Raw genomic sequence first — 72,089 nt, forward strand, 5'->3', positions numbered from 1 at the left:
TTCTGCTGAGAAATCAGCTGTTAACCTTAATGGAGTTCCCTTGTATATTATTTGTCATTTTTCCCTTGCTGCTTTCAATAATTTTTCTTTGTCTTTAATTTTTGCCAGTTTGATTACTATGTGTCTCGGCATGTTCCTCCTTGGGTTTATCCTGTATGGGACTCTCTGCAGTTCCTGGATTTGGATGGCTATTTCTTTTCCCATGTTAGGGAAGTTTTTGACTATAATCTCTTCAAATATTTTCTCCGGTCATTTCTCTCCCTCTTCGCCTTCTGGGATCCCTATGATGTAAATTTTGTTGCATTTAATGTTGTCCCAGAGGTCTCTTAGGCTCTCTTCATTTCTTTTCATTTTTCTTTATTCTGTTCCATGGAAGTGAATTCCACCATTCTGCCTTCCAGGTCACTTATCCTTTCTTCTGCCTCAGTTATTCTGCTATTGATTCCTTCTAGTGTAGTTTTAATTTCAGTTATTGAGCTGTTCATCTCTGTTTGTTTGTTCTTTAATTCTTCTAGATCTTTGTTAAACATTTCTTGCATCTTCTCGATCTTTGCCTCCATTCTTTTTCTGAGGTCTTGGATCATCTTCACTATCATTATTCTGTATTCTTTTTTCTGGAATGTTTCCTATCTCTACTTCATTTAGTTGTTTTCCTGGGGTTTTATCTTGTTCCTTCATCTGGTGCATAGCCCTCTGCCTTTTCATCTTGTCTATCTTTCTGTGAATATGGTTTTCCTTCCACAGGCTGCAGAATTGTAGTTCTTCTTGCTTCTGTTGTCTGCTCTCCGGTGGATGAGGCTATCTAAGAGGCTTTTGCAAGTTTCCTGATGGGAGGGACTGGTGGTGGGTAGAGCTGGCTGTTGCTTTGGTGGGCAGAGCTCAGTAAAACTTTAATCCACTTGTCTGCTGATGAGTGGGGCTGGGTTCCCTCCTTGTTGGTTGTTTGGCCTGAGGCAACCTAACTCTAGAGCCTACCTGGGCTCTTTGGTGGGGTAATGGTGGACTCTGGGAGGGCTCACACCAAGGAATAGTTCCCAGAACTTCTGCTGCCATTGTCCTTGTCCTCACGGTGAGACACAGCCACGTCCCACCTCTGCAGAAGACCCTCTAACACTAGCAGATAGGTCTGGTTCAGTGTCCTATGGGGTCACTGCTCCTTTCCCTTGGTCCTGATGCACACACTACTTTGTGTGTGCCCTCCAAGAGTGGAGTCTCTGTTTCCCCCAGTCCTGTCGAAGTCCTGCAATCTAATCCCGGTAACCTTCAAAGTGTGATTCTCTAGGAATTCCTCTTCCCATTGCCGGACGCCCAGATTGGAAGCCTGAAGTGGGGCTTAGAACCTTCACTCCAGTGGGTGGACTTCTGTGGTATGTGTTCTCCAGTTTCTGAGTCACTCAACCAGCAGTTATGGGATTTGATTTTATTGTGATTGCACCCCTTCTACCATCTCATTGTGTCTTCTCCTTTGTCTTTGGATGTGGGGTATGTTTTATGGTGAGTTCCAGTATCCTCCTGTTGATGATTGTTCAGCAGTTGGTTGTGATTCTGGTGTTCTTGCAAGAGGTAGTGAGAGCACATCCTTCTACTCTGCCATCTTGAACCAATCTCCCTGAGCATCCATTTCTAAAAAGTTTTCAGGTGATGCTGAAGCGCCTGGTCCATGGACCATAATTTGAACAGTAAGGATATAGGCCACCAGGGGCTGTCTGCAGGACAACACACCAGCCCTTCTGGATTTCTTCAATGTACCTTAACTTTAACTGATTGACTATAATCATCTGTGAGAAGTGACAGCCATCAAGACTTAATTTGAGAGTCCACCTGGATTTGTAAAAGTCCACTTTGTATTAGAAGGGACCGGCTTATTTGTGAGAATTACATAACTTTCCAATCTTGTCTACTTAAAACTGAGGGTCAGATTTCATCTTGGGTTCCCTGATTAGATTTTCATCAGTAGTAATTCTCCTGAGTATTTGCCTCCTCTCTTCCTTAGGAGAAGCAAATGCTTGACACTTTTTTTTTTTTGGCGGTATGCGGGCCTCTCACTGTTGTGGCCTCTCCCGTTGTGGAGCACAGGCTCCAGACGCGCAGGCTCAGTGGCCATAGCTCACTGGCCCAGCTGCTTCGCGGCATGTGGGATCTTCCCAGACTGGGGCACGAACCTGTGTCCCCTGCATTGGCAGGTGGACACTCAACTACTGCGCCACCAAGGAAGCCCATGTTTGACAATTTTAATCTTTTGGGGCAGAGCACTGTTAACCACTTGCTTTGGAGGATCTTCCAGCTAAGAACAGCTTGGAAGTGGTGATGGGGTGGGGATGACTGTGAGGATTAACTCAGTAATTATGCAGAGCAATTCAGGCTGCATAATGACTGGCAAGGCATTGGATAAAAGAATGACACAAGAGCCCGAAAAGCATTGGCACAGTGGTGGTGGTGGCCCATGGCTGCGGGGCAGCTGGACGTACCCCGTGGGGCAGCCGGGTGGATGAAAGGCTCTTGGTGCTACAGCCAACAGTCAGTGCTGTGCCTCTGAGGTGGGAGAGCCAACTTCAGGACACTGGTCGAAAAGAGACCCCCCCCCCAGCTCCACGTAATATCAAATGGCAAAAATCTCCCAGAGATCTCCATCTCAACACCAGCACCCAGCTTCACTCAATGACCAGCAAGCTACAGTGCTGAACACCCTATGCCAAACAACTAGCAAGACAGGAACATAACCTCACCCATTAGCAGAGAGGCTGCCTAAAATCATAATAAGGCCACAGACACCCCAAAACACACCACCAGATGTGGACCTGCCCACCAGAAAGACAAGATCCAGCCTCATCCACCAGAACACAGTCAGTAGTCCCCTCCACCACAAATACAAGATCCAGCCTCATCCACCAGAACACAGGCACTAGTCCCATCAACCAGGAAGCCGGCACAACCCACTGAACCAAATTTAGCCACTGGGGACAGACACCAAAAACAACAGGAACTATGAACCTGCAGCCTGCAAAAAGGAGACCCCAAACACAGTAAGATAAGCAAAATGAGAAGATAGAAAAACACACAGAAGATGAAGGAGCAAGATAAATACACACCAGACCTAACAAATGAAGATGAAATAGTCTACCTGAAAAAGAATTCAGAATAATGATAGTAAAGATGATCCAAAATCTTGGAAATAGAATAGAGAAAATGCAAGAAGCATTTAACAAGGACCTAGAAAAACTAAAGTGGAAACAAACAAAGATGAACAACACAATAGGTGAAATTAAAAATACTCTTGAACAGACCAATAGCAGAATAACTGAGGCAGAAGAACGGATAAGTGACCTGGAAGATAAAATAGTGGAAATAACTACTGCAGGGCAGAATAAAGAAAAAAGAATGAAAAGAACTGAGAACTGTCTCAGAGACCACAGGGACAACATTAAACACACCAACATTTGAGTTATAGGGGTTCCAGAAGATGAAGAGAAAAAGAAAAGGACTGAGAAAATATTTGAAGAGATTATAGTTGAAAACTTCCCTAATATGGGAAAGGAAATAGTTAATCAAGTCCAGGGAGCACAGAGAGTCCCATACAGGATAAATCCAAGGAGATACAGGCCAAGACACATATTAATCGAACTGTCAAAAATTAAATACAAAGGAAACATATTAAAAGCAGCAAGGTAAAAACAACAAATAACACACAAGGGAATCCCCATAAGGTTAAGAGCTGAACTTTCAGCAGAAACTGTGCAAGGCAGAAGGAACTGGCAGGACATATTTAAAGTGATGAAGGAGAAAAAGCTACAACCAAGATCACCCAGCAAGGATCTCATTCAGATTTGATGGAGAAATTAAAACCTTTACAGACAAGCAAAAGCTGAGAGAGTTCAGCACCACCAAACCAGCTTTACAACAAATGCTAAAGGACCTTCTCTAGGCAAAAAACACAAGAGAAGGAAAAGACCTACAATAACAAACCCAAAACAATTAAGAAAATGGGAATAGGAACGTACATATCGATAGTTACCTTAAATGTAAATGTATTAAATGCTCCCACCAAAAGACACAAACTGGCTGAATGGACACAAAAACAAGACCCATATATATGCTGTCTATAAAAGACCCAATTCAGACCTAGAGACACATACAGACTGAAAGTGAGGGCATGGAAAAAGATATTCCAGGCAAATGGAAATCAAAAGAAAACTGGAGTAGCAATTCTCATATCAGAAAAAATAGATTTTAAAATAAAGACTATTATAAGAGACAAAGAAGTACACTGCATAATGATCAAAGGATCGATCCTAGGAGAAGATATAACAAATGTAAATATTTATGCACCTAACATAGAAACACCTCAATACATAAGGCAAATACTAACAGCCATAAAAGGGGAAATTGATACTAACACATTCATAGTAGGGGACTTAAACACCCCACTTTTACCAACGGACAGATCATCCAAAATTAAAATAAATAAAAACACACAAGCATTAAATGAAACATTAAAGAAGATGGACTTAATTGATGTTTATAGGACATTCCATCCAAAAACAACAGAACACACATTTTTCTCAAGTGCTCATGGAACATTCTCCAGGATCGATCATACCTTGGGTCACAAATCAACCATTGGTAAACTTAAGAAAATTGAAATTGTATCTGAAGAAATCAAAGAGGACATCAAAAAATACCTAGAAACAAATGACAATGGAGACACAATGACCCGAAACCTATGGAATGCAGCAAAAGCAGTTCTAAGAGGGAAGTTTATAGCAATACAATCCTACCTTAAGAAACAGGAAACATCTCAAATAAACAACCTAACCTTGCACCTAAAGCAATTAGAGAAAGAAGAACAAAAAACCCAAAGTTAGCAGAAGGGAGGAAATCATAAAGATCAGATCAGAAATAAATGAAAAAGAAATGAAGGAAATTATAGCAAAGATCAATAAAACTAAAAGCTGGTTCTTTGAGAAGATAAACAAAATTGATAAATCATTAGCCACACTCATCAAGAAAAAAAGGGAGAAGACTCAAATCAATAGAATTAGAAATGAAAAAGGAGAAGTAACAACTGACACTGAAGAAATACAAAATATCATGAGAGATTACTACAAGCAATTCTATGCCAATAAAATGGGCAACCTGGAAGAAATGGACAAATTCTTAGAAATGCACAACCTGCCAAGACAGAACCAGGAAGAAATAGAAAATATGAACAGACCAATCACAAGCACTGAAATTGAAACTGTGATTAAAAATCTTCCAACAAACAAAAGCCTAGGACCAGATGGCTTCACAGGCGAATTCTATCAAACATTTAGAGAAGAGCTAACACCTATCCTTCTCAAACTCTTCCAAAATATAGTAGAGGGAGGAACACTCCCAAACTCATTCTACGAGGCCATCATTACCCTGATACCAAACCAGACAAAGATGTCACAAAGAAGAAAATTACAGGCCAATATTACTGATGAACATAGATGCAAAAATCCTCGACAAAATACTAGCAAACAGAATCCAACAGCACATTAAAAGGATCATACACCATGATCAAGTGGAGTTTATTCCAGGAATGCAAGGATTCTTCATTATATGGAAATCAATCAATGTGATACACCATATTAACAAATTGAAGGAGAAAAACCATATGATCATTTCAATAGATGCAGAGAAAGCTTTTGACAAAATTCAACAACCATTTATGATAAAAACCCTGCAGAAAGTAGGCATAGAGGGAACTTCCCTCTACTTAATAAAGGCCATATATGACAAACCCATAGTCAACATCATTCTCAACGGTGAAAAACTGCAACCATTTCCACTAAGATCAGGAACAAGACAAAGGTTGCCCACTCTCACCACTCTTATTCAACATAGTTTTGGAAGTTTTAGCCACAGCAGTCAGAGAAGAAAAAGAAATAAAAGGAATTCAAATCAGAAAAGGAAAAGTAAAGCTGTCACTGTTTGCAGATGACATGATACTATGCATAGAGAATCCCAAAGACGCTACCAGAAAACTACCAGAGCTAATCAATGAATTTGGTAAAGTAGCAGGATACAAAATTAATGCACAGAAATCTCTGGCATTCCTATACACTAATGATGAAATATCTGAAAATGAAATTAAGAAAACACTCCCATTTACCCTTGCAACAAAAAGAATAAAATATCTAGGAATAAACCTACCTAAGGAGACAAAAGTCCTGTATGCAGAAAACTATAAGACACTGATGAAAGAAATTAAAAATGATACAAACAGATGGAGAGATACACCATGTTCTTGGATTGGAAGAATTAACATTGTGAAAATGACTATACTACCCAAAGCAATCTACAGATTCAATGCAATCCCTATCAAACTACCACTGGCATTTTTCACAATAGTAGAACAAAAAATTTCACAATTTGTATGGAAACAAAAAAGACCCCAAATAGTCAAATCAGTCTTGAGAACGAAAAATGGAGCTGGAGGAATCAGGCTCCCTGACTTCAGACTATACTACAAAGGTACAGTAATCAAGACAATATGGTACTGGCACAAAAACAGAAATATAGATCAATGGAACAGTATAGAAAGCCCAGAGATAAACCCACACACATATGGTCACCTTATCTTTGATAAAGGAGGCAAGAATGTACAGTGGAGAAAAGACAGCCTCTTCAATAAGTGGTGCTGGGAAAACTGGACAGGTATATTTAAAAGTATGAGATTAGAACACTCCCTAATACCATACAAAAAAGTAAGCTCAGGATGGATTAAAGATCTAAATGTAAGGCCAGAAACTATCAAACTCTTAAAGGAAAACATAAGTAGAACACTCTATGACATAAATCACAGCAAGATCATTTTTGACACACCTCCTAGAGGAATGGCAATAAAAACAAAAATAAACCAGTGGGACCTAATGAAACTTCAAAGCTTTTGCACAGCAAAGGAAACCATAAACGAGACCAAAACACAACACTCAGAATGGGAGAAAATATTTGCAAATGAAGCAACTGACAAAGGATTCATCTCCAAAATTTACAAGCAGCTCGTGCAGCTCAACAACAAAAAAACAAACAACCCAATCCAAAAATGGGCAGAAGACCGAAATAGACATTTCTCCAAAGAAGATATACAGACTGCCAACAAACGCCTGAAAGAATGCTCAACATCATTAATCATTAGAGAAATGCAAATCAAAACTACAATGAGATATCATCTCACACCGGTCAGAATTGCCATCATCAAAAAATCTAGAAACAATAAATGCTGGAGACCGCGTGGAGAAAAGGGAACACTCATGCACTGCTGGTGGGAATGTAAATCGATACAGCCACTATGGAGAACAGTATGGAGTTTCCTTAGAAAACTACAAATAGAACTACCATACGACCCAGAAATCCCACTACTGGGCATATACCCTGAGAAAAACATAATTCAAAAAGAGTCATGTACCAAAATGTTCATGGCAGCTCTATTTACAATAGGAGATGGAAGCAACCTAAGTGTCCATCATCAGATGAATGGATAAAGAAGATGTGGCACATATATACAATGGAATATTACTCCGCCATAAAAAGAAACAAAATTGAGATATTTATAGTGAGGTGGATGGACCTAGAGTCTGTCATACAGAGTGAAGTAAGTCAGAAAGAGAAAAACAAATACCGTATGATAACACATATATATGTAATCTAAGGGGGGGGGGAAAGGTCGTGAAGAACCTAGGGGTAATATGGGAGTAAAGACACAGACCTACTAGAGAATGGACTTGAGGATATGGGGAGGGGGAAGGGTAAGCTGTGACAAAGTGAGAGAGTGGCATGGACATATATACACTACCAAACTTAAAATAGATAGCTAGTGGGAAGCAGCCGCATGGCACATGAAGATCAGCTGGGTGCTTTGTGACCAGCTAGAGGGGTGGGATAGGGAGGGTGGAAAGGAGGGAGACACAAGAGGGAATAGATATGGGAACGTATGTATATGTATAACTAATTCACTTTGTTATAAAGCAGAAACTAGCACACCATCGTAAAGCGATTATACTACAATAAAGATGTTTAAAAAAAAAGCATGACATAAGATATCTTTCATTGACAAGTTTGGATTAGACACTCCATTTCTAGAAGCAAGATTGACTCAGGAAGCCCAGAGCACCAAGAAATGTTGGCCTGAGATAGGAGTAGTGGCTGTTCCACTTCCCTACCACCTCTCAGATCCACTGGCCCCAAATTTGTCCTGAGAGGGCATGGAACTTCCTCTGCTCTCCTCATGCAGAGTCTAACCTTATGAAAGCAGATTTGCTCCAGGAGGATTTGTAATTTAATCTGTTACAGTGTCACCATGGCAACATATTTCTGTCTCTTAAATGCCATTAGCCCAGGGGGCCAGGATTTGAAACTGCTTTACCCAGTGCCCTAGCTAGTGATTAACAAAAGATTGTGTTATAGGACACACAGGGCATACTGGGTGGTTCCAGGACAAAGAAGGCTTATGTGATCTCGGGTGGCCTCAGCCTGCAGGGACTTGAAGCAGGGTTTCAGTTCCCGGCCAGTGATTGAGGTCAGTTTGGGGTTGTGAGAGCAACGAATCCTAGCCACTGGACCAGTGGTCAGTGACAAGGCCCTAGCCCTATGGCTTTGCAGAAAAGAATTTCCCCCAAAGACAGAAAGTAGTGAAACAAGTATTTATTAAGAGAAAAAAAGAGTACATATGGATAGACACACAGGTGGACTCAGAGAGAGAGTCGCTCCTTCATAGCAGTTTGAATCACTTTTATGGGGCATTTCTTCCATGTTTTCTTTGACCAATCATTTTGATTTGCCTGGTTCAGAGTCCATATTTGGCATATCTCAGGATTTTCCCATGTGTGAGCATGCATCTCTTAGCCAAGATGGATTCTACCGAAGAGGCCTATGGGTAAGTGAGCATTAGTTGGCATCACTCCCCTTTTGAACTCCAAGAGCTTTTCTGTGCATGTGTAGTCGGGGAGGTCTCCTGACTTCAAGAATGAGGAATATGTGGTCTCTTATCTTCTATCTGGGCAGGGCCCTGCCTCCTCTCTCAATTGTCCTGTTATTCCCATCTCGTCTCAGAGTGTCGTCCACAAGAAACGAACTCAACTGTTTGCCCTGGGGACCCATCTGTCTCCTGCCTCATATGAACCTAATGTCCATTTCTCTTCCTTTAGGAGGGGCTGAGATTCCATTAAAGAATTGGGGCCTACCAGATCCCTTCTTGCCTCACTGAACACATTATTACCTCCCAAGGGCTCTAAAAGAGAAACCCAAAGGGATTGGAGAGTGTGCATTTGCATCTCCTGCAGAGCAGTAGGGGAGGGGTGTGTGTGATGTTAGCGTGGGGTGAAAGGACAGGGGATGAATGGAGAATATAAAGGAGAATTGGGGGAAGAAGCAGGGCTCTCCACTTCTCCCCTTCTCTCCTCTCTCCATTCATTCAATAATTTGGGGGAGGAACTAAAGATACAGAGAGTTGATTTATCCACCTCAATTCTTGGGGCATGCTTTAGTTCATACAAGGTCTCTCTTTCCTTTCATTTCACTTCTCTTCATTTCATTTTTCCTTCTCTTCCCTGACTCCACATATTTTCCTCCACATTATAGGTGTTTTAGATTGGGTTTTCTAGAAGCAGAGCTTGAGACCGAGATTCTTGTTCAGTGGTTTATTAAGAAGGAGCTCTCAAGAAATACTGGTTAGGTGAGCAGGATAGAGAAGCTGCTAAGGAAAGACCTACATCAAGTGATGTCTAGCTTCAGCCTGATCCCATGGGGAGCTATAGAGCATGAATGGCATCACAAAGTGTTGGTTTTCCCTTCCTTATTCTGCTCACCTTACCTTGAGGCAAGGGAGCAAGTCTGTAATCTGTGGGGTTGAGGGTTGCCATGAGGCAGCCCTTCTCAGCTGAGGGCAGTTCTCCAAAGGAATGGGGCAACTGTGTGACATTGGCAGTCAACACTCACAGCAGCTGGGGGGATGGGCACTCCACGTCCTTGTGGTGTGTGTCTATTTATTACGGTAAAATACTTAGTGTACATTCAAGAACCATTTATTGAACCCCTATTCTGTGTCTAGTGCTATACTAAGAACTAGGAGTTATAGTTGTGATGAAAACAGACAGTATCACTCCCCTAAGTTAGAGTTAAATGGAGGAAATAGATATTAAACAACTATTTACAGAAATAAATAGCCAGAATCCACACATAGTAAGTACTGGGAAGGAGAAGCTCAGGTGTGACAAGAGATCATAAGGACAGGTGTACTCTGGGGAGAACAGAACGGCCTTCTTGAATATATATGGACGTGACTTAGACATAAGTTGGCATTAACCAAGCAGAAAATGGGAAGGCAGGTGCTCCAGAAACAGTAAGAAGAGCATGAGGAAAGTCCTAAGGTAGAAAAGAATTCTGTGAGTTCAGGAAATGGCTGGGGCACAGTGAGCAAGGGAAGGGGGAGAAGGGGACACACAGCATAGGATGCTGGGCCTTGTAGGTCATGTTTAGGACTTAAGGTTATCACTGAAACTCAGTGAAAATCCATCAAAGTTTTCAGCAGGAAAGGGACCTGATCACTATGGCGGTTAAGTGGGGTAGGGTGACCAGTTTGGAGAAGGTGAGCTGAGAGGCTCATAGAAGTCCAGGGAGAGATGCCCACAGCCTGGACTAGACTAGAGTGGTGGCAGTGGGCATGAGGAGAAGCAGCAGATTTCAGAAGAAGTAGCCATGAGTCTTGCTGATGATTTGGGAGTGGGGAGTGAGGGAAAGGCAAGCCTGACAACCAACTCCCATGTGAATTGAGGTGCCATTTTCTGAGGGTGAGATGCTGGGTAGGCAGCTGGGAGGATGTGTTTAGAACTCAGGGGATTGTGCCGAGCTGGAAATTTAAGTCCAGTGGTCATCAGCATGTAAGTGATACTTGGAACCCTGGGAGAGAGTATAGCTAGGGGAGAAAAGAAAAGAGAGACCACAAGCAAGGCCCAGGCAAAGGAGGGAAAACAGCAAAGTTTCAGGAGAAACCAGAGCGATAGGAGTAACAAAATTGTGGCACCAATGAACTCACTGGAGAAGCTTCAGGGAGGAGGGTCAAGTCTGGGAAACTTTGTTGTGTCAAGTCAGACAAGCCTGCAAATGTGGCTACAGGGAGATGCTGTGGAACCGTGAGGTCTGCTGGCAGCTTCCTCTGTGGGAGGCTTGGCTCGGAGGTGAGGGAATGAAGTGATGAAGACAACTCATTTAAATAAATTTGGTTATTTGCGGAGAAATAGGGCAGCCTCTGGACTGGGAGTCAAAGAGGAAACTGTTTAAGATGAGGGAGATGTTTGAGTGCTAGGAAGGAGCTGGTCTATGGGAGAGAAATCTAGGGTATAGGAGAGTGAGGCGTTAATTACTAGAGGAAAGTTTGCAGTGGTGGGAGCAGGTAGGAGGCAGTCTACAGTCTCCATTATTTGGCCAGTGTTGGGCCCATTCACAACAGTGTCCCATGCTAGGGCAGTGAAGAGCAGGGAAGAAGGGGTGGGAGCATTTTAAATGGCATCCAGGCCTGAGTCTGGGGTAGCAGACCCCCTCACTCTCCCAACCCTCTGGATCCTCAGTCCTGTTCTTTGCTGCTGACCCTGGGCAAAAGGTTATCATCCCCAGCTAGTCCTTAGGACCCTACTTCCCATCCTTCACCCTCTCACCCTCCCCAGACACAGCTTCCTCATGCTGTTCTCAGGGTGACTTGTCCAAATAGCTACCCCCTAACTTCTCCATTTCCCCTGTCAAATGATTTCTCACGTCAGCTCTCTATAAAGAGACTTTATTTGAAAGGATTATTGAAGGGAAGAAAAGGTACTATTGAAAGGGAAAGGGAGTGGGGCAGAGGGAAAACACTCTGACCATAAAATCCGTGGGTTTCAATGGTTAGGCAAAGAGGGTTTTATCTTTTATAGGGAGAAGGATAGAAAGAACAGGGGTAGGGACATGGGATAAAGGGGAGTGACAACATCAGACGGTGTATCAGAGGATATTTTACGCTGAGGCCAGGATATTCTCAAGAGGGGCTGTATGCTGGTTCAAGTTGAGGGTAGGCAAAATTTCAGGGACCTGAGGGAAGGAGATGATCTTAAGCAAAGTTTGATTAACAAGCACTTTGTTCCTACTGATGATTGGGGGCAAGAAGTTCAGCCAATCACTTATGAGGCAAAGAATGGGAATCTGGAGGGCCTGTGTCTGGCCAAGGTGGGGGTAGCATCTGTGAGTCTTATCTAAGTCTTATGGGAAAGGGATGGTTGGGCTGTGTCTGAAAAAAATGCACAACCTAAAAGTTGAGAATTATATTTTATTTGGCAGATTTCCTGAGGACTAAACCCAGAAAACAGCTTCTCAGATCACTCTAAAGGACTACGCCAAAGAGGTAAAGGAAGAGCCAGGATATATAGAAGTTTTGCAACAAACACCAGGTAGAACATCAAAAGATTACTGTTAATTAAAGAAAACCAGACATCTCAAGTTAATGAATTTAGTGCTTTTCTATGTATGGAAAGATGCAAGAGTCTGGGTTCATTGAAATCATTCCTTTGATACGCATCTTCTTCGCTATCTAGGGCTAATATCCTGCTTCTCTCCATTCTGAATCCCGTCAAGGTGCAGGAGTAGCTGCAGTGGCTGAGGGACTGGCAGCAGGCAACCTCCTTGTCTCCATCCTGAGTTCCCTTAGAGCTCACTGTCAATAGTGGCTATAGTGGCTGATGGCTTGATGACCATTCTTCGCTGACATGGCAGGTAACATTTTTCATCCACAGTGCCTCCCCTTGGTAATAAGTTCAACAAATGTTTGGGAGGCTTTTTATGACAAATTTTGTCCCACAGCGCCAAGACGGCTCATTCCTAGATCAGGCAAGGATTCTGCTGATATGCCACTCAATGTGCTGATCTTTTTTGGATCAGGCCCTGTTGATAATCTAAAATTCTTTGGCTCTTCTATCTTACTAGTCTATTATGATCCAGGAAATGTTTTACCTTGTTGCTTCTTCCCATATCTAGATTTGCACTATTACAATTACTTTATGTGGAGTTTTTTATATATAATCAACAGTCTCAAGACTTTTAGCCATCATTAATTTTGCTGGAGTCCTGGTTACACATTGGGTAATGCAAAAGACAATCTTATAAACTAGACAGGATAAGTAATAAAGTCATAGTGCAGCAGAGAGAGACACAACGAATAAACAATTTGGAAACAAAGAGAACAAATTAAAACAATAATTAGTATAACTAGTTGTAATCTGGTTGCAGTAAACCATCAAGTCTGCAAGGAGTCAGCTGGAGAAGACAAATTCTGGAATGATCAGGTAGAGAGAAAAAGATACATGTTTTATCTTTGTTTACAAATGTATACTTATCAACTTGTGTGGGTCACAGCATAAGAGGAAAGGTTTTTCTGGAAAACAAAGATTAAAAGTCAGTATATTTCAGGAATTCCCTGGTGGTGCAGTGGTTAAGAATCTGCCTGCGGGCTTCCTTGGTGGCGCAGTGGTTGAGAGTCCGCCTGCCGATGCAGGGGACACGGGTTCGTGCCCCGGTCCGGGAGGATCCCACATGCCACGGAGCGGCTGGGCCTGTGAGCCATGGCCACTGAGCCTGCGCGTCCGGAGCCTGTGCACCACAGCGGGAGAGGCCATGACAGTGAGAGGCCCGCGTACGGCAAAAAAAAAAAAAAAAAAGAATCTGCCTGCCTTTGCAGGAGGCACGGGTTTGAGCCCTGGCCCGGGAAGATCCCACATGCTGTGGAGCAACTAAGCCCATGCGCACAACTACTGAGCCCGAGTGCCACAACTACTGAAGCCTGCATACCTAGAGCCCATGATCCGCAACAAGAGAAGCCACCACAATGAGAAGCCAGTGCACCGCAGCGAAGAGCAGCCCCCACTCGCTGCAACTAAAGAAAGCCCAAGTGCAGCAATGAAGACCCAACGTGGCCAAAAATGAATAAATAAACAAATAAATAATCTTATTTTAAAAAGTCAGTATATTTCAGAAAAAGTCATAAAATTATAAATCATATTTATCAGTTCATTCAGTACCATGTAATTAATTCCTGATGATCTGGATGAAATCGGGTTTTCCATTAGAGTTTTGTAAATTTTTTACGCAGTTTAGTGGTATGATCTAAAAGTTATCAGAACTTATATTTGTAAAAAAAAGTTCTTTTATGAATTTTCTTTGATATCTTCATTTTATGAGTATCAGAGTAAAACAGTGACTGTGTATAAACAGCAAAAGACTACATGGTGAAAGATCTGGTCACAGTGAAATTGACAAGAAACTTGGATATTTCTTGGACATACATTTTAAGATAATAACTAGAATTGTGACTGATAACATTATCCCAGAGCATATCAGATTTTTAAGAATTCCATGTAAATTTTAGAATATCTGTATTAATGACATTTATCCATACAATATAACCAAAAGTTCATCTCCAATCATTTGACAATGCTTCTTAGGTAATTTAACATACAAAATAAACCAAATAATATTAATTTAATATTCCTCTCTGAGATGTCTCAGGGTTCCTTTGAAGCATCTCAGAGTTAGCTAGAGGTCAAAATAACTTGTTAGAATTTGATATTTGAGAAGTTTGTCAAAAATATCAAAAAGGTCTCAAAACACTTGATCAGATAGGATCATAGATCACTGTAGAACAATACTTATTCACTTAACCAAAGTGACAAAAGATTTAAGAAACAGAAAACCAAGTACAGATCACTGAAAGGCAAAAGAACTCACACAATCTGTTATCAAAAACAGTATTCCAAGAAAACTTTGCTCTCTTAATAGAGAGATAGGAACCAAGTCCAGTCTTGTACCAGCCTACTTTTAATAACAAAGCCCATTTACCTAATTAAATTTAGTCTAATTCCAGCCTGATTATGTACAAAACTTCTTTTACAGGGCTCCCTTTCTGCAAACCTTCCACAACTTTTTGTGTCCATATTAGTTTGTCCCTTATTTTTTTTATCCAGAAATAACGAGCTTTGGGACAGAATTATTCTTTCCCCTTAACAAAATATATTTCCATACCTTCTTTTGCTGAAAACACACATCCTACTTCTTTGTATATGGAAATGTTCCCCTTATTATCTTTAGTAGATTTAATTACATACTACAAATATTAACCCTTAAAAATCTTAATCTCTAGCAAAAACCAACAAGCAGCAAGTAATTGTAAACTGTTTGTCATACTAGCATTTTCTGATTGGAGTATCCCATAACCTCTGAAACATATAATTTCTTTCCTTAATGAGGTACAATATACGTGTCTAATAAACCCAAATACCTTTAGTTTCCCTCTTGTAAGGAGACAAAAGTAGGTAAATTTAGACCTGTTTAGCAATTAAGTTTCCAGTATCTTATCTTATTTGAAGTGACCTAGATATTCAGTGAATTCCCATCAATTAGCAAAACTCTTTACCAAAATCTGGAGAAACTAGATTAGACAGACGTACCCAAAGCGTAAGTATTCCTAAAGAGCTCACCTGAAAATTCTTATCTCATTTACATTTATTTTATAACCTATGAAAATATTACCAAACCAAGCTAATTTTGTTGTTGTTATTGACAAACTCTGTAACAGAAATATCATGAACGTATTGACATTCAGGATACCTAGGTAAATAAAAGTAAAACACGTCTATATTGATTAAACCAATAAGCTTAAACTAGCTTAAGCTAGCATACCAGATGTTGATTTAATATTGTATTTCCTAGATCAGGTGAACCTGAAATTTATTCTGGCCGGGTTCTTTCATATTTAGAAATGTTTAGTTTGTAAGTGCTTACTTTTAAGTCAATTAAATAGAGCTCTTTTATACATTTAATTTTGATAATATTTTCCAGAGGTACAGACATCACATATAATGTACACACAGCCATATAAACAGACAAAACTAGAGATCTCATAGCTTCACTTTAAAAACTTTTTTATGGGGAATTCCCAGGTGGTCCAATGTTTAGGACTCTGCTCTTTCACTGCCTGGGGCCGGGGTTCAGTCCCTGGTTGGGGAACTAAGATCCCGCAAGCTATGTGACATGGCTAAAAAATAAATAAATGAATTTTAAAAATAAAAACTTAGTTATGAATCAGGTATTACAATTTAAACTTACTATTTTATAAATAACAGTTGGAATAAATTAAATTTGCTTGCTCAGATGACTAAGACTTTACTGTTTGTGGAAAAGACTTTTCTGATTTGTATTTGTCCTTGATAAACCCTTAAGGAGAATATGAATTAGATTTTGGTTGAGGGAGCCTTTCTACTGGTTTGAGTTTAAAATGCCACCTTTTCCCTTTTTTCCCATTGGTTTCAGGTTCTACCTGATTGAGCTAATTCGGTTCAGTCTCAGGTCACTGTGGGCTGTATTTACATTTCTGATTTGTAGAGATTTGCAAGACAAAGACAGTTGCTTTTAATTCCCCAGAGAGCTGGTCTGTCACATAAATGATATTAAAAGATTGATTTGCCCAAATGTATTTTCTTTAAACCCCACATTTGTTTATTTATTTATTTTTGACTGTGTTGGGTCTTCGTTTCTGTGCGAGGGCTTTCTCTAGTTGTGGCAAGCGCGGGCCACTCTTCATCGCGGTGCTCGGGCCTCTCACTATCGCGGCCTCTCTTGTTGCGGAGCACAGGCTCCAGACGCGCAGGCTCAGTAGTTGTGGCTCACGGGCCTAGTTGCTCCACGGCATGTGGGATCTTCCCGGACCAGGGCTCGAACCCGTGTCCCCTGCATTAGCAGGCAGATTCTCAACCCCTGCACACCAGGGAAGCCCCAAATGTATTTTCTTTAATTTGTTTTTCTATATCAGTGAGAAGATTTCCAACTAAACTGAAATTTCAGAGCTCTGTGTTTTAGCACTTTAGGGTGGGTTTAATTTATCATGCCTTCAAAAACTTGTATAAGGCATTCAACAAAGGCTCTCTTTCTGAGTATACAAGTTAGACCCAGAGCAAAATCTCTATTTTTTTTTTTTTTTTTTTTGCTGTACGCGGGCCTCTCACTGTTGTGGCCCCTCCCATTGCAGAGCACAGGCTCCAGATGCGCAGGCTCAGCAGCCATGGCTCACGGGCCCAGGTGCTCCACGCCATGTGGGATCTTCCCGGACCGGGGCACGGAACCTGTGTCCCCTGCATCGTCAGGCGGACTCTCAACCACTGAGCCACCAGGGAAGCCCAAAATCTCTATTATTATTAGCCCCCGAATATTAGCTCTCGGCTTTACTTTATCTTATATGGGCTCAGGTAACCCTATTGGTTTTCTTTAGTATGTTTAATTAATATTTCCCTAGGGGAAGATTCATATGCCCTCTTTTATAATACCAAGCAGGGGAAGCATTCTCCAGTGAAACATGTCTATCCCACAATATAATTAAGCAAAAGTGATGTAACAATCTTGTCGTGGTCTGAACGCAGGTTGGAAAATAATTTCCAGACATAAGGCAGAATGTAAAGGAGATAGAACTTATTAGAGGGAAGGGTCACTGCCAGACAGCAGGCCAACTTCCTTGTAGTCTGGGAGAGTTGAGCCTGAACATGTGCTATTGATCAGTTTTTGTAGGCGTTGCCCAGGTGGGCTCAGGAATTTCCTAACCTTGGCAACATGGTGGGGAGGGTGATTAAGAGTCCAGTAGGGGGTGTAACGCTGAAACTTTTTCAGGCAGGGACGTCCTTTGTCCTTGATGCACCATTGTCCTTGGAGCATCGCCTATCTTATATAAAGCCCATTTAAATATACCAATTTTTATAAATTTTCATCTCAATTTTATCAACTTTTATACTTTTAACGTTAGTTTCCATTCAGATCCAATCAACAAGTGTTGGTCTTACAAGGAGTCCTAGAAGCCTTTCTTTTTATCCTGACCTTTTCATCTATTTTTGTATAAAAGTTTCTGGAGGGGTTGAGCCAAGGTACTCTGGCCCTTTTGTCAATCCTTTAACTTGATTAATTGGCCTAAATATCGCCCCAAGTAATTGTTGATCAGGTATCTCTGTAATTTTTTCCCAGCCTTTTAAATATATATATAACTGGGGTAAATAAAGAAGACTTGTTTGGAGCCCTTTATTGTTGGGGGTCAATAGGGGAGTCCCTTTGGCCCATCCAACCTTAGGTAGTATTGTATCAAACCTTTGATTTAATCCCATTAACATCTGTTTTATTTATCCCATTTTAAAATAACCATTTAAAGATTTCTTTATCCATTTGAAATAAGTCCCTTTAAAATTTCTACCTTGTTGGGAAAAAGTGTCTATACTTTCCCTTCAGTTTTTTTTCCTTATTTTCCTTTTAATCAACCTAATTAACATTAATTATTCTAATGTTTTTATTAGCATCTGTAAGATCTGCTGAGGAGAAGAGGAGAACACAAATAAGTCTTCCCAAACTGGTTTTTCTTGCTTGTTTTAAACTAAGGGAGTTCTTAAGTTAACCATTTTATATATATATAAATTTAATATAATTTGATTAATTTTCCTCACAGGTACCAATAAAATAGCTGTTTATAACGAGAGGTCTATAGAAATTTACCAATTTAAAGTTTTTTCAGTTTGAAGGATCCATCATTTGGCTATTAATGAGATATATCTTAATAGTGATTCAAACCAATGAGACACAAGAGGGTTCCCCACAAGAGAGTGTTAAGGATGCTGCCTAAACAAGATCCGGAAAGTTTACTCCAAAAAATACTTTAAGAAAGTAAAGGTCTTTGTTGTACAGGCTGACACAATGAAGGTTAAGATGGCAAAAAGCCCCTGAGAGTTGGTACAGTCACACAAAAGACTACTCAGAATCCCAGTCTATTCAGTTGGCTGCCAAATGTATACCATATGTGTACCAGTTTCATGGCAGAGACCAAATTCTCAAAATACACACAGGCTCATGCACACACACACACAACTCCGAAGATCAGGTAGAACATTTACATGTCAAAGACACAGGAAGAGAAATGCAAGTTCCCCCTAGAAGGGCTTTGTTTCTCTAAGGTCAGAATTCTGAAAAGATGTTTTATCAAGACAGTTTTTTCTAACTTAGCTGTGTACACTATAAAATAGCCCCATTTTAGTCATTTTCAGGGCAAAATTTTCTTTAGTTCCCAATTAAGCAAGTACTTGTAAGTGTAAGTTTTGTATGTACATAAACCTTTCCAGGGTATTGGAGGCTGGCAATATGTTGTCCCTTTTTCTTTTGTTTTGAAAGCCTTGCTCCCCATTCTGAGGTTGGTTTGTTGAAATAAAATCAAAATCACTTGTGAGAATAATGTGATGCGCCAATGTGCTGCTTGTGAGCTTAACTGCTCTACATTTTACCCCAGAGTCATTTCAGCTCCTCTATGTGTCTTGGGTTCTTCCTCTGTTATTATAAGACCACCATGGGTGCTCAGATCATGGAATGGCCAGTTCTTATTCATGTCCCTGGCAGAGCAAGCTTTAATTAGAATGAATGGGTTTCCCTATAGGGACTGCAGCATGGTATGAGGACTTGCTTCCACCACTTTTGCGAGTTTCTCAATTACCTGAGGAAGCAATTGCTGGCTGAGAGGAGATGTCCCCTTCTTCAGAGCTGAAAGCTCTCATACGATTTCAGTTTTATTTCAGCAAACTCTATTAAGGTAGCCAATTCAAGGAAAAATGACGGGTCAGTCTTCCCCCTAATTACCCAGTCCAACCTATTCAGTGTTCTTTTAAATGACCAAAGTCTTCCCAGTCTTTCACCTGAGGATAAAACCACCATGTTTAAACAGAGCAAAATCTTTCTCAGTGTCTTTCACAGAGGACAGCCCAGGTACTTCTTCTTGAAACTAAATTTCAAGGACAACCTACTCCTCCAGAGAGGAGTTTAACACGACTGAATAAAATTTAGGATTATCAACCAATAATGGGAGATCCATGAACCAGGATAGACTCACCCAAATATGCCTGGACTCTCCGAGGAGGTAGACAGGACCAAGAGACTTCTGCTTGTACCAGGCTCCAGATCCTCGTAGAGTTCAGGCAAAGGAGGGAGATCTGCTCTGGGTCCCTTTGTGGTTGCCAAAATTGTTGACTGAAAAAAATACACAACCTAAAAGTTGAGAATTATGTTGTATAAGGAGGATTTTCTGAGAACTAAAGCTTGGAAAACAGTCTCTCAGATCACTCTGAGGGACTGGGCTGAAGACGTAAGGGAAGAGCCAGGATATATAGGAGTTTTGCAACAAAAACCAGGTAGTCAGGATATCAAAAGATTACTGTTAAGTAAAGAAAACCAGACATCTCAAGTTAATGAATTTAGTGCTTTTCTATGCTGGGAAGATATGAGTCTGGGCTCATTGAAATCATTCCTTTAATATGCACCTTAGCTATCTAGGGCCAATATCCTGTTCTCTCCATCCTGAATACCCTCAGGGTGCACAGTTGAAGGTGGCTGCAGTGGCTGAGGGATTGGCAGCAGGCAACCTCTTTGTCTCCATCCTGAATTTCCTTAGAGCTCACTGTCAGTAGTGGCTGTAGTGGCTGATGTCTTGATGAACACAGTATCCTTTGTTTGCGGATATGGCAGGTAACATTTCTCATCTACTGCTGCACCCCACAGGCCAGCAAGCTCTATAGTTTCCCAGCCTCAAGACCTAAGAAAGAGCCCACAGTCAGCAACAGAGACATCAGTGGTTTATTAGATAGGGGATCTTACATGTCCAAAGCAAGATCCCGAGCAACAGCCTGCTGTATATGGCAGATGGCAGGCAGGACATGGCCACAGCCCTTGCTATGGGAGTAGGTGTATTACCAGTTATAGGGGGAATTGATTTCAGGTTGGCTCTTTGGTTACCAGGAAAAACAGCAGAAGGGCACGTTCCTCAGAGCCTCTTTGATAAACTTGCAGGGTAGAGCCATTCTGATCTAAAGATTAGAACAATCACTAGGTAGGGTGGGATGAGAGAGTATGGGGGTTAGGGGGTGGGGGGCTGGGTTGTGGGGAACAAGCATATATACAGTTACTGATTAGGCTCTATGGTTAAGAGGGAAGGTCAGTCAGGTGAGTAGGGTGTAGGTCAAGCAGGGGCTGGTCAAGGAGGGGTGTAGAGAGAGCAAGAGAACTGCCATCTTGCATGGTTTCCAGGAAAACAAAAGTGTGAGAGGATTTCTTAACCATTGTCATTTTCTAGGAGCTCAGGTAAAGTTCAACATTGTTCTTCCTTATCCCTGCCCGCCCCATTCACATTTCCCATTGCTTAGAGCAGCAGATTTGTGCTGCATGTTAAGAAATCTGTCCCTTCATTAATAGCCTCTCAGGGGTGTGAGGCTGCTTAGACCTTTTTACATTATGTGAGGAGAATTGACATCTCCTGGGGGTTTGTTTGAAAGGTCCAGCTTCCAGGCTCAACTGTGAGCCACTAGTGGGGATGGAAGCGTAGGCCTTCAACCTCAGCAGCTTCACTTCTGCAGGCTTCTGCTGCCCTCAGCTCTGTGCCTCTGAGGGTGAGGAGTTGGTTGCCCAGGTAACTTGGCCCTCAGGTGATCAATTCACCCCAGCATGGCTGCAGGTGCTTGACCATCTTCCCCTTTCCATGCTCCTACTTAACTGTACTTAGTTGCTAAGTCAGTGTTTAGTAGGGCTGGGTTGGTGTTTAAGGTGAGGGTTTTGGCCATTTTGGTGAGTTGCTCAGTTCTCCTGGGTCTCTCCCATGTAAAATGTTGTTAAACTTTTGTTTGATTTTCTCCTGTTAATCTGTCCCATGTCAGCTTAATTCTTAGACCAGCCAGAAGAACCTAGAAGGGTAGAGGAAAATTTTTTCTTCCCTGACAGGATAAATGTACCTCCCAGGTAATTCTAATGGGCACCCAGGGGTGAGACCCAATGCTCTCAGTGTTCACTGAGAACAGTGTTTCTCAAGCTGCAGTGTGCCTAGAGGATCTCGTCCAAATGCAGATTCTCATCAGCAGGCCTGGGGTGGGGCCTGGCATTTCTATCAGGTTCCCAGAGGGTACCAGTGCTATGGTTTTGGGAATCACACTTAAAAGTAGTGAAGTCTAGAACAGAACAATGGCTCCACAGCAGAATCCCAGGGGAGCTTTAAAAGTTACCAATGGCTAGGCCCCATCCCTCATTCTGAAGTAATTGTGTGGAGCGAGGCTCAGGCACTAGGAATTTTAAATGCTCCTTTAGGTGATTCCATGTGCAGCCAGGGTTGAGAACTGCTGATTTAAAATGATGGGATGCAGTGCTTTTAATAGTGTTGATATCATTCCATGCCTTACCTCCCTTGCTGCTGTCTTTTTGCTCCAAACTGAGCCTTCGAAATGCCCCATTCGAGGTTCCAGGATAATCTATGGAAACCAGAAGTCCCTAAACCACCTTTGTGCATCCCTTATTCCTCCTTCTTCCCAGAAGTGTTCATCAGTGAGTCCCTCCTCATTAGTCTGGACAGGGACAAGGTATTAAAGCACTCCCTGAGACAAAGTTTTTGAGAATGATGTGCCATCCTGATAGAGGTTTGAGTGGTGGATAGGTGCAGAGTCGAAGTCTTCTGTCATCCTACCATCTCCACTGTGGGCTGCAGCACATTTGGGGGCTTGCTTCTCACTTTCTCCCCTCCGCCCAACTCAGAGCAGGGGCCTGTATAGCTCTACCTGACCTCCTCTTGGTCCAGGAGTCCTATCCATGGCATCTGGACCCACTTCAGTGATGCTGACTGGCACTGGTCCAGTGCCACATGCTGCTCAGCTGGATACTCCCTGGGGTGGTGGGGTCCACCTCCCTGCTGGTCTAACCTTGAATCACACTTTTGTAGTCATTTAGCCTCTGACCTGGTCAACAATTCCAGAGCCAATATAGCCTATCAGATGGGTAACCCTACCCTCAGGCCTCAGATTCTCCCCTATCCCTCTCACTGCATAAGGAATCCAACCAAATTTTGAGATAGGATTACCAACTCTGCTTTACCACTAGCCCCTGCTTCCCAATCCTTGTCACCTCTCCCAGAGTCTCCAATTATTTCTAGGACTGTCTTAATACTTAAAAGCTACTCAAAGCAAAATTTGTTGGAAATCAATTTTATTCATTAAAGTATACAATTAGGGCACTTCTAGTGATGGAGGAAAATCAAACAACAATGGGATACATTGCACTGAAAAGGGGGTTTTCTCTGCTGAAGCCATTATTGGAATGAGTGCCATTAATTTTATAAAAAAAGGTATCATATGCAGAAAGGCTCTAACAACCACTTTAGGTGATTTGGAGCCTTTACTGGTTATGAAGTGTGGAAACTGAGGATGGAGAGGCCTGTTGTAGTGTGCCCATTCCCAGACCTGGAATGGGAGAGATCTTTGAAGCTGCACTTATCAGGTGGCTTTGATCCTCCCAGTCCTAGAGATAAAGACAAGATGAGGGAGATATTAATATTATTATTTATACTTATGTAACTTACATTTGGGGACTCTTTTGTAAATTGCTTAAGGCACTACTGATTTATATGTAATTTCACTTCTCGTAGCATCACTTCTGGGTGGAGGATAAAGGCTTTAGGTAGTTCCAAGAGTGCTCATTAAGCCAAGTCTAATGGGAACAAATGTTCCCTTTACAGTTTGGCTTTTATGGGAAATTACATCTTTAGTGGAAACTTGTGTGCTTTAGTGACCTAGGATGGTGGTTTTTGAAAGATTTCCCTGTTGAAAACACATATGGAGAATGTATTGGAGTGAGTCACAGGCAGCTTGGAAAAGTGGTGGCCTGGATTATGGTTTTGACAGAGGGTCTCCACTAGGAAAAAAGGTGATTCAAATATAAAATATATCATCATTATTATTTTTTTAATAAGTTTATTTATTTATTTTTGGCTGCTTTGGGTCTTCGTTGCAGTGCACGGGCTTCTCATTGCAGTGGCTTCTCTTGCTGTGGAGCACGGGCTCTAGGCACACGGGCTTCAGTAGTTGTGGCACGTGGGCTCTAGAGCTCAGGCTCAGTAGTTGTGGTGCACGGGCTTAGTTGCTCCATGGCCTGTGGGATCTTCCCGGACCAGTGCTCGAACCCGTGTCCCCTGCATTGGCAGGCGGACACTCAACCACTGTGCCACCAGGGAAGCCTTGATGCCTTTTTTTTAAAGAAAAAAAGAAACAAAACACTTTTTATTTTTGAAATACCTACAAATTCACTAGAAGTTTCAAAGAAATTTACACAGAGATTCCAAGTGGCCTTTACCCAGCTTCCTCCAAAAATAACAGAGTTATAGTACAATATCAAAACCAGAAAATTGACAGTGGCACAAAACACAGAATGTATTCAGATTTCACCAGTTATATATGCACTCCTTAGAACGTGTTTGTGTATAGCTCTAAGTAATTTGATCACATGTGTAACCTCAAGATACTCAACTTACACCATCACTTCAACACTCCCTCATGATAATTCTTTATATCGCCACCCACACATACCCTAATTCACATCTCTAACCCTTGGCTACCACTACTCTCTTCTCCATTTCTATAATTATGCCATATATATATGATATTGGCTTTCTTCATTCAGCATAATTTTCCTTAGTATTCATCCAAATTTTTGTGTATATCAGTAATTAATTCCTTTTTATTGCTGAGTCATATTCCATGGTATGAATGTGTCAAAGTTTTTTAACCATTCACCCTTTGAAGGACATCTGAGTAGTTTCTGGTTTGGACAATAAATACAAATAAAACTGCTACAAATATTTGTGTGCAAGTTTCTGTGTGAAAATACATTTTTGTTTCTTTGGGATGATATATGCCTAAGACACAATTGCTAATCATAAGGTAATCCCATTTTTCAGTATTTATTTATTTATTTATTTTTTCGGCTGCACCACATGGCTTGCAGGAATCTCAGTTCCCTGACCAGTGATTGAACCCGGGCCACAGCAGTGAAAGCCTGGGGTTCTAACCACTAGGTGACCAGGGAACTCCCCTGTTTTTCAGTTTTAAGAGGAAATTCCAAATTATTTTCTAGGTTGACTGCACCATTTAACAGCCTCACCAACAGTGTATGAGTGATTCAGTTTCTCTGCATCCTCACTAATATTTAGTATCACTGTTTTTTATTTTAGCCATTCTGATAGGTATATAGTGATACCTCACTGTGGTTTTAATTTGCATTTCTTAATGCCATATGATGCTGAATATTGTTTCATATACTTACTTGCAACAGAATCTCCTTCTGTAAAGTGTTAATGTCTTTTGCCCATTTTCTAATTTGATTGTTTGTTTTTTTATTGTTGATTTTTGAGAATTCTTTATATATTCTATATACTAGCTCTTTGTCAGATATGTAGTTTGTAAATATTTTTCTCTCTTTTCATCTGCTGCACAGGGAGTTTTACAGAACGAAATTTTAAATTTTTTATAAGATCTAATGTATCAATTTTTGCTTTATGGATTTCCTTTTAAGGTTTGTGCTTTTGGTGTCAAGCCCAAGGACTTGACTTTTGGCCTAGTCCCAAGTCCCAAAGATTTTCTCCTGCTCTTTTCTAGAAAAAATATATAAATGGAGGTTTATTTTTTTGCCAATAGATTTTCAATTCCTTCAGCACCATTTATTGAAAATGAATACATTGGATTCCTTTTGCTACTTTGCTAAAAATTAGGCATATTTATGTAGATTTATTTCTGTGTTGTCCACTATTTTCCATTGATCTATGTATCTACCACTCCACCAATCCCACAGTCTTAATTACTATAGCTTCTTTCTCAAAATTATTTTGTGTATTAAAAAAAAAAAAAAGCAGCGCTTTGAGGAAGATGCGGTCACCACTGCAGTGGAGCCCGGGGACTCCCGCTTCTGCACCTGACTCACCACTGTTTGCTCTCACCCAGGAGCAAGTCAGTCAGAAAGCTGCACCGCAGTCATAGCCTAGCGGAAAGACTTCCCTGGAGCCAGAGGTAGCGATTCACCGGATTAGAATCACCCTCACCAGCTGCAACACGAAGTCTTTGGAGAAGGTATGTGATGACCTAATCAGAGGCGAGAAGGAAAAGAATCTCAGAGTGAAAGGACTGTTGTGTACCCCTACCAAGACTCTGAAAATAACTACCAGGAAAACTCCTTGTCATGAAGGTTCCAAATGAGGATCCACAAGTGACTCATTGACCTGCACAGTCCTTCTGAGATTAAGCAGATCATTTCCATCAGTATTGAGCCAGGAGTCAAGGTTGAAGTCACCATTGCCGATGCTTAAATCAACATTTTTAATAAATTGATAATCAGTTGTTAAAAAAAGAAAGCAAAATAAGCCCAAAACAAACAATAAGAAGAAAAAATAAAAAGCAGAAATAGATTGGAAAAAAGAAAACAATAGAGAAAATAAGTGAAATAAAAAGCTGGCTCTTTGCATACAAATGGCCACAGGCACATGAAAATTTGCCCAACAGTGTTAATTATTAGAGACATGCATTCAAAACTGCAATGAGGTATCACCTTACACTGGTCAGAATGGCCATCACCAAAAGACTACAAACTATAAATGTTGGAAAGGATGTGGACAAAAGGGAACTATCCTACACTGTTGGTGGGACTGTTAAGTTTGTACAGCCACTATGGAAAACAGTATGGAGGTTCCTCAAATAACTAAAAATAGAGTTGCCATATGATCCAGCAATCCCACTCCTGGACATATATCCAGACAAAACTATAATTCAAAAAGTTACATGCACCCCTATGTTCATAGCACCACTATTCACAGTAGTATTCACAGGGAAACAACCTAAATGTCTATTGACAGATGAATGGATAAAGAAGATGTGGTACCTGTGTACAATGGATTACTACTCAGCCATAAAAAAGAGTGAAATAATACCATTTGCAGCAAGATGGATGGAAGTAGTGATTATCGTACTAAGTGAAGTAAGCCAAAAAGAGAAAAACAAGTACCATATGATATCACTTGTATGTGGAATCTAAAATGTGACATAAATGAACTTTTTTGTGTGTGTGTGGTACACGGGCCTCTCACTGTTGTGGCCTCTCCCGTTGCGGAGCACAAGCTCCAGACGCACAGGCTCAGCGGCCATGGCTCACGGGCCCAGCTGCTCCACAGCATGTGGGATCTTCCTGGACCAGGGCACGAACCCATGTCCCCTGCATCGGCAGGTGGACTCTCAACCACTGCGCCACCAGCGAAGCCCTAAATGAGCTTTTATGAAACAGAAACGTACTCACAGACATAGAGAACAGAGTTGTGGTTGTAAAGAGGAAGGGGGGTGATGGCAAAGGGATGGAGTGGGAGTTTGGGGTTAGCAGATGCAAACTATTATATATAAAATGGATAAACGAACAAGGTCCTACTGTATAGGACAGGAAACTATATTCAATATTCTGTGATAAACCATAATGGAAAAGAATATTTTAAAAAAAGAATGTAAAGAACTGATTCTTTGAAAAAATAAATCACAAATCACCAATATCAGGATTGAAATAAGGAATATCACAACAGATTCTGCAGCTGTTAAAGGGTAATTAGGGAATAGTGTAAACAACTTCACAATCATAATTTGACAATTTAGAAGAAAGGGATTAAAATTCCTAAGAAACCACAGACTATCATAACTCAGCCAAGATGAAATATATAGCCTAAATAGCCTATAACTATTAAAGAAGTTGAATCTATCATTTAAAATCTCCCCCCAAAAAGAAATCCCACATTAAGATGGCTTCACTGGAGTTTTAACAAACATTCAGAGAAGAATTAACATTAATTTTACATAATATCGTCCAGAATATAGAAGAGGAGGGCACTTTCCAATTTGTTTTATGAGGTCGCTGTTACCTTACTACCAAAACTCAACTAAGAGAGCACAATAAAAAAAATATAGAAAATTAGAAGACCAGAATCTCTCATACAGTCAAACACAAAATCCTCAACAAAATTTTAGCAAGTTGAGTCCAACAGACTATAAAAAGGACAATATTCCCTGACAAAGTGGAGTAAATTTCAGGTGTACAAGGCTAGTTTAATATTTGAAATCAATCCATGAAATCCATTATATCACAAACTAAAAAAGAAAATTCATATGATAATATCAATTGATGAAGAAAAGGAATTGAACAAAATTTAACACTCTTTCATGATAAAAAAATTTTTCTCAGAATTCATATTAAAATTTTCTTGAAGTGGGCTTCCCTGGTGGCGCAGTGGTTGAGAGTCCGCCTGCTGATGCAGGGGACACAGGTTCGTGCCCCAGTCTGGGAAGATCCCACATGCCGCGGAGCGGCTGGGCCCGTGAGCCATGGCCACTGAGCCTGCGCGTCCAGAGCCTGTGCTCCGCAATGGGAGAGGCCACAACAGCAAGAGGCCCGCGTACTGCAAAAAAAAAAAAAGAAAAAAACATTAGTAAGTACTTAGATTTTTTTGGGTGTGTGGGCATAAGTTTCTATTTCTATTTTATTTATTTATTTATTTATTGGCTGCACCATGCAGATGCAGAACTTCCCTGCCCAGGGATCAAACCCATACTCCCTGCATTGAAAACATGGAGTCTTAACCACTGGGCCACCAGAGAAGTCCCCATTTCTCTTATTTTTTTAGATTTATTTTATAATTTAATTTTTATTTTATTTATTTATTTATTTATTTTTTGTGGTACGCGGGCCTCTCACTGTTGTGGCCTCTCCTGCTGAGGAGCATAGGCTCTGGATGCACAGGCTCAGCGGCCATGGCTTACGGGCCCAGCCGCTCCACGGCATGTGGGATCCTCCCAGAATGGGGCACGAACCTGTGTCCCCTGCATCGGCAGGCAGACTCTCAACCACTGCGCCACCAGGGAAGCCCTAATTTTTATTTTATATTGGGGTATAGCTGGTTTACAAAGTTGTGTTATTTTCAGGTGTACAGCAAAGTGGTTTAGTTATACATATATCCATGTTTTTCAGATTTTTTTCCCATATGGGTTATTACAGAATATTGAGTAGAGTTCCCTGTGTTATACAATAGGCCCTTGTTGATTATCTATTTTATATGTAGTAGTGTGTATATGTTACTCCCAAACTCCTAATTTATCCATTCCCCCACCCTTCTCCTTTGGTAACCATAAGTTTGTTTTCCACGTCTGTGAGTTGGTTTCCATTTTGTAAATAAGTTCATTTAAATCACCTTTTTCAGATTCAACATATATGTGATATCATATGATATTTGTCTTTCTTTTTCTGACTTATTTCGCTTAGTATGATAATCTCTAGGTCCATCCATGTTGCTACAAATGGCATTATCTCATTTTTGTAACAGATATTTTGATGTGTACCATTTTAAAAGTCTTTAGGGAACTTGTTACAATATTGTTTCTGTTTTATGGTTTTGTATTTTTGTTGTTTTGTGGGGTTTTTTGGCCACGAGGCATGCGGGATCTTAGCTCCCTGATGAAGGATTGAACCTTCACCCCCTGCATTGGAAGGCGAAGTCTTAACCACTGGACCACCAGGGAAGTCCTTATTTCATGCGTTTTTTTTAATGGCTGAGTAATATTCCATTGTATACATGTACCACATCTTCTTTATCCATTTCTCTTGATGGATATTTAGGTTTCTTCCATGTCCTGGCTGTTGTAAATAGTGCTACAATAAACAGTGGGGTGCATGAATCTTTTTGAAGTATGGTTTTCTCTGGATATGTGCCTAGGACTGAAATTGCTGGATCATATGGTAGCTCTATTTTTAGTTTCTAAGAAACCTCCATACTGTTCTCCATAATGGTTGTACCAATTTACATTCCCACCAATAGTCTAAGAGAGTTCCTTTTCTCCACACCTTCTCCAGCATTTATTGTTTGTAGACTTTTTAATGATGGCAATTCTGATCAATGTGAGGTGATTCCTCATTGTACTTTTTATTTGCATTTCTCCAATAATTAGAGATGCTGAGCATCTTTTCATATAATTTTTGGCCATCTGTATGTCTTCTTTGAAGAAATGTCTATTTAGAGCTTCTGTCCATTTTTTTTTTTTTTTTTTTTTTTTTGCGGTACGCGGGCCTCTCACTGTTGTGGCCTCTACCATTGTGGAGCACAGACTCCGGACATGCAGGCTCAGTGGCCATGGCTCACGGGCCTAGCCACTCCATGGCATGTGGGATCTTCCTGGACCGGGGCACGAACTCGTGTCCCCTGCATTGGCAGGCGGACTCTCAACCATTGCGCCACAAGGGAAGCCCTTCTGCCCATTTTTTGATTGGGTATTTTTTGTCTGTTTGTTTTTATTTTTTTGTTTTGATATTGACCTGCATGAGCTGTTTGTATATTTTGGAGATTAACCCCTTGTTGGTTGCTTCATTTGCAAATATTTTCTCCCATTCTGTGGGTTGTCTTCTCATTTTCTTTATTGTTTCCTAAGCTATATAAAAGCATTTAAGTTTAATTAGGTCCCAGTTGATTATTTTTGTTTTTATTTTCATTTCTCAAGGAGGTGGATCAAAAAGACGTTGCTGAGATTTATATGAATGAGTGTTCTGCCTATGTTGTCCTCTTAAGAGTTTTACAGTATCTGGGCTTACATTTAGGACTCTAATCCATTTTGAGTTTATTTTTGTGTATGGTGTTAGGGAATGTTCTAACTTCATTCTTTTACATGTAGCTGTCCAGTTTTCCCAACACCACTTATTGAAGAGGCTGTCTTTTCTCCATTGTATATTCTTGCCTCCTTTGTCAAAGATAAGGTAACCATATGAGCATGCGTTTACCTCTGGGCTTTCTCTATTGCTCCATTGATCTATATTTCAGTTTTTGTGCCAGTACCATACTGTTTTGATGACTCTAGCTTTAGAGTATAGTCTGAAATCAGGGAGCCTGCTTCCTTCAGCTCCGTTTTTCTTTCTCAAGATTGCTTTGACTATTCATGGTCTTTTGTGTTTCCATACAAATTGTAAAATTTTTTGTTCTTGTTCTGTGAAAAGTGCCATACATAATTTGATAGGGATTCTATTGAATCTGTAGTTTGCTTTAGGCAGTATAGTCATTTTCATTATATTGATTCTTCCAGTCCAAGAACATGGTATATCTCTCCATCTGTTTGTATCATTTTTTATTTCTTTCAGCAGTATCTTATAGTTTTCTGTATACAGGTCTTTTGCCTCCTTAGGTAGGTTTATTCCTAGGTATTTCATTCTTTTTTTTGCAATGATACATAAGATTGTTCCTTTAATTTCTTTTTCTGAATTTTCCTTGTTATTGTATAGAAACGCAAGAGATTTCTGTGTATTAATTTTTTATCCCACAACTTTGCTGAATTCATTGATGAACTCTAGGAGTTTTCTGGTAGCATCCTTAGGGTTTTCTATGTATAGTATCATGTCATCTGCAAACAGTGACAGTTTTACTTCTTTTCCAGTTTGGATTCCTTTATTTCTTTTTCTTCTCTAACTGCTGTGGCTAAAACTTCCAAAACTATGTTGAATTATTGTGGTGAGAGTGGGCAACCTTGTCTTGCTCCTGATCTTAGTGGAAATGATTTCAGTTTTTCACCATTGAAAGATGTTGGTTGTGCGTTTGTCATATATGACCTTTATTATGTTGAGGTAAGTTCCTTCTATGTCTACTTTCTGCAAGGTTTTTATCATAAACGGGTGTTGAATTTTGTCAAAAGGTTTTTCTGCATCTATTGCGGTGATCATATGGTTTTTCTCCTTCAATTTGTTAATATTGTGTATCACATTGTTTGATTTGTGTATGTTGAAGAATCCTTGCATTCCTGGGATAAACCCCATTTGATCATGGTATATGATCCCTTTAATGTGTTGTTGGATTCTGTTTGCTACTATTTTGTTGAGGATTTTTACGTCTATATTCATCAGTGATATTGGTCTGTAATTTTCTTTTTCTGTAGTCTCTTTGTCTGCTTTTGGTATCAGAGTGATGGTTGCCTCATAGAATGGGTTTGGGAGTGCTCCTTCCTCTGAAATTTTTTGGAAGAGTTTGAGAAGGATGGGTATTAGCTATTCTCTAAATGTTTCGTAGAATTCACCTGTGAAGCCATCTGGTCCGGGACTTTTGTTTCCTGGATTTTTAATCACTGTTTCAATTTCATTACTTGTGATTTGTCTGTTCATATTTTCTATTTCTTCCTGGTTCAGTCTTGGAAGATTACATCTTTCTAAGAATTTGTCCGTTTCTTCCAGGTTGTCCATTTTATTGGCATAGAGTTGCTTGTAGTAGTCTCGTAGGATGCTTTGTATTTCTGCGGTGTCTGTTGTAACTACTCCTTTTTCATTTCTAATTTTATTGATTTGAGTCCTCTCCCTCTTTTTCTTGGTGAGTCTGGCTAATGGTTTGTCAATTTTATCTTCTCAAGAACCAGCTTTTACTTTTATTGATCCATGCTATTGTTTTCTTTGTTTCTATTTCATTCATTTCTGCTCTGATCTTTATGATTTCTTTCCTTCTGCTAACTTTGTGTTTTGTTTTTTCTTCTTTCTCTAGTTCCTTTAGGTGTAAGGTTAGATTGTTTATTTGAGATTTTTCTTGTTTCTTGAGGTTAGATTGTATTGCTATAAACTTCCCTCTTAGAACGGCTTTTGCTGCATCCCATAGGTTTTGGGACATCATATTTTCATTGTCATTTGTTTTTAGGTATTTTTTAAAAATTTCCTCTTGATTTATTCAGTGGTCTCTTGGTTATTAAGTAGTGTATTGTTTAGCCTCCATGTGTTTGTATTTTTTACAGATTTTTTCCTGTAATTGATGTGTAGTCTCATAGCATTGTGGTTGGAAAGGATACTTGATACGATTTCAATTTTCTTAAATTTGCCAAGGTTTAATTTGTGACCCACGATATGATCTATCCTGGAGAATGTTCCATGAGCACTTGAGAAGAAAGTGAATTCTCTTGTTTTTGGATGGAATATCCTATAAATATCAATTAAGTCCATCTTGTTTAATGTACCATTTAAAGCTTGTGTTTCCTTATTTATTTTCATTTTCGATGTCCCTTGGTGAAAGTGGGGTGTTACAGTCCCCTACTATTATTCTGTTACTGTCAATATCCCCTTTTATGACTGTTAGCATTTGTCTTATGTACTGAGGTGCTCCTATGTAGGGTGCATAAATACTTACAATTGCTATATCTTCTTCTTGGACTGATCCCTTTATCATTATGTAGTGTCCTTCTTTGTCTCTTGTAATAGTCTTTATTTTAAAGTCTATTTTGTCTGATATAAGAATTGCTACTCCACCTTTCTTTTGATTTCCATTTGCATGGAATATCTTTTTCCATCCACTCACTTTCAGTCTGTATGTGTCCCTAGATCTGAAGTGGTCTCTGGTATATAAGGGTCTTTTTTTTTGGTATCCATTTAGCCAGTCTATGCCTTTTTTTTTTCTCATCTTTATTGGAGTATAATTGCTTTACAGTGGTGTTAGTTTCTGCTTTATAACAAAGTGAATCAGTTATACATATACATATGTTCCCATATCTCTTCCATCTTGCATCTCCCTCCCTCCCACCCTCCCTATCCCACCCCTCTAGGTGGTCACAAAGCACCGAGCTGATCTCCAAGTGCCATACGGCTGCTTCCCACTAGCTATCTATTTTACATTTGGTAGTGTATATATGTCCATGCCACTCTCTCGCTTTGTCACGGCTTACCCTTCCCCCTCCCCATATCCTCAAGTCCATTCTCTAGGAGGTCTGTGTCTTTATTCTTACCCTTAGGTTCTTCATGACATTTTTCCCCCTAAATTCCATATATATGTGTTAGCATACGGTATTTGTATTTCGCTCTCTGACTTACTTCACCTTGTATGACAGACTCTAGGTCTATCCACCTCATTAAAAATATCTCAATTTCGTTTCTTTTTATGGCTGAGTAATATTCCATTGTATATATGTGCCACATCTTCTTTATCCAATTATCCAATGATGGACACTTAGGTTGTTTCCACCTCCTGACTATTGTTAATAGAGCTGCAATGAACATTTTGGTACATGACTCTTTTTGAATTATGGATTACACAGGGTATATGCCCAGTAGTGGGATTGCTGGGTCATATGGTAATTCTATATGTAGTTTTTTAAAGAAACTCCATACTGTTCTCCATAGTGGCTGTATCAATTTACATTCCCACCAGCAGTGCATGAGTGTTCCCTTTTCTCCATGCAGTCTCCAGCATTTATTGTTTCTAGATTTTTTTTTAAAAATTATTTATTTATTTATTTATTTATTTTGCGGTATGCGGGCCTCTCACTGCTGTGGCCTCTCCCGTTGCGGAGCACAGGCCCCAGATGCACAGGCCCAGCGACCATGGCCCACGGGCCCAGCCGCTCCGCGGCATGGGGGATCCTTCCGGACTGGGGCACGAACCCGTGTCCCCTGCAACGGCAGGCGGACTCTCAACCACTGCGCCACCAGGGAAGCCCTTTTAGATTTTTTGATGATGGCCATTCTGACCGGTGTGAGGTGATATCTCATTGTAGTTTTGATTTGCATTTCTCTAATGATTAATGATGTTGACCATTCTTTCATGTGTTTGTTGGCAGTCTGTATATCTTCTTTGGAGAAATGTCTATTTCGGTCTTCTGCCCATTTTTGGATTGGGTCGTTTGTTTTTTTCTAATTGAGCTGTATGAGCTGCTTGTAAATTTTGGAGATTAATCCTTTGTCAGTTGCTTCATTTGCAAATATTTTCTCCCATTCTGAGGGTTGTCTTATCGTCTTGTTTATGGTTTCCTTTGTTGTGCAAAAGCTTTTAAGTTTCATCAGGTCCCATTTGTTTATTTTTGTTTTTATTTTCATTTCTCTAGGAGGTGGGTCAAAAAGGTTATTGCTGTGATTTATGTCATAGAGTGTTCTGCCTGTGTTTTCCTCTAAGAGTTTGATAATTTCTGGGCTTACATTTATGTCTTTAACCCATTTTGAGCTTATTTTTTTGTATGGTGTTAGGAAGTGATCTAATCTCATACTTTTACATGTACCTGTCCAGTTTTCCCAGCACCACTTATTGAAGAGGCTGTCTTTTCTCCACTGTACATTCTTGCCTCCTTTATCAAAGGTAAGGTGACCATAGGTGTGTGGGTTTATTTCTGGGATTTCTATACTGTTCCATTGACCTATATTTCTGTTTTTGTGCCAGTACCATATTGTCTTGATTACTGTAGCTTTGTAGTATAGTCTGAAGTCAGGGAGCCTGATTCCTCCAGATCCGTTTTTCATTCTCAAGATTGCTTTGGCTATTCGGGATCTTTTGTGTTTCCATACAAATTGTGAAATTTTTTGCTCTAGTTTTGTGAAAAATGCCAGTGGTAGTTTGATAGGGATTGCACTGAATCTGTAGTTTGCTTTGGGTAGTAGAGTCATTTTCACAATGTTGATTCTTCCAATCCAAGAACATGGTATATCTCTCCATCTATTTGTATCAACTTTAATTTCTTTCATCAGTGTCTTATAATTTTCTGCATACAGGACTTTTGTCTCCTTAGGTAGGTTTATTCCTAGATATTTTATTCTTTTTGTTGCAATGGTAAATGCCAGTGTTTTCTTGATTTCACTTTCTGATTTTTCATCATTAGTGTATAAGAATGCCAGAGATTTCTGTGCATTAATTTTGTATCCTGCTACTTTACCTAATTCATTGATTAGCTCTAGTAGTTTTCTGGTGGCATCTTTAGGATTCTCTATGTATAGTATCATGTCATCTGCAAAGAGTGACAGCTTTACTTCTTCTTTTCCAATTTGGATTCCTTTTATTTCCTTTTCTTCTCTGATTGCTCTGGCTAAAACTTCCAAAACTATGTTGAATAAGAGTGGTGAGAGTGGGCAACCGTGTCTTGCTCCTGATCTTAGAGGAAATGCTTTCAGTTTTTCACCATTGAGGACGATGTTGGCTGTGGGTTTGTCATATATGACCTTTATTAAGTAGAGGGAAGTTCCCTCTATGCCTACTTTCTGCAGGGTTTTTATCATAAATGGGTGTTGAATATTGTTGAAAGCTTTCTCTGCATCTATTGAGATGATCATATGGTTTTTCTCCTTCAATTTTTTAATATGGTGTATCATGTTGATTGATTTGCATATATTGAAGAATCCTTGCATTCCTGGAATAAACCCCACTTGATCATGTTGCATGATCCTTTTAATGTGCTGTTGGATTCTGTTTGCTAGTATTTTGTTGAGGATTTTTGCATCAATGTTCATCAGTGATATTGACCTGTACTTTTCATTCTTTGTGACAACCTTGTCTGTTTTTGATATCAAGGTGATGGTGGCCTCGTAGAATGAGTTTGGGAGTGTTCCTCCCTCTGCTATATTTTGGAAGAGTTTGAGAATGATAGGTGTTAGCTCTTCTCTAAATGTTTGATAGAATTTGCCTGTGAAGCCATCTGGTCCTGGGCTTTGGTTCATTGGAAGATTTTTAATCACAGTTTCAATTTCAGTGCTTGTGATTGGTCTGTTCATATTTTCTATTTCTTCCTGATTCAGTCTTGGCAGATTGTGCATTTCTAAGAATTTGTCCATTTCTTCCAGGTTGTCCATTTTACTGGCATAGAGTTGCTTGTAGTAATCTCTCATGATCTTTTGTATTTCTGCAGTGTCAGTTGTTACTTCTCCTTTTTCATGTCTAATTCTGTTGATTTGAGTCTTTTCCCTTTTTTTCTTGATGAATCTGGCTAATGGTTTATCAATTTTGTTTATCTTCTCAAAGAACCAAATTTTAGTTTTATTGAGCTTTGTTATCATTTCCTTCATTTCTTTTTCATTTATTTCTCATCTGATCTTTATGATTTCTTTCCTTCTGCTAACTTTGGGGGTTTATTTGTCTGTTTCTTTTTTGCAGTATGTGGGCCTCTCACTGTTGTGGCCTCTCCCATTGTGGAGCACAGGCTCTGGATGGGCAGGTTCAGTGGCCATGGCTCATGGGCCCAGCCACTCCACAGCATGTGGGATCTTCCCGGGCTGGGGCACGAACCCGTGGTCCCTGCATTGGCAGGCTGACTCTCAACCACTGTGCCACCAGAGAAGACCTAACTTTGGGGTTTTTTGTTCTTCTTTCTCTAATTGCATTAGGTGCAAGGTTAAGTTGTTTATTTGAGATGTTTCCTGTTTCTTAAGGTAGGAATGTATTGCTATAAACTTCCCTCTTAGAACTGCTTTTGCTGCATCCCATAGGTTTTGGGTCATAATGTCTCCATTGTCATTTGTATCTAGGTATATTTTGATTTCCTCTTTGATTTCTTCAATGATCACTTCGTTATTAAGTAGTGTATTGTTTAGCCTCCATGTGTTTGTATTTCTTACACATCTTTTCCTGTAATTGACATCTTGTCTCATAGCATTGTGTTTGGAAAAGATACTTGATACAATTTCAATTTTCTTAAATTTACGAAGGCTTGGTTTGTGATCAGAGATATGATCTATCCTGGAAAATGTTCCATAAGCACTTGAGAAGAATGTGTATTCTGTTGTTTTTGGATGGAATGTCCTATAAATATTAATTAAGTCCATCTTATTTAATGTATCATTTAAAGCTTGTGTTTCCTTATTTATTTTCATTCTGGATGATCTGGCCATTGGTGAAATTGGGGTGTTAACCCTACTATGATTGTGTTACTGTCAATTTCCCCTTTTATGGCTGTTAATATTTGCCTTATGTATTGAGGTGCTCCTATGTTAGGTGCATAAATATTTACAATTTTTATGCCTTCTTCTTGGATCGATCCCTTAATCATTACATAGTGTCCTTCTTTGTCTCTTGTAATAGCCTTTATTTTAAAGTCTATTTTGTCTGATATGAGAATTGCTACTCCAGTTTTCTTTTGATTTTGATTTGCGTGGAATATCTTTTTCCATCCCCTCACTTTCAGTCTGTATGTGTCCCTAGGTCTGAAGTGGGTCTCTTGTAGACAGCATATATATGGGTCTTGTTTTTGTATCCATTCAGCCAGTCTATGTCTTTTGGTCGGAAAATTTAATCCATTTACATTTAAGGTAATTATCAACATGTATGTTCTTATTCCCATTTTCTTAATTGTTTTGGGTTTGTTATTATAGGTCTTTTCCTTCTCTTGTGTTTCTTGCCTAGAGAAGTTCCTTTAGCATTTGTTGCAAAGCTGGTTTTATGGTGCTGAAGTCTCTTAGCTTTTGCTTGTCTATAAAGGTTTTAATTTCTCCATCAAATCTGAATGAGATCCTTGCTGGATACAGTCATCTTGGTTGCAGATTTTTCTCCTTCTTCACTTTAAATATGTCCTGCCAGTCCCTTCTGGCTTACAGAGTTTCTGCTGAAAGATCAGCTGTTAACCTTACGAGGATTCCCTTGTGTGTTATTTGTTGTTTTTCTCTTGTTGCTTTTAATATGTTTTCTTTTTATTTAATTTTTGACAGTTTGATTAATATGTGTCTTGGCATATTTCTCCTTGGATTTATTCTGTATGGGACTATCTGTGCTTCTTGGACTTGATAACTATTTCCTTTCCCATATTAGGGAAGTTTTCAACTATAATCTCTTCAAATATTTTCTCAGTCCATTTCTTTTTCTCTTCTTCTTCTGGAACCCTTATAATTCGAATGTTAATGTGTTTAATGTTGTCCCAGAGGTCTCTGAGACTGTCCTTAGTTCTTTTCATTCTTTTTTTTTATTCTGTTCTGCGGAAGTTATTTCCACTATTTTATCTTCCAGGTCACTTATCCGTTCTTCTTCCTCAGTTATTCTGCTATTGATCCCATCTAGAGTATTTTTCATTTCATTTATTGTGTGGTTCATCATTGCTTGTTTCATCTTTAGTTCTTCTAGGCCCTTGTTAAATGTTTCTTGTATTTTCTCTATTCTATTTCCAAGATTTTGGATCATTTTTCCTATCATCATTCTGAATTCTTTTTCTGGTAGACTGCCTATTTCCTCTTCATTTGTTAGGTCTGTTGGATTTTTATCTTGCTCCTTCATCTGCTGTGTGTTTTTCTGTCTTCTCATTTTGCTTATCTTACTGTGTTTGGAGTCTCCTTTTTGCAGACTGCAGGTTTGTAGTTCCCATTGTTTTTGGTGTCTGTCTCCAGTGGCTAAAATTCGTTCAATGGGTTGTGTAGGCTTCCTGGTGGAGGGAACTAGTGCCTGTGTTCTGGTGGATGAGGCTGGATCCTGTCTTTCTGGTGGGCAGGTCCATGTCTGGTCATGTGTTTTGGGGTGTCTGTGGACTTATTATGATTTTAGGCAGCTTCTCTGCTAATGGTTGGGGTTGTGTTCCTGTCTTGCTAGTTGTTTGGCAAAGGGTATCCTGCTCTGTAGCTTGCTGGTCGTTGAGTGAAGCTGGGTTTTTGTGTTGAGATGGAGATCTCTGGGAGATTTTCACCATTTGATTTTACATGGAGCTGGGAGGTCTCTTGTGGACCAGTGTCCTGAGGCACACTGTCAGAGTCACAGCACTGACTCCTGGCTGCAGCACCAAGAGCCTATCATCCATACGACCCAGAATAAAAGGGAGAGAAAGTAAAGAAAGAAAGAAAGAAAGAAAGAAAGAAAGAAAGAAAGAAAGAAAGAAAGAAAGAAAGAAAGAAAGAAAGAAAGAAAGAAGGAAGAAAGAAAGAAAGAAAGAAAGAAAGATGAAAGAAATAAAGAAAGAAAAAGGAAGAAAGAAGAAAGAAAGAAAGAAAGAAAGAAAGAAAGAAAGAAAGAAAGAAAGAAAGAAAGAAAGGAAGGAAGGAAGGAAGAAAGGTGGGAGGGATGGAGGAAGGAAGGAAGGAAGGAAGGAGGGAAGGAAGTAAAGAAAGAAAGAAAGACGATAAAATAAAACAAAGTAAGATAAAATAAAATAATTAAAAAATAATTATTAAGAAAAGAAAAACTAAAAAAAAAAAAACGGACAGATAGAACCCTAGGACAAATGGTGGAAGCAAGGCTATACAGACAAAATCTCACACAGGAGCATACACATACACACTCACAAAAAGAGGAAAAGGAGAAAAAAATAATAAATCTTGCTCTCAAAGTCCACCTCCTCAGTTTGGGATGATTCGTTTTCTATTCATGTATTCCACAGATGCAGGGTACATCAAGTTGATTGTGGAGCTTTAATCCGCTGCTTCTGAGGCTGCTGGGAGAGAGTTCCCTTTCTCTTCTTTGTTCTCACAGCTCCCAGGGGCTCAGCTTTGGATTTGGCCCCGCCTCTGCGTGTAGGTCGCTGAAGGGCGTCTGTTCTTCGCTCAGACAGGATGGGGTTAAAGGAGCCGCTGATTTGGGGGCTCTGGCTCACTCAGGTGGGGGGAGGGAAGGGTGCGGATGTGGGGTGAGCCTGCAGTGGCAGAGGCCGGCGTGGCATTGCACCAGCCTGAGGCGCGCCGTGCCTTCTCCCGGGGAAGTCCCGGGTCCCTGGATCCCGGGACCCCGGCAGTGGCGGGCTGCACAGGCTCCCAGGAAGGGAGGTGTAGATAGTGACCTGTGCTCGCCCATAGGCTTCTTGGTGGCAGCAGCAGCAGCCTTAGTGTCTTATGCCCGTCTCTGGGGTGTGCGCTTTTAGCCGCGGCTCGCGCCCATCTCTGGAGCTCCTTTAAGCAGCACTCTTAATACCCTTTCCTCCCGCACCAGGAAACAAAGAGGGAAGAAAAAGTCTCTTCCCTCTTCAGCAGGTCCAGACTTTTTCCTGGACTCCCTCCCAGCTAGCTGTGGTGCACTAGCCCCTTCAGGCTGTTTTCAAGAGCCAACCCCAGTCCTCTCCCTGGGATCTGACCTCTGATGCCGGAGCTTCAGCACCCAGCCCCGCCCGCCCCGGCGGGTGAGCAGACAAGCCTCTCAGGCTGGTGAGTGCTGGTTGGCACTGATCTTCTGTGCAGGAATCTCTTTGCTTTGCCCTCTGCACCCTTGTTGCTGCACTCTCCTCTGTGGCTCTGAAGCTTTCCCCCGGCCCATCTCCCATCTCCACCAGTGAAGGGGCTTCCTATTGTGTGGAAACTTTTCCTCCTTCACAGCTCCCTCCCAGAGGTGCACGTCCTGTCCCTATTATTTTGTCTCTGTTTTTCCTTTTCCCTTTTGCCTTACCCAGGTACGTGGGGAGTTTCTTTCCTTTTTGGAAGTCTGAGTTCTTCTTCCAGCGTTCAGTAAGTGTTCTGTAGGAGTTGTTCCACATGTAGATGTATTTTTTTTTTCTGGAAAACATCTTTTATTTGTAGCTGTACCGAAAACCTGACAGCACAGGGGTTGGGAACGTCTAGGCTAGTGAGCCCAGCCCAGCCTCCCAGCAGGTCAGGACGTTTCCTGGCCCTCAGCAAGCAGAGTAAGAGGCTGCTCGAGTGCCAGTTGAGAGAATCAGTGCATCAGTGAAAGTAGCAGCACTCACTCTAGTGCCTGCTCAGGTGTGGTACCTAGACTATGTTGGGTGGTCCCTGCAGTGTTGGGGAGGACTGAAGCTCAGGCCAGGGACTCTGCAGCCCTAGGCCATGTTGGGTCCCTGAATCAGGGCACAAGGGATACTGAGGTGGGGGTTGGTATGGAGGGAGGGGTTAGACATCAAAAAATAACTGTGGGGAGGGTGAAGAGGGGGTGGTCTCATTGTGGATGGTCTGCTAATGGGGAATGGATTTGCAGTCAAAAGGGGGCCAGTCCTCACTCAGGTCCGGGCTCTGGCAGTGTGGCATTTCCAGCAGAGCATGTGGCCAGCCAAGGGGAGCAGCCGTTGTCATCCGCCTCAATGGACAGTGGTTTCCCACAATTCTCACAGTTGTAGCACTTCATATGGAAGTTCTTGTCCAGAGCAACCACAGACACGGTCTCCTCTCAGCCAGGCTTGGGCATGATCGGCTCTGCGCAGATGGAGCACCTGGGTAGTAGTTGGGAACAGAGTGGGACCAGTTGGCCTGGTCCGCTATGTAGGAGGTGCCCTCAAGGGGACAGGCACAGACCACACAGGTGAAGCACTGTGGGTGGTAGGCCTTGCTTGTGGCCCTTAGCATGTGGTCAGTGATGGGCTGCCCACAGGTGTTGCACTTCTCCAGGGTGTCAGTATAGCAGCCCTCACAATACAGCTGCTGTTCACACTGCAGGCAGGTAAAGCAGGTAATGTGGAACAGCTGCCCCAGAGCATGCACTGCAGGTTGAGCACATGCCAGGGGCTGGTGACACCGGCCACAGAACTCGTTGATGGCCACGTTCTGCCTCTGATAATGCTCCATGTCCTACATCAGCTGCTGGGTCAGCTGCTCCAGCTCATCCACCTCTTTCAGAGTCAAAAGTCCTGGGGCCCCAGAGGTGCACACCTGGTTTTGGTTTTTAGCTGGTGGGGGCACTGGGTGCTGCTCCTCCTGCACTTGGGCCTTCTCCTTCTGCTGAGCATAGGTGAAGCTGGGGGGCTGAGGGGAGCCTGTGCCAGTGGAAGAGGGAGCTTCAGGGGGCCCCAACTTCTGATTGGGCTGTGACCTGGAGCTCCAGGTCTGAACTTGGGAGCCACAGAAGTAAACTTGGGAGTCACTGGAGAAAACTTGGTGGCTGGAGATGGGGCATGGGGACCTTGAGGCTGGGTGTTAACCAAAGGCACAGGCTGGGGCTGGGCCTGGAGCTGGGGCTGGACATGGAGTTGGACCTGAGGCCTGGCCTGGGGCTGGGGCTGCACATGGAAATGCGTCTGGCTCTGAGGCTGAACCTGGGAGCTAGTAGGGGACTTCCAGGGAGGCAGAGGTGCTGTGCCCCCAGTTGCAGGCTTAGAACTGGATTTGGAAATGAATGGAGTGGTGACTGGTGGTGATACATATCCAGATGACACCCAGGCTTTGATGGGGTCATTGTTGGTCATGTCATCCAGCAATGAAGACAGAGAGTCGATCTCCAGATTAGTACTGTTCTCCCTGGGCTGTGGTGAGAGCTGTATGGGGGCTTCAGGCCCTCCCTCCTCCACTAGCAGAGGCAGTGGGGAAGGGAAGATCTCCTCTCTAAAGGCGCAGCGGGAAATGGTTTCTCGATTGGGGGAGGGGGAGGTGGGAAGCCACCTCCCAGAGCGCCCTCGGCATCATTGACCTCCCCAAGCATGGGAGGAGGCGGTAAAGAAAAGTCTTCTGGGGGTGGTGGGGGAATCTTGTCCACCCGGCCCATCTGTGCACATTGGGCCCCAGCAGCTGAGGAAGGCTCACTGTCACCAGGCTGGAAAGGATTCACTTTGGGCTTTGGGGCCACCACCGGCCGAACTTCTTCTGCACGGTATAAAAAACTGGAGCCGAGATGGAGATCATGTGAGGTGGGTGGAGGGCCGCCATGGCCAGGCCCAGTGCGGGCTGGAGCATCTCAGGTGGCCACCTCGCAGCCGGGTCCACAGACTCTGCATCTGCAGATGTAGTTTTGATGTATTTGTGGGGAGGAAGGTGATCTCCATGTCTTACTCCTCCGACATCTTGAAGTGTTGGAAGTTTTTAAATCACACTTTCAATTTCAGTACTTGTGATTGGTCTGTTCATATTTTCTGTTTCTTCCTGGTTCAGTCTTGGAAGAATTGTACCTTACAAAATTTGTCCATTTCTTCTAGGTTGTCCATTTTATTGACATATAGTTGCTTTTAGTATTCTCTTATGATCATTTGTAGTTCTGTGGTGTCACTTCTCCTTTTTCATTTCTAATTTTATTCATTTGAGCCCTTTCCCTTTTTTTTTCTCTTGAGTCTGGCTAAAGGTTCATCAGTTTTGTTTACCTTTCAAGCAACTAGCTTTTAGCTTTATTGATCTTTTCTATTGTTTTCTTCATCTCTATTTCATTTATTTCTGCTCTGATTTTTATGATTTCTTTCCTTCTGCTAACCTTGTGTTGTGTTTGTTCTTCTTTCTCTAGTTGCCTTACATGTAATGTTAGGTTATTTATTTGAGATTTTTCTTCTTTCCTGAGGATCGTTGTGTTTTTGTTTTCATATTTCTCTAGGTATTTTTTGATTTCCTCAATGATCCATTGGTTGTTTAGTAACATATTGTTTAGTCTCCATGTTTTTGTATTTTTTACAGTGTTCTTCTTGTAGTTGATTTCTGATTTCATACCATCATTGTTGGAAAAAATGCTTGATATGATTTCAATTTTCTTAAATTTACGAGGTTTGCTTTGTGGCCCAGCAAGTGATCTATCCTGGATAATGTTCCATGTTCTTGAAAAGAATGTGTATTCTGCTGCTTTTGGACGGAATCCTCTATAAATTAAGTCCATCTAGTCTAATGTATCATTTAAGGCGTGTGTTTCCTTATTGATTTTCTGTCTGGATGATCTGTCCATTGATGTAAGTGCCGTGTTAAAGTCCCACACTATTATTGTGTTACAATTGATTTCTCCTTTTATGGCTGTTAGCATTTGTCTTATCTATTGAGGTGTTCCTATGTTGGGTGCATTTATATTTACAATTGTTATATCTTCTTGGATTTATCCCTTGATCATTATTTACTGTCCTTCTTTGTCTCTTGTAACAGTCTTTATTTTAAAGTCTATTTTGTTTGATATGAGTATTGCTACTTCAGCTTTCCTTTGATTTCCATTTGCATGGAAATGGGGTTCTATCTTGTTCCTTTGCCTGGAATATACTCCTCTGCCGTCTCATTTTGTCTAACTTTCTGTGTTTGTGGTCCCACAGGCTGTAGGATTGTAGTTCCTATTGCTTCTGGTGTCTGCCCCCTGGTGGGTTATGCTGGTCTAAAAGGCTTGTGCAGGCTTCCTGGTGGGAGGGACTAGTGCCTGCCCACTTTTAGGTGGAGCTGTGTCTTTTCCTTCTGGTGGGCAGGCCATGTGAAGTGGTTTATTTAGAGGTGGCTGTGGGTGCAGGAAGACTTTAAGCAGCTATCTGCTGATGGGTGGGACTGTGTTCCTGCCCTGTTGTTAGGCCTGTGGCATCCCAGCACTGGAACCCACAGGCTGTTGGGTGGGGCCAGGTCTTGGCATCAAAATGGTGACCTGCAGGACAGCTCATGCCAATGAGTATTTCCCAGTGCCTCCACCACTAGTGTCTTTGTCCCTGCAGTGGGCCACAGCTTCCTCCTACCTCCCCAGGAGACACTCCAGAACCAGCAGGTAGGTCTGGCCCAGGTTCCTGTGAAGTCACTGCTTTGTCCCCCTGTCTCCTGGTGCATACAAGACCTTGTGTGCACCCTCCAAGAGTGGTGTTTCTGTTTCCCCCAGTCCTGTTATCAAGCCCTGCTGGTTTTCAAAGGCAAATGGTCTGGGGCTCCTCATCCTGATGCCAAACTCCCAGGCTGGGAAGCCTGATGTGGGGTTCAGAACTCTCACTCCTCTTGGAGAACCTCTGCAATATAATTATTTTCCAGTTTGTGGGTCACCCAACTGGCAGGTATGGGATTTGATTTGATTATATCATGAAAGCGCCCCTCCTATTGTCTTGCTGTGGCTTCTTCTTTGTGTTTGGATGTAGAATATCTTTTTTGGTAGGTTCCAGTCTTTTTTTCATGGTTGTTCAGCAATTAGTTGTGATTTTGGTGTTTACTTGAGAGGAGGTGAGATCAAGTCCTTCTACTTCACCATCTTGTCTGAGAGCCCATTTCTCTCAAGTACTTAGATTATTAATTTCAGATCTTTCCTCTTTTCTTATATAAGTATTTAGTCCTATAAATTTCCCTCTCGGCACTGTTACCTGCATCCCACAAATTTGGTACATTGTGATTTCATTAAACACAATTTCATTTTTTCTTGAATATTTCTTTAAGAAGTGTTCTTTAGGAAGATTTCAATTTTTAAAGAAATTTTTTAAAAATTTCCTTTTTGATCCATGTCTTATTTAGTATGTTGTTTACATCCAGGTTTTTGGAGATTTTCGTTTTGACTTTCTACTATTGATTTCTAGCTTTTTTCTTATTATCAGAGAATGTACTCTGTCTGATTTTATTTCTTTTACACTTAAGGTTAGTTTATAAAGCCAGGATGTAGTCTATTTTAGTGAGTGTTCTATAGTCCCTTGTAAAGCATGTGTATTCTGGTATTATTGGGTAGAGTGTTCTATAAATGTCAATTAGTTTCTGTTGGTGGAGGGTGTTGTTCAGTTCTTCTATAGCTTTGTGGATTTTCTCTCTAGTAGTTATATCAATTACTGAGAAGAGAGTCTCCAACAATAATAGTGGATTTGTCAGTTTTTCTTTTCAGCTCTATCATTTTTTGCTTCAGGTATTTTGAAGATCTGTTTGTGCATCTGGGTGTGTGTGCTTACACACATAGGACTGCAGTCTCTTGTCAGTAGATTGATTTTTTTAAATCATTATGTAATGTCCCTCTCTGTCCCTGGTAATTTTCTTTGTTCTGAAGTCTACTTTGATATTAATATAGCCACTCTTCCCTTTAAAAAATTAACACTTACATGATGTATGTTTTTCTATCCTTTTACTTTCAACTTACCTATGTCATTATGATTAAAGTGAGTTTTTATAGCATATAGTTGGGCCATGTCTTTTTATTCAGTCTACCAATCTGTCTTTTAATTGATGTATTTAGGCCTCTTACATTTAAACTAATTATTGATATATTAATGTTTAATTTATTTACTGCTTGTGTCTTCTGTTTCTTGTTACCCTTCTCCTGCCTTCCTGTGGGTTATTTGAACACTTTTTAGAGTTCCACTTTGATATATATATCTCACTTTGTATAGTTTTAGTATATATATATATCACTTTGTATATATATATACACTTTAGTATATATATATATATCACTTTGTATAGTTTTAGTATATCACTTTGTATAGTTTTCTCAGTGATTTTTCTAGTTATTATTGTATACATATGGAAGTCATCACAGCTGACTTGTGATCACAGCTGACTTGTGATATATATATATCACTTTGTATAGTTTTAGTATATATATTTTGTATATATATATATACACTTTAGTATATATATATATATATCACTTTGTATAGTTTTAGTATATCACTTTGTATAGTTTTCTCAGTGATTGTTCTAGTTATTATTGTATACATATGGAAGTCATCACAGCTGACTTGTGATCACAGCTGACTTGTGATATATATATATATATATATATCACTTTGTATAGTTTTAGTATATCACTTTGTATAGTTTTCTCAGTGATTGTTCTAGTTATTATTGTATACATATGGAAGTCATCACAGCTGACTTGTGTCAACATTTTACCACAATGTGTGGAGTGTAGAACTCTTACTTCCATTAAATCCTTTTACCTTCCACACTGAAAAAATGTAATTGTCTTAAACATTTCCTCTGTATACACATCAGATATTATAACTTTTATAACACTGATGTGTATAATCTAACATCTTTGTAAAAATCAGTGTTATAACTTTTGCTTCAAGCATAAAATATGACTAAAGAAATCCATTAGATGAAGGATAGTCTCTTATATTTACTTCTACTTTTACCCATTCCTCAGTTCTTCTTTCCTTTCTGAAAGTCTTAGCCCTCTATTATCTTTTTCTTTTTCTGTTTTAAGAACTTCCATCAGCCATTCTTTAAGAGTAGATCTGCTAGAAACAGATTCTCATTTCTTTGCCTGAGATGTCTTCTTTTCCACTTTAATTCTGAAAAATAGTTTCACCATATATAGAATTTTGGTTGACAGGTCTTTCAGCTCTTGAAAAATGTGCCACTTTCTTCTGGATTCCATTGTTCTGATGAGAAACCTGTTCTTGTTCAAATTGGTGTTCCCTTATAGGCAATATATTGTTTCTCTCCTGCTTTCTAAGATTTTTCTTTCTTTGTCTTTAGTTTTCAGAAGTTTGAGTATGATGTGCCTTGGTGTGAATTTTATTTGGTTTATCCTATTTGGAGTTTGTTCAGCTTCTTGGATCTACAATTTTATGTGTTTTGCCAAATTTGGGAAATTTTTATTTCTTCAACTACTTTTTCAGTCCCATGTTCTTTCTTCTGTCCTGGGACTTCAATGATATGAATGATGGATCTTGTTATCCTCCCACAAAGCCTGAGGTTCTGCTAATATTTTTTCCAGTCTATTTTCTCTTCATTATTTAGATTGATTTGTCCTCAATTCACTGATTCTATCCTTGTCATCTCCACTCTACTACTGAACCCATCCATGAGTTTTAAAATTTTGGTTATTGTATTTCTGAGTTCTATAATTCCTATTTGTTTCTCTTTATACCTTTTATTCTTTGTTGACATTTTCTTTTTTTATTTACTTCTAGAGAATTTGTAATTCATTGTCAGAGCATTTTTATGGTGACTACTTTAAAATCCTTGTCAGATAATTACGTATCTGATTCATCTTAGTATTAACATTTGCTGTCTTTTCTCATTCAAATTGTGGTTTTCCTGAGTAAACGTTTTTGATTTTATCCTGGACATTTTGATTCTTAAGTTAGGAGACTCTTGATCCTAAATCTTCTCTTTTAGTGAGCAGTCACCCTGTTTATGTTTGGTGTATAAGTTCTGGTCTACTTTTGTGAGCATTTGTATCAATGACAGTTTAGTTTTCTGAGCCCTTTGAATTCTACTTTTATCTGCTTTGTTCTGGTGTTGCTGGGGCTCCTGCTTAATCTTAGCTGGTGCCATCTGTGGGGATAGAAAGTACTTCTGTGGAACATCTGGTGTTGTGCCACCTTAGTGGAGAGCAAGGAAAACCAGAGCTCTGGTGGATTAGACTGCCTGCAGGGGCTGCAGCCGTGGACTTGTTCTAGTTGGACCTAGCTGTCCACTAGTTCTCTGTGGGCTTCCCACCTCACCCCTTGTCCAGAGAGAGCAGGCTTTTCTTGGGTTTTGTTGTCTATGTCTATTGGTGGTTCTGAGTTCTGTACCTCTCTGGCACCCAATCTGGACATACATGGGAGATAAAAAGAAAACAAAGCAGACTCACTGCATTGTGGTTCCTCAAGTCTTGGGAGCTCCCAGCCAGTCTGCCTTCTTCCTTCCAGCTTTCAGAATTCTTTTATCATTGTCTACTGAGTAATTTCCAAGGTATTTAGTTGTATTCAGAGAGGTAAACCAGGGAAAATTGATTTTATGCCATCTTCTTCTGGGATAAGAAACCTATTTGGATGACTTTGATGTTTTAAAAACACCCAGGAAAATGAATAACCATTAAGTACATTTTGTTTGGTAAACAAAATATTTCAAAACATAGAGCCCAATGGAGGGAAATAGTAAGTTGGTTTTATGGGTAGAATTATTGTGTTCTCCCCTGTCCCTTCTCCCACCCCCACCAAAAGATATAATGAAGTCCTAATCCCAGTACCTCAAAATGTGATCTTATTTGGGAAAAGGGTCATTGAAGGTAGTTAAGTAATTAATTTATGATGAGGTCATACTAGAGTAGGGTAGCCTTCTAATCCAAAATGACTGGTGTCCTTATAAAAAGAGGGAAATTCGGACATAGACACAGAAGGAAGACAACCATATGAAGAGACTGTTTGTAGAAATATGGAGGCAGAGATTTGAATGATGCATCTACAAGACAGGGAGCACCAAGATTGCTGGCTATGACTAGAACATAAAACAGATCCTCTCATAGAGTCCTCAGAAAGACTAACAGTACTGACACCTTGATTGTGAACTTCTGGCCTTTAGAACTGTGAGAAAACAAACTTCTGTTGTTTTAGGCCACCTAGTTTGTGATACTCTGTTACAGCAGCCTTAGGAAATTAATACAGTTGGGAATTAATGACCTTGCATGCTTAAACACTGGGGATTTAGAGAGACAAAAATATGGGGACACTGTGCATCACAGTCAGTACCCACTGTTTAAGTACATGTTCTTACAAAGAGACAGAGAATTGAAAGCAAGATCTGGGAGGTGTCATTGCTGGCTTCTGGCACTCCAGGGAGGCTACACTGGAGGGACCTGGATACCCAGTCTCCACCGTCTGCTTTTGAATGAACCACATAGCACCAGGCATCTCCCCCTAACTATGATGAACTAGAAACAGACACCACCTTCTGTCTTCTGGACAATTGTAGTCGCCTTGGATTCTTGTACAACTCACAAAGTCATGAGGTTCCCCCTTATCAAATGGTTGTATGGAATTTCTCACCACGTGACACTACCAATACCTTATTGTGCATTTGTGGCATAAGGCAACTGTTCATTAGTTAAAGATAATTCACATGAACCAATTTTTGGCATCACTGTTTTAGAAAATCCCTTCAAATGAAGAAATAAATCAGGAAAGATATCTCTCTTAACAATCATCAAAAACAGGAGAATATATCTTTATATGATCCTTTATACTTTTTCTGGAAGTACTTTCACTTTGAATCTTCACTTTAGAAACCCATATGCTTGGACATGTCCACTCTCTGCTGACATGTGGGTACCTCTCACAATTGTATTATTTTCCAAATTAAAAGATTCAATTGAATATGTCACAAATATCTTTAAAGCTGCTACAGAGTCTGGGCTTTTTTTTTTTTTTTTTTTTTTTTTGGTTCCAATTTGGATGGAGACATTTAAGACCACAGCCCCTACTATAAACACATATACACAACTTGGATCTGATATGGAAATTTTCAGGGCCACCTGGGGCAGATGGAAGAAAGAATTTAATGAGCACCAACTGTATTCCAGGCTCCCTGATGGATACATTTCACTGAACACACATCATGTAGTCCTGTGGCAGAAAGATGCAAAGGGAATCATTTCCCTTATGTAGACTACAAAGATCCAAACACAATTAATTTTATTTATTTATTTGGGGGAATTAAGTATCTATTAAAGTGTAGTTGATCAGTATAGTATATTATATTAGCTTCAGGTTGCAACATAGTGATTAAATATTTTTATAGATTATACTCGATTTAACGTTATTATAAAATATTGGTTCTAGTCCCTGCATTGTACAATATATCCTTGTAGCTTATTTACTTTATTCATAGTAGTTTGTATCAATACCTTTTAATTACCTACCCCTATCTTGCCCCTTCTGCATCCCTCTTCCCACAGTAACCACTAGTTTGTTCTCCGTATCCATGAGTCTGTTTCTGTTTTGTCATATTTATTCATTTGTTTTATTTTTTAGATTCCACATATAAGTGATAACACATAGTATTTGTCTTTCTCTGTTTGACTTATTTTACTAAGCATAATACCCTCCAGGTCCATCATGTTGTTGCTGCTATGAACTTTGGGGTGCATGCATCTTTTTGAATTTGTGTTTTCATTTTCTTTGGATATATACACAGGAGTGGAATTGCTAGATCATATGGTAGGTCTATTTTTGGTTTTATGAGGAACCTCCATACTATTTTCCATAATAGTTGTACCAGTTTACATTCCCACTAAAAGTGTACTAGGGTTACCTTTTCTCTACATCTTCGTCAACATTTGTTATTTGTGGTCTTTTTGACAACAGCCATTCTGACAATTATAAGGTGATATCTCTGTGGTTTTGATTTGCATTTCCTTGATGATTAGTGATGTTGAATATCTTTTCATGTGCCTATTTGTCATCTGTATGTCTTCTGTAGAAAAATGTCTATTCAGGTCTTTCGCCAATTTTTAATGGGGTTGTTTGTTTTTTTTCATATTGAGTTGTATGAGCTGTTTATATATCAGAATGAGAAAGCAAGAAAACAATCCCATTTAAAATTTCATCAAAAAGAATAAAATACCTAGGAGTAAATTTAACTAAGAAGGTGATATACTCCACCTACAAAATAGGAAAATTACAAAATATTAATGAAGGAAATTGAAGATGACACAAAGAAATGGAAAGATAGCCCATGTTCATGGGTTGAAAAAATTAATATTAATAAAAATGCCCATACTACCCAAAGCAATCTACAGATTTAATGCAATCCATATCAAAATACCCATAACATTTTTCATAGAGTTAGAACAAATAATTCTAAAATTTATATGGAACCATAAAAGACCCTCAATAGCTAAAGCAATCTTGAGAAAAAGAACAAAATTGGAGTTATCAAACTCCCTGACTTCAGACTGTATTACAAAGCTACAGGAAACAAAACAGTATGGTACTGTCACAATAAACACATAGATCAGTGGTACAGAATAGAGAGCCCAGAAATAAACTCATGCACTTATGGTCAGTTAACCTACAACAAAGGAGGCAAGAATATACAATGGGGAAAAGACAGTCTCTTCAATAAGAGGTGCTGGGAAAACTGGGAAGCCACCAGTAAAAGAATGAAATTAGAACATTTTCTCACACCGTATGCCAAAATAAACTTAATATGGATTAAAGACCTAAATGTAAGACCAGAAACCATAAAACTCCTAGAAGAAACCATAGGTAGAACACTCTTTGACATAAGCTATAGCAATATTGTTTTGGATCAGTATCCTCAGGCAAAGAAGCTAAAATAAAAGTAAACAAGTAGGACCTAATTAAACTTAAAAGGTTTTGTATAGTAAACCATCAACAAAATGGAAAAAAAACCTACTGAACGGGAGGAAATATTTGCAAATTATATATACTATAAGAGGTTAATATATAAACAGTTCTTACAACACAATACCAAATATAATTTTAAAAGAACATGATATTTCCTCCCCTTATTAGAAATCCAGGGCCTACTTCCTTTGAGTCTTATGAAATGAGCCCTTTCTTTGGAAATACAGTGACTCAAGGGGTCTTGAAGCAGGAATAAAATTCTGGCTCTGTTCATATCTTTCATCCCATGTAATAGATTCTCAAGCCCTCCTATCAGGGAGAGCAGCAATGGCCCCTGAGAGCCTTGTTCTCCAGAGTTTCATGGTGTGAAGATCAACCTTATGTTCTTCCTGCCAAAAATTAATCTAATAAACTGCATCTTGAACAACGTCCCCAGCCCCAGCTCCATCTAGTCTGACCACCTCTCATAACTGTCTGAGTTGGAGAGAAGTTAGAAGTATGGGGAGGGAGCATCTTCTGAAGTTGTCTGACGAAGGACAGATATGTTGAGACCACTTTGCCAATCACAAACAGAAGTATGGCTTTTGGTCCTCAGTTGTGAATAAGCAGCACTACAAAATTTCTTAGAAGCCCCCAATGTTAATCACCCCAGAGGCCAGCTCACAAGCCCCAGGTATTTCCAATGAACTGGGCTGGTTACGAGTCATCCCTGGTTGGCTCTCATTGCCATTGTGTGATTATTTGAAGGATCATGATAAGATCTGGCAACTGGCTCAGATGAGGTCATCTTCTGGGATTAAACTGTCAGCAAGTACCCTCCAGAAGGAGAGGTTCTCAAATAAAAGTTACTATTTACAGATATTCAGAGTCTTCCAGCATTGTTTGTGGGAACTTTCATCTGAAAAAATCCCAATAGCTGCAACTTCCACTTTCTTGGGCCTGGCTCAGTCCTGCAATATTCTCCTCTCAACCCCTCTCCTTTTTCTCTCCCCCACTGCTTCCAATTTGTACAAGTATAAGATTTGGGGACTTTGCATATTATTCTCCCTATTGCTTTTTTGGGGATGGGGTGAAATATAAGTCAACACGGATTAGTCTCTGGAGAAATTGAGTGGTTTAAATCTCAACATGGGAATTTTAGGCCCTTGTCAATCAAATTCTAATATTGATTTGGGTAGGTATGGCACTCTGGTCACTGATGCCTCAGCCCTCCCTTCTCTCTGCCCGACCCAGACACATCATCCCAAACAAGCACCAGGATTTCTCTTGCTCAAATACCTCCCAAGTAGTGCAATTGCCTAAATATAAAATCCAGACTCTCCAGCCAAACATTCTAACTCGCCTACTCTCTCCCATTCCCTCTGCATAGGAGACCCTAACCTACCTTTCCAACTATCTTTCCCACTTATTCTTTATTTTTAAAATCAAATTGCTTTTTTTGTTTTAACATCTTTATTGGAGTATAATTGTTTTACAATGGTTAGTTTCTGCTTTATAACAAAGTGAATCAGCTATACATATACATATATCCCCATATCTCCTCCCTCTTGCATCTCCCTCCACACTCCCTATCCCACCCCTATAGATGGTCAAAAGTACTGAGCTGATCACCCTGTGCTATGTGGCTTCTTCCCACTAGCTATTTTACATTTGGTAGTATGTATAAGTCCATGCCACTCTCTCACTTCATCCCAGCTTACCCTTCCCTCTCCCCGTGTCCTCAAGTCCATTCTCTAGTAGGTCTGTGTCTTTATTCCCGACTTGCCTGTATGTTCTTCATGACATTTCTTTTTTTTCTTTTCTTTAGATTCCGTATATAACTGTTAGCATACGTTATTGGTTTTTCTCTTTCTGACTTACTTTGCTCTGTATGACAGGCTCTATGTCCATCCACCTCACTACAAATAACTGAATTTCCTTTATTTTTATGGCTGAGTAATAGTCCATTGTATATATGTACCACATCTTCTTTATCCATTCATCTGATGATGGACACTTAGGTTGCTTCCATGTGCTGGCTATTGTAAATAGAGCTGCAATGAACATTTTGGTACATGACTCTTTTTGAATTATGGTTTTCTCAAGGTATATGCCTAGTAGTAGGATTCCTGGGTCATACGGTAGTTCTATTTTTAGTTTTTAAGGAGCCTTCTTACTGTTCTCCATAGTGGTTGTATGAACTTACATTCCCACCAAACGTGCAAGAGGGTTCCCTTTTCTCCACACCCTCTTCAGCACTTATTATTTCTAGATTTTTTGATGATGGTCATTCTGACTGGTGTGAGATGATATCTCGTTGTAGTTTTCATTTGCAATTCTCTAATGATTAGTGATGTTGACCATTCTTTCATGTGTTTGTTGGCAGTCTGTATATCTTCTTTGGAGAAATGTCTATTTAGGTCTTCTGCCCATTTTTGGATTGGGTTTTTGGCTTTTTGATATTGAGCTGCATGAGCTACTTGTAAATTTTGGAGATTAATCCTTTGTCAATTGCTTCATTTGCAAATATTTTCTCCCATTCTGAGGGTTGTCTTATCGTCTTGTTTATGGTTTCCTTTGCTGTGCAAAAGCTTTTAAGTTTCATTAGGTCCCATTTGCTTACTTTTGTTTTTATTTCCTTTAGGAGGTGGGTCAAAAAGGATCTTGCTGTGATTTATTTCATAGAGTGTTCTGCCTATGTTTTCCTCTAAGAGTTTGATAGTTTCTGGCCTTACATTTAGGTCTTTAGTCCATTTTGAGTTTAGTTTTGTGTATGGTGTTAAGGAGTGTTCTAATATCATACTTTTACATGTAACTGTCCAGTTTTCCCAGTACCACTTATTGAAGAGGCTGTCTTTTCTCTACTGTATATTCTTGCCTCTTTTATGAGAGATAAGGTGACCATATGTGTGTGGGTTTATCTCTGGGCTTTCCATCCTGTTCCATTGATCTATATTTCTATTTTTGTGCCAGTGTCATACTCTCTTGATTACTGTAGGTTTGTAGTATAGTCTGAAGTCAGGGAGCCTGATTCCTCCAGCTCCATTTTTCGTTCTCAAGATTGATTTGACTATTCGGGGTCTTTTCTGTTTCCATAGAAATTGTGACATTTTTTGTTCTAGTTCTGTGAAAAATGCCATTGGTAGTTTGATAGGAATTGCACTGAATCTGTAGTTTGCTTTGGGTAGTAGAGTCATTTTCACAATGTTGATTCTTCCAATCCAAGAATATGGATTATCTCTCCATCTATTTGTATCATCTTTAATTTCTTTCATCAGTGTCATAATTTTCTGCCTACAGGCCTTTTGTCTCCTTAGGTAGGTTTGTTCCTGGATATTTTATTCTTTTTGTTGCAATGGTAAATGGGAGTGTTTTTCTAATTTCACTTTCAGATCACTTTCACATCATTAGTGTATAGGAATGCTAGAGATTTCTGTGCACTAATTTTTTATCCTGCTAATTTACCAACTTCATTGATTAGTTCTATTAGTTTTCTGGTAGCATATTTAGAATTCTCTATGTAGAGTGTCAGGTCATCTGCAAAGAGTGACAGCTTTACTTCTTCTTTTCCGATTTGGATTCCCTTTATTTCTTTTTCTTCTCTGATTGCTGTGGCTAAAACTTCCAAAATTATGTTGAATAATAGTGCTGAGAGTGGACAACCTTGTATTGTTCCTGATCTTAGCGAAAATGGTTTCAGTTTTTCACCATTAAGGACGATGTTGGCTGTGGGTTTGTCATATATGGCCTTTAATATGTTCAGGAAATTTGCCTCTATGCCTACTTTCTGGAGTGTTTTAATCATAAATCAGTGTTGATTTTTGTCAAAAAACTTATCTGCATCTATTGAGATGATCATATGGTTTTTCTCCTTCAATTTGTTAATATGGTATATCACATTGATTGATTTCCTTATATTGAAGACTCCTTGCATTCCTGGGATAAACCCCACTTGATCATGGTGTATGATCCTTTTATTGTGCTGTTGGATTCTGTTTGCTAGTGTTTTGTTGAGGATTTTTGCATCTATGTTCATCAGTGATATTGACCTGTAGTATTCTTCCTCTGTGACAACTTTGTCTGCTTTTGGTATCAGGCTGATGGTGGCCTCGTAGAATGAGTTTGGGAGTGTTCCTCCCTCTGCTATATTTTGGAAGAGTTTGAGAATGATAGGTGTTAGCTCTTCTTTAAATGTTTGATAGAATTCGCCTGTGAAACCATCTGGTACTGGGCTTTTGTTTCTTGGAAGATTTTAAATCACAGTTTCAATTTCAGTGCTTGTGATCGGTTTGTTCATATTTTCTATTTCTTCCTGGTTCAGTCTCGGAAGTTTGTGTATTTCTAAGAATTTGTTCATTTCTTTCAGGTTGTCCATTTTATTGGCATAGAGTTGCTTGTAGTAATCCCTCATGATCCTTTGTATTTGTGCAGTTTCAGTTGTTACTTCTTTTTCATTTCTAATTCTATTGATTTGATTCTTCTCCCTTTTTTTCTTGATGAGTCTGGCTAATGGTTTATCAATTTTGTTTATCTTCTCAAAGAACCAGCTTTTAGTTTCATTGATCTTTGCTATCGTTTCCTTCATTTCTTTTTCATTAATTTTTGATCTGATCTTTATGATTTCTTTCCTTCTGCTAACTTTGGGTTTTTTTTTGTTCTTCTTTCTCTAATTGCTTTAGGTGTAAGGTTAGGTTGTTTATTTGAAATGTTTCTTTTTTCTTAAGGTAGGATTGTATTGCTATAAACCTCCCTCTTAGAACTGCTTTTGCTGCATCCCATAGGTTTTGGCTCATCGTGTTTTCATTGTCATTTGTTTCTAGGTATTTTTTAATTTCCTCTTTGATTTCTTCAGTGATCTCTTGGTTATTAAGGAATGTATTCTTTAGCCTCCATGTGTTTGTATTTTTTACAGATCTTTTCCTGTAATTGATATCTTGTCTCATAGCATTGTGGTCAGAAAAGATATTTGATACAATTTCAATTTTCTTAAATTTACCAAGCCTTGATTTGTGACCAGAGGTATGATCTATCCTGGAGAATGTTCCATGGGCACTTGAGAAGAATGTGTATTCTGTTGTTTTTGGATGGAATGTCCTATCAATATTAATTAAGTACATCTTATTTAATGTATCATTTAAAGCTTGTGTTTCCTTATTTATTTTCATTCTGGATGATCTGGCCATTGGTGAAAGTGGGGTGTTAAAGTCCCCTACTATGATTGTGTTACTGTCAATTTCCCCTTTTATGGCTGTTAATATTTGCCTTATGTATTGAGGTGCTCCTATGTTAGGTGCATAAATATTTACAATTTTTATATCTTCTTCTTGGATCGATCCCTTAATCATTACGTAGTGTCCTTCTTTGTCTCTTGTAATAGCCTTTATTTTAAAGTCTATTTTGTCTGATAGGAGAATTGCTACTCCAGTTTTCTTTTGATTTCCATTTGCATGGAATATCTTTTTCCATTCCCTCACTTTCAGTCTGTACGTGTCCCTAGGTCTGAAGTGGGTCTGTTGTAAACAGCATATATATGGGTCTTGTCTTTGTATCCATTCAGCCAGTCTATGTCTTTTGGTTGGAAAATTTAATCTATTTACATGTAAGGTAATTATCAACATGTATATTCTTATTCCCATTTTATTAATTGTTTTGGGTTTGTTATTGTAGGTCTTTTCCTTCTCTTGTGTTTCTTGCCTAGAGAAGTTCCATTAGCGTTTGTTGCAAAGCTGGTTTTATGGTGCTGAAGTCTCTTAGTTTTTCCTTGCCTGTAAAGATTTTAATTTCTCTATCAAATCTGAATGAGATCCTTGCTGGGTAGAATAATCTTGGGTGTAGGTTTTTCTCCTTCTTCACTTTAAATATGTCCTGCCACTCCTTTCTGGTTTGCAGATTTTTTGCTTAAATATCAGCTGTTACCCTTATGGGGATTCCCTTGTGTGTTATTTGTTGTTTTTACCTTGCTGCTTTTAATATTTTTTCTTTGTATTTAATTTTTGATAGTTTGATTAGTATGTGTCTTGGCATGTTCCTCCTTGGATTTATCCTGTATGGGACTCTCTGTGCTTCCTGGACTTAACTATTTCTTTTCCCATATTAGGGAAGTTTTCAACTATAGTCTCTTCAAATATTTTCTCAGTCTTTTTCTCTTCTTCTTCTGGGACCCTATAATTAGAATGTTCGTGTGTTTAATGTTGTCCCAGAGGTGTCTGAGACTGTCCTCAATCCTTTTTATTCTTTTTTCTTTAGTCTGCTCTGCAGTAGTTATTTCCACTATTTTATCTTCCAGGTCACTTATCCATTCTTCTGATTCTGCTATTGATCCCTTCTAGAGAATATTTAATTTCATTTATTGTGTTGTTCATCATTGTTTGTTTGCTCTTTATTTCTTCTAGGTCCTTGTTAAACGTTTCTTGTATTTTATCTATTCTATTTCTAAATTGTGGATCATCTTTACTATCTTTATTCTGAATTCTTTTTCAGGTAGACTGCCTATTTCCTCTTCATTTGTTAGGGCTGTTGGGTTTTTATCTTGCTCCTTCATCTGCTGTGTGTTTTTCTGTCTTCTCATTTTGCTTAACTTACTGTGTTTGGGGTCTTTTATTCACAGGCTGCACGTTCGTAGTTCCCATTGATTTTGGTGTCTGTCCCCAGTGTCTAAGTTTGGTTCAGTGGGTCGTGTATGCTTCCTGGTGGAGGAGACTAGTGCCTCTGTTCTGGTGGATGAGGCTGGATCTTGTCTTTCTGATGGGCAGGTCCATGTCTGGTGATGTGTTTTGGGGCGTCTGTGGCCTTAGTATGATTTTAGGCAGCCTGTAGGCTAATGGATGGGGTTTTGCTCTTGTCTTGCTAGTTGTTTGGCGTAGGATGTCCAGCACTGGAACTTGTTGGTCGTTGAGTGAAGCTGGGTCTTGGCATTGAGATGGAGATCTCTGAGCGACTTTTGTCATTTGATATTACGTGGAGCTGGGAGGTTTCTTTTGGACCAGTGTCCTGAAGTTGGCTCTCCCACCTCAGAGACACAGCACTGACTCCTGGCTGCAGCACCAAGAGCCTTTCATCCACACGGCTCAGAATAAAAGGGAGAAAAGAAAGAAAGAAAGAAAGGAGATAAAAAAATAAAATAAGGTAAAATAAAATAAAATGTTATTAAAATAAAAAATAATAATAATTATTAAGAAAAAATTTAAAAAAATAATTAAAAAAAATAACCCTCCAAAAAACGGACAAACAGAACCCTATGATAAATGGTAAAAGCAAAGCTATACAGACAAAATCACACACAGAAGCACACACATACACACTCACATAGAAAGAAAAAGGGAAAATTATATATATATATATATCTATTTGCTCCTAAAGTCCACCTCCTCAATTTGGGATGATTCATTGTCTATTCAGATATTCCACTGATGCAGGGTACATCCAGTTGATTGTGTAGATTTAATCCGCTGCTCCTGAGGCTGCTGGGAGAAATTTCCCTTTCTCTTCTTTGTTCGCACAGCTTCCGGGGTACAGCTTTGGATTTGGACACGCCTCTGCGTGTAGGTCGCCTGAGGGCCTCTTTTCTTCGCTCAGACAGGACGGGGTTAAAGGAGCAGCTGCTTCCGGGGCTCTGGCTCACTCAGGCAGGCGGGAAGGAAGGGTTCAGAATGCGGGGCGAGCCTGCGGCGTCAGAGGCCGCTGTGTCATTGCAACAGCCTGAGGCGTGCCGTGCCTTCTCCCGGGGAAGTTGTCCCTGGATCATGGGACCCTGGCAGGGGTGGGCTTCACAGACTCCGGGAAGGGAGGTGTGGACAGTGACCTGTGCTTGCACACAGGCTTCTTGGTGTAGGCAACAGCAGCCTTAGAGTCCCATGCCCTTCTCTGGGGTCCTTGCTGATAGCCGCGGCTTGAGCCCTTCTCTGGAGCTCCTTTAATCGGCGTTCTTAATACCCTGTCCTCAGGCACCAGGAAACAAAGAGGCAAGAAAAAGTCTCTTGCCTCTTTGGCAGTTCCAGACCTTTTCCCGGACTCCCTCCCGGGTAGCTGTGGCACACTAGCCCCCTTCAGGCTGTGCTCACACAGCCAACCCCAGTCCTCTCCCAGGAATCCGACCACTGAAGCCCGAGGCTCAGCTCCCAGGCCCTGCCCGTCCCGGCGTGTGAGCAGACGAGCCTCTAGGCCTGGTGAGTGCTGGTCGGCACCGATCCTCCTTGCGGGAATCTCTCCACTTTGCCCTCCGCACCCCTGTTGCTGCGCTCTCCTCCGTGGCTGCGAAGCTTCCCCCATCCGCCACCTGCAATCTCCGCCCGCGAAGGTCCTTCCTAGTGTGTGGAAACCTTTCCTCCTTCACAGCTCCCTCCCACTAGTGCAGGTCCCGTCCCTATTCCTTTTTCTCTGTTTTTTCTTTTGCCTTACCCAGGTATGTGGGGAGTTTCTTGCCTTTTGGGAGGTCTGAGGTCTTCTGCCAGCATTCAGTAGGTGCTCTGTAGGAGTTGTTCCACATGTATATGTATTTCTGATATATTTGTGGAGAGGAAGGTGATCTCCGCGTCTTACTCTTCTGCCATCTTGAAGCTCCCCCTGCTAATGGATTCTTGAATGCAGAAGTTAGTGTGGGTCATCTGTGTCTTCCCTTCTGCACCTACCCTGTGTTGTTTACACACCTGGAGCCCAAGAAGCAAATGACCAATCAGAGTTTGCTTTAAGAATCTTGCACTACTTCACACTTATTAAGATGGTTGTTAAAAAAAAAAAAGCCCAGAAAATAACGAGTTGTTGTGGAAGTGGAGAAATTGGAACACTTGTGCATTACTGGTAGAAATGTAAAATGGTGCAGCCACTTGGGAGAGTGGTATGGTGATTTCTCAAAAAATTAAAAATAGAATTACAATATGATCCAATAATAATTCCATTTCTGAGTATATACCCAAAAGAATTGAAAGAGGTATTTGTACGCCCATGTTCATAAAAGCTTTTTTCGTAATAACCTAAAGGTGAAAGCAACCCAAATGTCTATTTTTAAAAATAAATTTATTTATTTTATTTATTTACTTTTGGCTGCATTGGGTCTTCATTGCTGCGTGCGGGCTTTCTCTAGTTGTCGTAAGCGGGAGTTACTCTTCATTCCGGTGCACGTGCTTCTCGTTGTGGTGTATTCTCTTATTGCAGAGCATGGACTCTAGGCACCCGGAATTCAGTAGTTGTGGCACTTGGGCTCAATTGCTCTGTGGCATGTGGGATATTCCCGGCCCAGGAATTGAACCCGTGTCTCCTGCATTGGCAGGCAGATTCTTAACCACTGCACCACCAGGGAAGTTTCCCAAATGTCTATTGATGGATGAATGGATAAACAAATATGGTACACACATACAATGGAATATTATTTAACCTTAAAGAGGAAGGAAATTCTGACACGTTACACGGGTGAACTTTGAGGACATTACGCTGAGTAAAATAAGCCAGTCCCAAAAGGAAAATACTGTATGATTCCATTTATATGAGGTATCTAGTGTAGTCAAATTCATAGAGACAGAAAGTAGAATGGTGATTGCTGGGGCGAGGGGCAGACGGAAATGGGGAGTTATTGTTTAATGGGTGCAATTTCAGTTTTGCAAGATGAAAAGAGCTCTGGAGATGGGTGGTCGTGATGGTAGCACAGCAATGTGAATGTTTTTAATGTCATTGAACTATACACTTAGAAATGGTTAAAATGGTAAAATTTACATTATGCATATCTTTGTGCAACTAAAAAGAGAGAATGTTATCTTAACAGCAAGTTGTATTGGAGTGGGGAGGCTGGGAGAAGTGAGGCTACCTGCAGGGTGCTGCAGATATCTCAAGGTAGTATGGAGGGGCACACCATACCTATGATCAGCGATGGTGGGTATAGATGGTAGAGCAGGGAGACAAAGATATGAACGCAATTCCACTACTTCCTAGCCTTGGAACATTGGACAAGTCACTTAACCTCTCTGTACCTCATCTATGAAATGGGTCATCCCAGTAATAAATGCTTAGTGCAGTGCCAGGCACACAGCAAAGGCTTAGATATTACTAGATCTCAGCACCTCAGCATACATAGTGCCATGCTGCTCACAAGTGTGGGCAGAGGACCAGCTGCATCATTATCACCTGCGAGCTTGTCAGAAATGAACATTCCTAAGTCCTGCCCCAGACCTACTGCATCAGAATCTCCAGGGGTGGAGCTCAAGAATCTGTTTTAACCAGCCTTCTGGGTGATTCTTTTGCCTTAGTTGAAGTTTGAGAAGCCCTGGACTAGTAGTACTGATGTTATGGCAACCATTACTCAGAACTAAAGAAAAACCTAGAGTCTAGGCTTAGCAACAGCTGGTTAAATTAGACTAATCTTCAGAGAACAGAATTTGGCAGAAGGAAGGCCATGGCTCTCACAGTAAACTCGGTCCTTGGACACAAACGTGGTTTTATAAATCTTCAGGCAGCTGACCCTGTGCTGGGCAACTTCTGAGCACAGTGAGGGAGAGGACTGTCTGGCAGAGCAGTGTGCATTAATGCACAGGCAGACAGTGTTCTTGCAACTTGCCAGGCAATCAAGTGGATCCATTGTCCCTAACTGAGGGCCTGCTCCCAAGGGGGGCAGCAAGGGAGGAGTGGGACAGAGATAAGGTGTCCATTCCACCTTTATCTCAGGGAGTTAGAGCTGAGATTCAGTCTCTTTGCATGGCCAAGAAGGACAGAAAAACAACCTGACAACCATAAACACTGGTGCAGCCCTGGAAAAGTCAGCTCAGGGGGGCGATGTAATTGAAATGCATGTTGCCTTTTGAAAGAGTGTCCAAGCAGTGCCTTGTCCTCAAGACCTCCTCCGATCAGGGATGTATACCTGGAAGAACAAGAAGGCCAGATAGAAAAGACATCGGGTTCCTGACTCCATGTCTCAAGAATGAATCTGTTACTGCTGCTCCATCTTCCAGGGGCTGGAGATGATGTTATGCAGGCCAAGACACAAGACTCCAGACTCCATGAATCCTGCCCATTTAAAGCAAGGGATGCATAGCCCACCCATGAAGGTTTAAAGACAGATCTGTAGTCACTGGAGAGGAACAGTGTTCAGCTAGGGACATCATGGTTGGGAGGTCCTGGGGGAAGTCCCAGAAGGCATTTTTGCAAAGGACATACCATCTCTGGCATGGGTGCCTCTTGTCAAAAGAGCCTGCTGTGGAAGCTTTGTGAGTGGTTCATAAGACAGGGTTCATTCATGCCCATGTCCCTTGTCCCCCAGCTCTGGCACAAAATCAAGGCATTCACCTCCATACCCTTTTGGCAACAATGGGGACCCACAGCAGGAGGCCATGTAGTAAATGGAAGGAAGGTCTAGCTAACTTGGGAGGCATCACTGGCTGTTGTGACTCTGGGCTGCAGGACGCTTCAAAAGTTAAAACTAACCATTTGTACAATTCAGTGGCACATAGTACATTCACAATGTTTTGCAACCACTACCTCTATCTAAAAGAAATTTTGAGCCTAAGTGAGAAGAGAAAGTTAGATAGATCCACCCGTCACTTGGTGTGGGGAGCAGGTGCAGAACTGCTGTTTGGGGGAAGAAAGTGAGGTTGTTTGAATGTATTGGGAGTAAGAAGAAAGTCTTAGATGATCCCGTGGACATGGCAGGAGTTTTAGTCCTGAAGTTGGGGAGAGAAATGTAGCTGTATGATAATTGACAGTTAATCTCTGAACATGAAGGGATTGCTGGAGGCGGGGCTGGGAGGCGTCGGAGAGGAACTGAGAGAAGAAAGAGGACCCCGAACAAAGGCTGAGAGTCCCTCACATTTATAGGAGAGAAAATGAGCCAGGGCAGGAGGCTGCCAGGCTTCTACACAAGGCCAAATTAGGTGTTCTTTGAGACCAGACATTCCTTCCCTTTGTGCTGACCTGAGAGATGTTGGGAGAGTGGAGAGGGGTTGCCAAAGCATGGCAGTGACTTTCCAAGATGTCAGTGTCAACACTGTCAGTTCGTGCCCATGGTCCTTTCTTCTCCATTCCCCCAGCTGCATTGGACCCCACTATGACTTCATTCTTCAGACTTTCTTTGAACAGATATGCATTTTGTGAGCCAAACAGAGCAATAATGGTCCCAGTGGTTCCTGCAGCCAGGAGAAGAGGCCTTGGGCTTTGGAGGCTCCCTTTTAGCCCTCACCATGGCCCTCTCAGAGTGGGAAGAGCCCACCTGGCCAAGCATCTGGAAGACCTTGCACTCTTCCTTTGACACCAGGAGTATGTACTCCCGGTATCTGGATCCCGGAATTCCCAACTCAGATACCTTAAGCATGCTTGCCGGGCCTGTCTTCCCAGTTGTGCACTGCACTGCCCTTGTGCACAGCCCTATGTAAGAGGGGGACCAAGGGGCAGCTTTTGTGCAGGGTGTGGTTAGATCTGAGGTGTGAGGATTGGGGTGTCCAGGCACATGTGTGAGAAGCCCCACTGAGACTGGGTGAGGAAGGAGGGGCTGCTGGGGGCTTCTCCCTGATCTGGTATGGAGTTCTGGGAGTCTAACCATGTCTTGCAGGCCTTTATGAGGGTGTGTATGTTAGTGTAGCACAGGTGCATTTCATTTAATAGTCTTGATTTATCATTTTACATATTTAGATGTGGAGTGAGCAGTTCCTCCTTGATCTTCTTGCCTTGAGGTCTCCCGCAGGTCTGTCTGCAACCTTCTTCTTGGGCCTAGCCATAATTTTCAATATATTTTCTTCTCCTTAGAGCCTGAAATATGTTGTCAGAAAATCTTTTTTTTTAAACCTTAAAGCCTGAGTTATGAATCGGGTAAGTGACAACTGCATGTGTCTTTCTGGTTTCTCCGCCACTCCCTTGCACAACACCATTTACTGGAGGGCTGGGAAGACAGATTTGTGTGTGTGTGTGTTTGTGTGTGTGTGTGTGTGTGCGCGTGTGTGAACAATCTTCCGCACCTCGGCCTAGAAACTGAGGGCTTGTGCTCATGTGCTGAGAAGACCTTTTAGGTGCTGGGGCCTCTAGAAATTTTTATCCAGCCTCAGGCTTAGATTCCAACTTCTCAGGGGATCCTGACCAACCATAACATCATGAAAATCATCACCATCTCAACCACTGTCACCTGCCTCTCCTCATCTTCACTGTACCCTTCCCCAACCATTGCTACCACCACTACCATTGCCCCTCCAGCCTCACTGCCTCATCACTTCCAATACCTCCCAGCCACCATCCTTGCCACCGTCATTATAAATAACACCACCACCACCACCATGCAATCATTCAATCAGCAAACACTTATTAGGAATCTACTTTGTGCCAGACACTGTTCTAGGCACTTGGGATACATCAATGAACAAAACAGACAATGCCCCTATATAGAGCTTACATTCTAGTAGGGGACTACGGGGAAACAAATAAACCATAAGCATAATATATAAGTAAATTATCTAATATAGTAGACTTAATAAACGGCATGGAAAAGAAGTAGAACACAGTAAGGTGGGTCAGGAGTGGGAGGCTGCAGTTTCACATAGGGTGGTCAGGGAAAGTATCTGAGTAAAGACATGAGGGGTGAGGGGGTTAGCTGTGCTAACTCATATCATTTACTGAAGGATTACTATGTTCTTTTTAACACACCCACTATTTTATAAATAGGCCTCTAAAAAGACTGAAATGGCAAGAACTAAACTTCAAAAGTATTTTAACTCAGTCTCCAATCATATTAACATCTCATGAGCTACAGAAAAGCTTTGCTCTGGTTTCTTTTCCGATGCTGCCTCCTTGTGCTGAGTAAAAGCAGTGCAGGGTCAACATATTCTAACATGGTCTGGAATTCAACAATCCATGGCTCTTACCTTGAGTGAGAAATCCCCACCTATCCCCAGACATCAACCCAGTAGATGTTCCAAAATATAGAAAAAATATTGCAATGCAAGCATATTTTAAATTCCCAAATCCAATACGGGTAAGATCAATCTAAAAAATCCATTTTGCAAACATATAAATAAAACTATATTTTGTTAACTATATTAACATTTATCAAATGTATTAATAATATTAATATAATATGTTTTAACCAAATAAGATTTATATTCTGGATCAAGGAAAATTCTCATCATGATTACATTAAGAAGAAAACCCAGAGAGGACTGTATTGTTAAGGAGAATTGAAAAAATTACAACTTATTCAGCATTTACTATATGTCAGACACTGTGTTGGTACTTTAGATTTATTCTTAATTAAATTTATCAGTATTCTATGAGGGGAGTATTACCCCCACTTTATCAATGACTTACATGAGACTCAATAAGACTATGAAGACTAGCTGGTAGATGGGCATTGAAGTTGAACTACACTTTATTTAGTCCCAGATCTAAAGTCCTGGTAAATAGGTGTGATAGGTTCTTTATAGAAAGTGTGCATTTTAATCCAAGGATCAACCTGCTAATTAGTATTGAGTAAAAATGAATAGCTGGGCACATTTTTTTTTTTTTTTTGCGGTACGCGGGCCTCTCACTGTTGCGGCCTTTCCCGTTGCGGAGCACAGGCTCCGGACGCGCAGGCTCAGAGGCCATGGCTCACGGGCCCAGCCGCTCCGCGGCATGTGGGATCTCCCCGCACCGGGGCACGAACCCGTGTCCCCTGCATTGGCAGGTGGACTCTCAGCCACTGCGCCACCAGGGAAGCCCTGGGCACATTTTTAAAAGGATAAAATGTATCCATCTCAACCCAGACATGAGTACCAGGATTCATGGGAAAACACTAAAAACATTCTTGTTTAAGTTAGGGAGGAGACAAGCAATCCACTAGCATCATATTTAATGTTCTTCTGGAAGTCCATGCAATTATAGATAAAAGAATAATTTTAGGAATTTAAAAATTAGAAAAGAGAAGATAAAACCATTAATATTTTGGAGATGGTATATAATTGTATACTCAGAAAACCCAAAAAAATCGAATGAAAAACTCTTGCAGATAGCGAGACAATAGGTAAAGTGGCAGGTACAAAATTACATATAGAACAAAATAGTCTCTAAATAGCAACTAGTCAGAATATAGTAGAAGAAGATGTTCCATTTACCACAACAGTAAAAAAGATGAACGATCTGGTTTACATTTAAAGTGAAAGAACTATATGAACAAGACTTCACAATGCCTCTGAGAAGAAAAGAGAAGATTTGGACAAATGGAAAGGCAAACCATGTTCTTAGATAGGAAAACTCCACATCATAAAAATCTCCCCAAGTTAATTTATAAATTTAAGGTGAGTAAAATAAAAACACCAATGAGTTTCCTTTACAAACTAGATTTATTAATTTTAATGTTCATGAGAAAAAATAAACTTGTAAGTATAGTTAGGAAACTACTATTAGGAATGATGAGGGAGAGAATAACACTATCCAATACTAAAATATATTACAAAATTGTAATTACTGAAACAGATTTGTCAGAATGCATTTGTAAAAGAAAGTCAAGATAATAGTCCCATACACATGGGACACTTACTATGTAATAAAGATGAGGTTTCAAGTAAAAAAGTGAGGATCATTCTAAGAAAGCATCTGGAAAATTGAGAAGCCATCTGGAAAAAAGTAAAATTAGAGCTATACTTCTTATCTTTTCTTTCTGGGCTAAACCTGGGAAGATGGGAGCTGGGAAGCCACCACAGGTCTAGTCTTGTTGAGAAAAGCTGTGTTTAGAAACAATGAGGAGGACACAGACAGACACAAGGATGAAAAGAGAGAGGCTGATGATGTTCAGGTTCCTGCCCTTCTTCAAGTTTGTTACACCAGCAAACAGATCTCCCTTCTTGACCTAAGCTTCTTCTAACTGCTTACCTGTCACTTGGGACCCAAGAAATCTGACGTCCACAATGTGGTATTATCTTTGTTTTAGGCTTGAGGCCTAAGGTTGCCCATTAAGACAAGACTCTTGTCCCAATTCAGTGCCTTTCCCCCCATGAAACAGCATGCCCAACTGCTTGTAAGGAAGGAGACTTGTACACACTGCTGAGATGTCTCCTGGAGCACCTCTGAGGAGACCCAGAATTTGGCAGCATCTACCTCTGGAAAACTTATGGACCAGAAAAAGCAGAATCTGGAGAAAATTTCTACCTTTGTGTAGTAGATGTAACTGCCCAAAGTGAAAACATGTTCGTTCCATCCTCATTCTCCTCAGAGGTTATCACTGACATCAAAATCACAAACATTTTTGGCATTATCAAGAATACTTTAAGTAATTGGCTGTATGTTAATGGCTATGCAACATATATAATTGATGAAATTCACTCTAAGTAACAATAATTCTCAAGGTATTAGAAAATACATAGGCATAATGATTTCTATGAATATGATAATAATAAGTTGTGTTTTAAGAGAAGTCAGACTAAAACTTTAGACAAGGATAACATGGTAGTTGGGAGGAAGCTAAATTAAGACAGAATTGAAAGAAGTGAAAATTGTGTATTTTGTTTAAGAAACATACAGACATTGCTTAGATTTTTGTGAGAAATATATAAAAATGAGTAATATCTTACAAATATAAATACCATATGAATGAAAAGAAAATATTTGTTCTCCAAATAGGAAGGGCAAATAAAAGATAATAAAGGAAGCAGGTGTAATTTAACAAGTCAGGGAAGGAGAAAAACATAAGCAAAGGGCAAGAAGGTAAATAGAAAGTACAGAATAAAATGGTAGAAATAAGTCCAATATAATGGTAATCGTAATAAAAGTAAACAGGTAATACTCACCTAATAGTTATCTAATCTATATATTCAGAGATTTTCAGATTAGAGCAAAAGCAACAATTACAGAAACAAAGTCTAGCTCTATGTTTATGAGAAACATATATAAATCAAGGAACACTGAAAGGTTAAAATTAAAGGGATAAAAACCAGGCAAATACTAACAAAAAAGATAGTGCAGCAATACTAATGTCAGGTAAAATAGAATGTAATGAGAAAAGCAGTAAAAAATACAAGGAAAGATATTTCATACTGATCAGAGAAACAGTCCACCAAAAATCATACACAGGTTATTCTGGGTGTTTCTGCGAGGGTGTTTTTGGATGAGATTAACATTTATTTATTTTAAAAAATTTGTTTCTAGTCGTGATTCCTTCATTTTAAAAAAAAAATGTTATGGGAGTATAGTTGCTTTACAATGTTGTGTTAGTTTTGTTTTTGTATTTTTCTTTTTAGGCCTCACCATGCGGCATGCAGGATTCTAGTTTCTTGACAAGGGATCAAATCCATGCCCCCTGCATTGGGAGCACAGGGTCTTAACCATGGGACTGCCAGGGAAGTCCTGATATTAACATTTAAATTGATAGACTGAGTAAATCAGATTGCCCTCCCTAATCTAGGTGGGCCTCATGCAATCAGTTGAAGGCCTGAATAGAACAAAAGGTTGACCCTCCTTCCAGTAAGAGGGGACTCTTCTATCTCGACTGCCTTTGACCTGGGACATCTTTTTTTTTTTTTTTTTTTCCTGTTTTGGTTTGTATTGGAACTGTAACATCAACTCTCTTGGGTCTCAGGCTTTTGGTCTGGGACTAGAACTATACCATCAGCATCTCTCCTGGGCCTCCAGTTTGCTGAATGCTGAACTTGGGACTTGTCAGCCTCCATAATAACATACTCTATTTCCTATATCTATGTTTACATTTATATTTGTATCTATATCATCTTCTATATCTATCACTCCTACTGGTTGTGTTTCTCTGGTGAAACCTGACTAGAAAAGGGAAAAATAGATTTCCTTGATTCTCTGGTGCTTCCAGGCTGCTGTATGTGGGCTAGGCAGGTTCCAGTAGCCATGCAACAAAAAGAAGCAGGAGTGAAGACAAACCGTGGGCAAGAGTACAGGAATAAGAAGCATCAAGGGAACATGCGGTGGTACAGAATCTGCTACACATGTCATAACTCATTCATTGATGTTACTCCAAATTCATGACATAGGTACTACAATTAACCCCATTCCACAGATGAGGAAGCTGATGCACAAGGAAAGTAAATAATCAGTGACACCAACTCAGTAGTGTCAGAGCTGGCATTCGGAACCAGGAAATTTGTCTCTCGAAGAAAGATGTGAAATATTCTGTTAAGCTACTAGTAAAGGGAGTAATATTCAGTCATTAACACCCCAGTGAGACTTTGCTAATTCAAGTGTGGGACAGGAGCAGTGTAAAAGAAATAGGAGGGGTAACTGAGAGGAGAGAGGAGAAATGCTTGGAAAGAGGAAGTGGCATGTGAAATCCTTGAACGGACCAGGGCGTTCTCCTGTGTGAGCTATAGAGGGATGGCAGTAGAGACGATCTCTGCGGACACTGTCGTCTTCCTGGAACACCCTCGAACACCTGGTGTCAGCAACTGCCCTCTCGGCCTAGGTAAGAACCACTGAGAATGCTCAAGCCTCGGCTGGCAGAGGGCCCAGCAGCCTGGAGGTGAGAAAGCACACTGGCTTCAGGTATCAACAGGATCGTGTTATCTGAGGAAGTCAAGGAAACCAGGGAGACCCAACAGTCCCCTTCAGGCTGTCTTCAGAGAAGGGGCTCCGCAGGAGGCGTTTCCTCAGAGCCCGGCAGCTCCACCTCACATTAAAGACACATCCCCCTAGGAACTGCACAGCCCCCTCTTCCCAACCCTGCCACCTCCTACTCCTAACATGCGTTGCCTGCCCCCATATCGCAGTGCAAAGGCTGACAGTGCCGGGGCAAGGAATTGGCATTGCTGGGCCCAGAAAGAGTGTACATTGGGACAAGTAAACAAAATCTGAAGACAGTCTTTTATATTTAAAAGCTGGACAGTGTTTCTGTTTGCTTTGGGTTGAATGCAGTTTTTTTAAGGGGGTGGTGGTGGTGAAGTACAGACACACATTTTAAAAGCAAGCTATGTGGCTCGCTGTCTTCACACACCAATGGTTCCCTCTGCATAGAATACTACCCAACTATCTAAAGCAAGATCTTTCAAAGGTCTACCTCATCCAGGAAGTCCCTGCCAGCAGGAGGACCCTCTGAATGCCCATGCAGTCAGGGGCACCCCACCTCATTGGGCCTTCCTCCTTCTGTGAGGCAATGCCCTGGGAATACACTTGGCAGGAGACAGTCACTGTCTCTGCCCTAAACCCTGAACACTTGCGGACGGGGCACTGTCACAGGCCCCCTGCCTTTGCAGCTAACCAAGGTCTCAGGCTCCCTGTTTCTGAATTAAAAATTGTTCTTTCTTCCACTTGTAAATGTGTCTAACTGGAGCACAGAAAGGTCAACCACAAGGGCAATGTACTCCTCTCTGGGTTGACAAGGTTGAGTGCCCCAGTCGTCAAAGAGACTCGCGAAAGCAGCGCTGGGCGGACTACCTTTGACAGTCGAACGGCCTCCTTGACTGAAAGACAACTGCAGTGCCAAAAGACACCATGCTGACGACTGGCTCCAGGAGGAGATTCGGGACAGAACTCTCACAGAAGCGAAAGCTAGGCTGTGGGCCCAGCCTGAGGAACTGTATTTACGTTTTCCACACTTCATTACACAGCTAAGCATGAGCCAGAGAGCCTTGGTCACTGAAGCCTACCTAAGGTACTGCCATACTTACCCCGTAGATCCCACGCAGAGGTCCCTGTGCCCAACAGGGCCTCCATGGAAGGGCCCTGTTCCTCCCGTTGTGTTTCCTTGAGGTAATTAGAAACCACTGAGGATACTTATATGAGCTCAGGTTTCAAGCTGTGCGACCCTAGCCAAACCTTATTCCCCTCCGTGGTAGACGAGACAGGGGCGGCTCCTAAGCTGCCTGAAGCACACTCCCCGCGCCCACCTTCTTTTTGCTGCCGGAAGGCCTCCCATAAGAAGTCTGAGTTTGCTCGTGACAGAAGAAGTCTCAGTTTACTCGTGTGAGGCTTGCTGCT

At 40.6% G+C, this 72,089-nt stretch overlaps 1 protein-coding gene and 1 pseudogene across 1 annotated transcript; one reads left to right on the top strand and one right to left on the bottom strand.

Annotated features, from left to right (window-relative positions):
- Nucleotides 1-22,310: 22,310 nt before the first annotated feature.
- LOC115861553 (small ribosomal subunit protein uS10-like) lies at nt 22,311-26,212 on the top strand. The gene is given in 3 exon segments (XM_060285314.1): nt 22,311-22,445; nt 25,887-26,085; nt 26,088-26,212. Coding segments are annotated over 3 exon segments (459 nt in total).
- Nucleotides 26,213-41,543: 15,331 nt separating this feature from the next.
- LOC115861656 (zyxin pseudogene) lies at nt 41,544-43,179 on the bottom strand (annotated as a pseudogene).
- Nucleotides 43,180-72,089: the final 28,910 nt, after the last annotated feature.

The sequence above is a fragment of the Globicephala melas genome, chromosome 15 (assembly GCF_963455315.2).
Source record: "Globicephala melas chromosome 15, mGloMel1.2, whole genome shotgun sequence".
Lineage (NCBI taxonomy): Eukaryota > Metazoa > Chordata > Mammalia > Artiodactyla > Delphinidae > Globicephala > Globicephala melas.